This window comes from Bidens hawaiensis, unplaced genomic scaffold, assembly GCF_021521415.1.
Source record: "Bidens hawaiensis isolate Kalapana, Puna unplaced genomic scaffold, B.hawaiensis_p1.1 tig00004931_1, whole genome shotgun sequence".
In the NCBI taxonomy this organism is placed as follows: Eukaryota; Viridiplantae; Streptophyta; class Magnoliopsida; order Asterales; family Asteraceae; genus Bidens; species Bidens hawaiensis.
The window spans coordinates 1,049,542-1,121,630 of NW_027491311.1; the positions used below are offsets into that span (position 1 = coordinate 1,049,542).

The following is a 72,089-nucleotide window of genomic DNA, read 5'->3' on the forward strand; positions in this document are numbered from 1 at the left end:
TATAGATTTAATATAGTTAAAAGAAAAAAAAAATAAAAGTAATTAAATGAATAAATAATAAAAATAATAATAACAATAAAACACTGAAAACCGGGTCAGGGGGTTCGAGCCTGCACCCCTGACCGGTTAAGTGTTTTAACTGAAATTCACCAGCCAACTGGGCTGGTGACTCACCTGATTAAGAATTGAGAACAAAAATTTGTATACTAAGTTTGCAATTTATCCAAAAACCCTTATAAACCATAATTCAATGAATTCATAAATTGAATGTCGTTTGCCCTCTGTTAATTGAAATTGACAGAGGGCTTTCGTTCCTCCAGTAAATCCGAACCAAAACCATAAAATCCTTACCGTTAGTTCGAATTGGTGGTGAACGACGCGTTAGGGTTCGGCCAAGAACACGACATAAAAAAACGATATTACACTACTTGTATGCTGAAATTGATTTAGGGCTTTGGTTCAGAGTGTTAAAGGGATGGTCTATGATCGATTAATTGAATAAAGATCGTTTATATGCCGTGTTTTGAGGTTGATTCAGCCGCGGGCTGTTAATGCGAGAAACATTAGTCAATTAGGTGTCACATTCCTTGTTTAAGCGTTGATTGAACGTGTGATTGACCCGTTGACGTGTAGAGATGACTAATTCCACGATTCGCGGCTAAAAATCTGGATCAAGCGAGGAAGGGGAAGGGGTGTGTGTGTGCCGACGGGATTTGGGGAGAGGGAAGAGAGGATTTTGAAAATATTGCAATTTAGTCCTTGATATTTGATTGGTTAAACGAGCTTAGCTAAAACATAGTTTGGGGTTGTTTTTGGCAATAGTTTAATAGTTTAACAATTCAATTAACGAACAAAAGTAAGGTTAAGTGACGAACGTTTGATTAATATATAATAATAATAATAATAATAATAATAATAAAAAAATGTTTTACGGGTCGGGATTTCATGTTTGAAAATTCGACGAATGTTACAGTATTCACAACTTTTTGAAAATTTCGTCATGAAATTAGTATAGAAGAAAAATTAAAATAACAATAAACCAAAATACTAAATCATTTCTATAATAAAACGAGACAACACAGATGCTTGAGTGACCCGAAAAACGTTACAAATGGGTAATATGACAAGTCCACTAATATATAGTATGTACCAGCGACATATCCACCATGATCTTGTCATATTATATATCATTTGTACCAGTGTTCTATAGTCCCTCGGCTCTGAGTTGTTCGCACACCAACGTACCCACCATGACTTCCATGCGAGGATTTCAGTAATTAAGTGTGCACTCCTAATTACCTATTTCTACGCATGGTCTGCATGGCCCGTTCCGTTGTGTGGGCTAAAATCATACGCAACATGTATAACAAAATCTTGTGAACATCAGGGTAAAAACTTGAATAATAAAGAAACAAAATTAACGGCCATTGAAAACGAAATACATAACACTAACAAAGCCAAATATAAAGATGACTAATCTAACGGCAAGGATAACAATAACCAACGAAATAATTGAACAAATTTAAATAACGAAATCCTAGAATTTAAAGAATAGCAAGATAGAATGTTGAAAAATGAACTAAATTAACGGAATATTAAAGTCAAAAGAAAACCCTTAATAGTAATCATCATAATAGTTAAGTTAAAACATGAAACATTGAGGCTATGAAAAACTAAAATTTGTGTAACATATGATAACCATAAAAGATCATCAAAGTCGGTGAAATAATGACGCAAAGTCGTTAGTAAAGTTATTCTTGGGGAAGTTTAAACGTTACAAGGAGAGCTTAAGTTGGGGACACTTGCCTTGAGATATCGAATAATCTCAAATGAAATATAGAATAAAATAAATACATAGGGCTCTTATTAGATAGCTATGACTTAACCAAGTACACAACCTCAGTTCAAAGTAACCGGTCATAAGCGGCTGATGTGGTCTAAATTATACATATTATATATTAATATTTCCTACATTTTTAATTGCTTTTGAGTTAATTTAATTAAATATTACTCTCAGATAGTTCATATCTAGTTTTTTTAAAGAGTTTTAAGTTACAATGAGCTATAACTAGTAAAATACGTAAATTAATTCAGCACAAATAACTATAAAAAAGAAAACGTTAATGTCTATTACAACATGTGTTATTTGTTGATGCTTTGGTCGATTAATTATGTTAGTGTTTTGATTTGTAAGTTTATCGTATTACTCATATTGATATTGATTATTAATAAATATTAATTATGTTATAGGCCAAATAATAAATGCTACGTTGGATTAAAACTTACTTCAAAGAAAAATAGCGAAGTATATTATTGGGTCATTTAATTAAAAGGCTTTTGGTGGGCTATGCAACAGAAGACGTCAACATTATTATTTATCGTTGTCTTTGGAGAAAGAGATTGGCACGGACGACATGGGGAACCTTACTGCCATTATAGGGCTCGGCAAGAATAGGAGGGTTACGAAATATTGGTTATGGGAGATCACGCCAGGAGAGAAGAGAAGGATCAAGCAGGGTTTTATGTCTACTCATTGAAACATAGTATTATTCGGTTTGATTACTCGTTTTCATTATGAATTCAGTTGTTGAACTTATCTATTATGCTTTATTCTTGAGTATAGTTGTTGACTAAACCCCCTAGTTACCTAGGTTTTTGATGACTACTTTGTGATTTGAGGATTTTTATTGGTTTATGGTTTCTATTGTTGGATTAATACTAAAGTAAAGAATCTTTTTACAACTGATTTGATGTGTTTCTGTATTTAGTTTTGATTTATTATTAAACTTTGTTCTGCATGTGTCTTGTTGAATGTCTTTCAGTTATAAATGCATGTTTAAGTCGCTTACTGTGTGTTTGTGATTATTTTATGATTTTACTAGACGTAGTAATCCATAGAAACATTGGTTGGTGATTTGTTAGAGCTTTATATTCTACCTATCTAGAGACTGTGAGGTAATAGATAGTTGGGTTGTCCTTGGCATTAGGCGTTTAGGCTAGAATGCTCTGACAGGAGGTTTCCTAGATTTCCCTAGTTTCATTGTAATTCCATGTCTTATTGATTGTTCTTAGGTTACCCCTTGCACTTTAGGGTGTATTGAGATGTGAGACTAACATGTAATCTATCTTTTAGGGTACTTTAGTGTTGTTGGAGAGACTGAGAGGTAATCCAACCAACTGGTAAGTTTAAACGCCCCTTAAGGTTTCCTTTTAGGTCGCACCCAAAAAATGATCAGGGATCCACTAGGTTGCCTAAGGGTATCGTATTTTAAGATCCCGGTTCCATCATAGTTTCCATAGCCAAGAGAGATCCAATATTCACAAGTAGGATTCTAAGCCTAGGTATTGCTTCTCCCATTGTTGAGTTCGTCTAGTTCATCGAGTTGAAGTTTGTCATTGTCAATGTTAGTGTCAGTTTTAGTTTAGACAAAATAGCAAAAGACGTCCTTTATGTTTGATCGTTTTTTCAATGGTCGTCATTTAGCAAAATAAATGGTAGAAACATACTTCATGTTTCAAATCCTTTTCACGTTACGTCCTTTGACACTAACTCGGTTATTTTTTCTCGTTAAATCTGGACATGTGCAAAGCACATGAGGGTACTATTGTAAATTTACAATTTATTTAATAACTAAAAGTAAAATGATATATCAATAATATAAGAAAGTATCTCTCTCTCTCTCTCTCTCTCTCCACCACATAACCCACCAGACCTCCACCAATGTACCACCACACCTGCAAACCCGATGATGGTAGTTCCCAAACCGGCAACACAGATCCCACCACTTCGTCCTGCCACCGGTCAGCCTCTAGAAACCACCACCGTCTTCGCCTATCACCACCACCACCCCTATCACAACCACCGCATAGATTAAATTTGTTTGTGTGACAGGGCTTGGCAGATCTAGGGTTTTCCTTGTAGTAGCAACCATATACAAGGACGGCGATGGCAACCATGGCTTCCCCTGCATCAAAATCAGATCTAGGGTTTGTCTTGATGTTGTATGATGAATCAAGAGAAATGATTTATAAGATGAAAGTGAAATCGGGGGGGGATGGGGAAAGTAAAATCGAGCCATGGCACCATTGAAGGTGAAGGATTGGCATTGTTGTGGAGAATGAACAGTGGTTTGATTGAAGAAAGTTTGGGTTTGTGTTGTAAAATAGACAAGGGTTGAAATCTGGAGGTGATTCGAGACACTATATATGGGAATTAATTGAAATTTAGAGAGGTTGTGCAAGATAGCGCTGGCCAATGTGTTGTTACAAAGATGGTGGTGATAGGTGAGGCGACGGTGGTTGCTGGAGATGATGTTGGTTTACCGGAAACAGTGGTGGTTGTTGGTGGTGGGTGAAAGAGAGTTTGGGAGAGAAAAAGTGAGGGAGGGGGAGAGAGAAGGTTATATGCCTTTTTAATTTTAATTTTTATTTATTAAATATTGTGTAAAATTACAATACTACCCTCATGTGCTTTGCACATGTCCAGATTTAATAAGTTTTAAGTCAGAGTCTAGTTTTAGGTGTCGCTAGTGTCCATTGGGTTCGATATCCGGACTTCATTAGGCTTTACTACAGCTGATATCTTTAAACGAGGAAATTCAATGATAGAGCAAGCGCGAGCCGAAGAGAAAAAGAGCTCTTCCAAATCGAATAAAGAAGGGGTCCGGAGGTCCGACCAGACTACGGCTACGGCTCCCCCCTTCGTCGGGCGGTGCTTGTGTGGGGAGTGCGCCACCAGAAATCGGGCTTGAAGCTCTCACCTTACCAACGAGCCGACAGCTGATGGCTGTTGGTCACGACTACTACAAAAAAGCTCCAATGAAGATGAATATTTCACATGGAGGAGTGTGCATGCTAGTGGAATTGGGAAGCATGATAAGTCCGTACTCCACATTCTAGCTTCATCCTTGGTTTTCTTTGAAAGGAACTGACAGAAGAGAAAGGTAAGATAATTCTTTATGGCCTTAACTGAAGCGGGGGAGGCCCTGGTCTACATACTTGCCTGTCTAAGTGGTCTGGCATTAGGAGAGTCTAGGTTTATAAATTTAAAACTAGAGGGTTTAGGTTATGTTAAGTTTTTATAGACTGTTTTTAGCACATCAGCAGCCTGGATTACGATTCTTATTAGATAACCGTGCGTATAGCCATGCACATGGTCCAGGTTTTCATTAACGATTACGTTTGGGTCATCGGTCATAGACCGTTAGATTGAGTTGATCATGAGAAAACAAATATAATTATAAGCAATGTGTGTCGTGCTTCTTGAGGAGAGTAAATAAAGATAGATATATCAACACAAACATGATTTCATTAATAATATTGAAAATTCGGTAGTACAATCAGACATTATTTAAACGAAAAGATCAAAGACAAAATATTAAATGTAATATGAGTGTTGTCTGCGGCGCTTGTCTTCTCGGGGTAGATGGGTCTTGGTCATAAGGACTAGTGTGAGGTGGTGCCATGATTTCTGAGTTGAAATTCATTGGCGCATCCTTGCGTACCCTGGTTGGCTTGATTTACTTGAGTTTGATCAGCTTGGTTTGGTTGGGGTTGAATAGCTTGGGTGGGATGGGCTTGCATTGGTTTGGCTTCATCAACTTGGGCTTGTGGTTGAAATGTTTGGGCTTGATATATTTGGAGTTGGTTGGTTTGATTTGGGTAGGTTTGGATTTGATAAACAAGTTTTGGACATGCGTTGCGAAGATGGTTTGGGCTACCGTAATGATAGCGGCATCACATAGTTGGGAGTGTGGGTGCATAAGGTAGGGCATAAGGTTGATGAAATGCTTGAGTAATGGGTTGGGAGAAGGATGAGTTGTGTTGAGCTTGTATAGGTTCCCGAAAGAGTTGATGAAGTCACCGAAGCGGCCACAACTGAAGCATTTTCGGCATTGTGCGGTAGTAGCATTGAAATTAATATCATGTAAACAAACTCTCACGGAATGAAAATGATAATATGTAAAAGTGGTTTTAGGTTTCAACATGTGCATAACCAATATGAACTTCTCATTTACAATTAGTGCGTTGTTATTATTATTATTATTAGTATTTTAAAATCAATGTAATTATTTTAGCTCATTGTCTTTTGTAAATTTTAAAATTCAAATATGAGCCAAATATGAGTTATATTTAACAAAATCTAGCTCAAAAACTCTCAAATGTATAGGATATATTTATACTAACATGTATATAATTTGGTCTATATCATTATTAGTATTATTATTAAGTTGCATTTAGGTTTGATTTTCAAATAAATAAAATAAATATTAATTATTAATAAATAAATAAATATTATATATAATCTATATCTCTATATAATCTATAAAACATATAAGATGGGCAAAATGGTAATTGACATTTTTAGAGGGAGACGCCTGTATATTTATTGCTCCAATAACCATTCATCCCGCCGGCCTCCGAAAACCCTTAATTGTTCGGCATCTGTTCAATTCTCTTCGGTTACGATCTCACAAAATTGATTGAATTCCTTGTTCGACGTTCTATATCCCCCAACCCATTTCTATTAAACCGTTCAATTGAATGCCTTATCGGTTTCGGTTTCATCATCAATTGTTATTCAATTGACCTTCTCCATCCAACCTATATTGCTAAGTTCCCCGTGCTGCATCAATCTCCAGCAAGGTGTCTCTCTTGTTGGACTCGGTCTTCCCAAGACACATATTATGATTAACGTGGCTAGTACGTTATGATCCAAGTCGGGTCATACCCAATAACAAGCTAGACAAACACCAATTATATTTGTTTATATATGATATGATCATAAGTAAATAAATATTGACACTTATGTTATTTGGAAAGGGTTTCTAAATACAATGTACTTGTGAAATGAATAAATCATATGGATGATTTATATTTTGAAAGAGAACATTACATAATGTTATTTAAGATGGTTAAATAACAATATGTAACACTTATCAATTTGCATGTTGCTTGAAAAATGTTATGTTATAATTCTATGAAATGAAAATACATAACATAATAAGTTTTACATTTTAAAACTTGTTTCAAAAAAAAATATAAAAATTGAAATGGGCATGAGGGTGCCCCCCCCCCCCCTCTCTTTCTCTATTCAATTTTATATTATTATATTCAAGTGAGTGGAGACATGCAAATGTTGTGATTGTCACTTTGGGTGGTGCCTTTGAATGACCACAACATCTCTCTTTCATTTTTCATTACACGTTTTTTTTTGCAAGTAATAAAAACACTCTCACTCTCTTCCTTTCTCTTCCAATTTTGGACAAAGGAGAAGAAGAACAAGGAGGTGTTTTTCAAGTGCTAAAATCCTAGCTAAAGGTGTGTTGTTGGAGCTTGGGGTATACTAGCTTGAGGAACTACCTATTGAAGTTCTTGCCTACTTTTCACCATATCCTTCATACTTCTTTGGTTTAATTGAAAGGTAATTTAACATGCATGAACTTATGGTGACATGCATGTGTTTGATAGTATGTATTTCGTATTTGGATCCGGGTTTGGGTTTTGCATGTATAAAATTGGTTTTATTCGCTATGAACTAACAAGATTTAAATCTTTTATCTGCTGCGTTTTTCATAAAATTGGAGTTTTATGACTTTGATAATCTTGTTAAAACCCAACATCTCTCCCATTCATCTTGGATCATCGGTTATGCTATCCTCACACAGTGCCCTATTTACGCAGCCAATTAATCACAGAGGTATAATTTATCATTCAGTTGCTCTTGTTGAAACTCATTTACTTTTTTAAAATTACTCTGGTAATACTTTATGTGCAAACTAGGTCTTTGCTCAAATCCTTGAATGAAAACAGTTATGTATCACAGTTTAGAAAGATATTTTTTGGTTTATGTGCGCATGCATTTTAAGAATTAATGGTTAATGTTGATGATCCTAGAGATTACATTGTTAAATTGCACAAACTATTGAATTTGATGACTCTTAGATCAGGCAGCTACTTCTAATTTAATATTTATTTCAGATTTTGATCAAATCCGGTAAGATTATTTTAGTGAATAACTACTTTTGATGTGAATATTTTCAAGCGGATTTTCATTTGAATCTGTAATATGAAATTAGTAACGTTTATTTGTTGTTATGGTTTTCTATTTACCTATAGGACTTGAAGATGATGAAATTGTAAGTATGATTCTCCATTGCAGAGGAAACTTTGACGGAGTTCCTTTCAAAGGCTACGGGAACTATATATATATATACATATATATATATATAGTTGTATTTTGATTATTAAATTATTTTTGTTGGTTATGTTCCAGCCTGGTCCGGATTCGGTTGGGATCTTTGCCATTTCATAGGGTTGTAGTGGAGTGGCAGCTAGAGTGCGGTCTTGTAAGTTTAGAGCCCACAAAGGTAAGACTACTATATCATCGTGTTCTTTTTCAGAAGCTAATTTAAATTTTGAAGTCTGATTCTAATATTTTAATTTTAAAAGATTGTGGAGATCCTTAACGATCGTACATCTTGGTATCGAGACTGTCAGAATCTTGAAGTTTTCACAATTGTTTATACACAGGTGAATTGCAGTTACTTTAATGTCTATGCAGCTCATTAATTTTGGTTAAATTGGATTAATTAGTCTTAAATTTTCATTTAGGTTTATGCTCCAACCACACTGGCTCCAGCACGAGATTTCTGGACTTTGTTATACACTACAAGTTTAGAAAATGGTAGTCTTATGGTAAGTTCATTTAACCATTAAAATTCACTATTATCTTTATTAGAAATTTACCTATGATGCATATGTTGTTCTTGCCATTTTGCGGACTCTAAGCCAAAGATTAAGCAGGCAGATAATTTACGTAATGAATCTTATTATCATTTGATCATTGTCAACTTGTTTTATTACAACCAGTAATTTAATATGACACGAATGATAATAATTCTTTTCCTTGTAGGCCTTCCGTTATATTAGGCAAATAGCTCAAGAATCGAGCAGAGAAGTAGGCCAGTCAGCAAACCACGGTCCATCAGGTAACATGAGATGGTCTTCACAATCGCTTTTCAGTTCTCATTTGAGAACAGTCTAGGCGATAGTGTGGCAACCATGGGTCGATAGTATGTTCGTAGTGTCATCAACTCGGATCAGAGGGTTGCCAAGGCTATATCCCCTTCTGGAGTAAGCCCGTCACTGGCTCCTAAACTGTCTCCTAGCTCACCAGAAGCACTTACTCTCAATGGATCTGCCAAAGCTACACGTAAGTTTGTTTCATCTCAGAACAGCCTTAAAAATTTAAAAAGATTAATAAACGCGCTTTAATGAGCATAGATGAACAAATATAACTAAACAAACAAACTTAAACAAATAAAGTTGAACAAACATAAACAAACAAACTTAAGCAAGTAAACCATCACCAACAAAAAAAATATATATATATATATGTATGTATGTATGTATGTTTAACTATTAATGTTGTTTGTCTGATAGGTATAACTGAGAATAAGTTATATTAGATAATTCATATGTTAACTCCTTTATGCATGCGCAGTGTTTGTTAGGGTAAAAAATAATGTATGTATGTGCAGTCTAGAAAGAGAGCCGCTGCTTCTAGAATTAACCAACGAAAAGACGATAATGACCTTCAAGTTGAAGGTGAATATGAGGAAACACGATATCTGAGGCTGGAAAGAGACAAATAGACATACGAGCGTGTGGTATGTGAGTGTAGAATTTAGTTTGCCATATTTCTTTTTTTTTAATTCAAGCATAACATGAGACAGATACTAGGGACACGATTATGTAATAAGTAACTTTTTAAATTGCATTTATTAACTTTTATATCCATAGGCTAAAGCTTTTCCTGAAAAATATCAACGTGAGTACCATAACAACATGTAAGTATTTTTGCATTAAAATTATTCTTTAACAACCTATTTTAATAGAGACTTTCCAAAGTTTTAATTTAATCCATTACCAAGTTCTTTGGCCCAATTGCAGAGCAACGGACGAGCAATAGAAGGTTGGCGGAGAAGAACTTAGATGAAAGTGGATGGCTGAAAGAGATGCATATAAATCAGAATTTGGCATTTTCAGAAGGTATTGAATCTGCAAAATAAATAGTTTTTAAAGCATTTTAGAAACCTTGCACTTGAGTTAGCAAATAGGTAGCTTGCTGCCTTGCATTGTTACTTGAATGACCTGTAGATTAATGCTTGTTTCCTTTATGCTTTTTACTCTTGTATGTAATAGAATATGTTTGTTTTTTTTAGTTATATTTCTCAGCGGGTGTAAACCTCTTTATGTTCTGGAATATATGAAAGTGTACCCCTAGACCCTACTATGAGTGGTGTTTCGTACGACGTTGTTTTTTTTTTTTTGGGTAAGATACGGATAAACTCACTACGCTGCATACCAAACCGGAATGATTGCGTTGCACGAATAATAAATATTAAAGAAGCTATAGCATTAAGATTCAAGATTGTTCAGTGGCTTCACAAACATGTATAAAGTGGTCCAGATTACAAACAAATGAAAAAAAGATCACAATATATAATGGCTTCGGCATATAAAATATCAAATTAAATAATGTTCTTTCTCCTTATTATTCTCTTGAAGCTTTCTCAAGAATTTTGTGCTCATTGACTAACACCCATAATGCATTGTCTATTGTGTTAAATTTTGGTGTTCAAAATAAAGATCTCAAAATTGTAGTGAATTTAGCTAAGACGTTGAGTCATGACTAGATGTTTCTCCGCCTTTTGGTGAATTAGCAACTCGATTTTATGTTAAACTTTGTAGTTTTGTAGTTAGGGAAAATTTCACATGCAAATGGAGACAATAATGAGAAGCGTGAGAATAATTTGTGGTCACAAAAAAAACCCCTAAAAAATTCAAAAAAAATTACAAACAAATTATAACTCAATATAAATAAAAATAAAAAAATTAAAAAACCCAAAATCTTTCCCCTTCCTCTTCCGGAAAACACAATGCCGAGAAAAAATTACGATGACGAAAATGAACAAAACATAATGATAAAAAAAACACATATTGCATCGCAAAATGTAACACAATGTTGAGTAATATATATGAAGAAAAAAAAATACACGATGTCAAGAAAAAAAAGACACAATCTTTTTTCCTCAACATCGTGTATTTTTTTCCCTTAAGAACGAGAAAGACGGTAGAAACATGTCAAGCAAAAAATACACGATATCCTTGAACTCAGGGATCCCCATTATCCATTACGTTACAAACAAAAAATTGTTTGTTATGGTTGGCACAACAATAAGATTGTGGGCTTCTCCAAACCATTTTGACGCGCCTATCACATGAATTGGTTTACCAGTGAAAAGGGGGTACTCTTCACTGAGACCCTTGTCTCTCATGCTATTTAAATTTGTCAATGCCTTATGGTTTTCTTATTTCCCGTCACATTCCTACATGTCAGTTTGTAATGCCACAAATAGAAACTTTTTCTTTCTAAAATTTAAGTATATATCCATATGCCAGTATGCATGTGCACAATCGAATCACGTATGCCCACCACTTCACCCATTTTACAATTCGTTGACTAACAACTTTGTGGCTTTAATTTGAGCATCTCTCCATTTTCTGATTAAGTTTTAACTCTAACTACTGACCAATTAACGCACATTCAGTCCTTTATGTTGATTAAAAATCATAAAACACATAAGCCTAACTTATTAACAAATATTTCACAAAACACGATGCATCCAATATCTATGCATACGCTAATATTTTAGTGCGCACCACCCTATAAAAACATCCAACAAACCATAACATGACGCAACGCGATCACACTGGTAACCCATTACACACCACCCCAAACATTACAAAACCAATACTAGGGGATAATTTGCGCGAACTCGCGGCAACGCGGGGGCACTTTTGCTTGTGTGTGTGTGTGTGTGTGTGTTAACGGGAAGGTTAACGAAATTTATTTCGAACGTTATTAGGTCGTTAGTTCTGTTTAATAGGCGAGTGGTAAAAAATATATTATTGGCTTCTTTATGTATATTAAAGAAATAAAAGAGAAAACGAGAAGAGAAAATAACAAAACAAAACCAAAACCGCGTCATGTGGGTTCGAGCCCGAGCCCTGGCCTGTTCCAAAGTCTTAAACAATCACGCACCAGCCATTTGTAATGGCTGGTGCTTTAACTTGTGAATGATAATGATTTTTAAAGTACTTAAAACAACTTTTAGAACTTAACCCCCAAATTCAGTTATAAACCCTAGAATTCGAAATCAGTTTAATCAATCATTGTTGTTTATAATTGATTTAGGGTTATTGTTTGTCGATTAAAAATGATCTGGATGCACATAATAATTACCTTAAATGTTAAGAAATGGAGGGGGGCAGTGACTTAGGGTTACGGTTCCAAACTTGAATGCGAGCTTCATCTAACAACAGGTTATGAAGCAATTAGCTTAGGGTTTAGTGTCGTGATGTTGTAAGGAGTGTGTGGACTAGTTTAATTGATTCAACAAGTATTTATAGTATTTTGGAGGTTAAAAGAGCCGTGGTTCAAATAATTCGAATTAGCTATCAAATTGTTATCATTGACCATGTTTAAAGTGTCGATGGACACGTTTTAGGCTTGGCAATTGATTTGATAACATCAATTAGTGATTTGGCCGAAAATTAAGGTTCAAGAAAGAGGGGGGGTATGGCTGACGAGGAGAGGGGGAAGAGGGAAGGAAAAATTATTTTGTGTAAATTTTGCAATTTGGTCCTTGGTCTTTAGTTGTGGTTGCAAGAGTGGTTAAAAGGTTAGTTAGGGGGGCAATTGCGTAATAACCACATAGTTATTTATCAATTTATTATGTAATACTCAATTACTAATTAAATTATTAGTAAATTAATGAAAAAAATATACTAATAAATACAAGATTTTATTGGCGAAAAATCCGATTACAAACCCGGGTCAGGCAACGAATACAAATACTAGGGTTTGAAAAACCCGAAATGTTACAAAGCTTGTACCGAAAATCAGAAGAGACACGAAGGAAAAGGTAAATGACAAAACAAAGTCGGTCAACCACCGTTGTCACAGTCAAATTGCCGTCGCCTACGGTTTCAAAAAGAAACCCGGCAACAGCAAATTCACCCACATGACCACCACATTGTGATCGCTAGAAATAATCGGTGGTGACGAACCGATTACGTTATTGGTAAGCACATCTCCTGCCACCGTGTCGCCGCCTATGTTTCCCAAATTGAACCAGACAACGACAAATACACCTAACATACCACCTTACCGCCACACCACCGTCGAAGATACACAATTAAGGTCCCCTGGTTTGGATGGCGTAAGGAAGCTCTAAACCGACGATTGAATTTTTTGGACAGAGGAAGAATAGAAGATAATGTGGCACGTACCACCATCCAAGTACAGTCGTCAACAAACCAGATAAACAACGTGAAGTCAGCATGGTACAACATTAGAAGCCCAACCTACAAATCTTGTTGCACAATCACTCTCGAAATTGTAAGTATATAAATAACGTCATGTAATGGAAGATCACTCACTATACATCACTTTGTTACCAGACAAGAAAAAACACGTCATAATAAATATTTTTTAATCTCTATATTGGCTTTCGGATAAGATGCATTACACACTTCAAAACACAAGGAACACACGATATATGTATATATATATATATATATATATTCGCATATACAGTAGAACCTCTATAAGTTAATACTCGAAAAATCAATAACCTCGATAAAATTAATAATTTGCCCGGTCCCAACTTGGGACCGGTACAAAATTGGATGCCAATCGATAAAATAATAAAATAATATTTTTTTTAAAATCTAATGTAAACATATATTGGTCCTAACGAAACTATAAATTAACAATTGCTAAAATATTCCAAAATTCTAGGATTGTCTAGTAAAAAATGAATTTTTAGTCACTTGTTTTTTTGTGAACTTCAAATCTAAATTGAGTTCATCTTTAAATATTCCCAATGCTCTTAAGAGTTGAGACCCTGTATTTTCGTACGGCAACAAAAGTTTGTGAAGAGATGTTACGCTTGCAATGCTTCTTTTCGAGTGACTGGTTCCAGAGGTACTGAATGATCATCAACCGGATTTTGAACGGTATCCACCATAAATTCTTCAATGCTTTGAACATCGTACCAGTTATTATATTCATATGGATTGTCACACCCCAACCTAAGGCGGAAATGCCGGGGCGTGATCCGATTGCTCACAGCTCGAAGACACTATCATAAATATAAATGACAATATCTAATTAATTATTTTGTTCAAATAACACACACAATAATCAAATACAACGAAACAATTCAAATAATTAAATACAATCAATTAAATTCAAGTTTGTCTTCAATATAACCCTAAGGTCTTTCTAAGTGTACGTTCTTCAACTCAAGCAACCTGCATGTGCGTAGAAAATGGAGTTTGTCAACAACACGTGTTAAGTGAGATGATCACCAATTTGACACAACATTAAATAATATATATATATATAGTTGATAAACGATAAATGATAAATGCGCAAACCAATCTATGTGGTAATAATCAATCAAACCTTAACAAACCAAAACCAAGTTGTACTCGTGTGCCAATGAATCGTTGCCAAGTGAATCGGGCATTGATTACAATGACTATATTGTCGGTTTACCTTCACCAAGCGAATCGGGCTCCGGTTACTAAGACGGTCGTATGATCATACTAATGAGAACCCTCTACAAGGGAATATGTTGAACCTCTCCGAACGTTATCAAGTAAACAATTAAACATGTAGCAATTAGCAAATAGCATCCAACAGATATTCACACAATAATTATGTTTGTGATTTTGAGTATATATATAATAGAAAATATGAGTAAGTACGCATATGTCCTCAAAACATTAGAAAACAGTGTATAAAAATAGGAATGATCAAACTCACCTTAGATGGAAGGCAATTGATTAATAAATACGATGAACGAGTAATGTTTAAGCGAGTCGTCCAATACGTGTCAAACGATATAACAAATCAGAACCTGAAACTTTGTGATATGAAACTATAAATAAAAACGAACTTAATGCCGCTGGAATCAATCCAAACGGATGAGTAGAACTCTAGTTATGTTGAATTAAACGTTTAAGCGAGTCGAGTCTGACCAGAATCCGAACTTCGAGTCGGAAGTCGGGTTTTGGTAAGATCCCTTAAAATTACATTTCGAGAATAAAAATTTTCTGAACCGAACATTGAATCCGACCAGAAGCATGAGAAAACGATAAGTCAAACTTGTTGACTGTTTTACCCTTAATCGGGTTTTGAAGCAATTGACCAGTCAACACACTTCAATCACCAAAATTGATTGAAGTCTATTGAATAGAGAATGTGTATGAACGATTTTACAGTTTACAACTTACCCGGAAAATGAAAGGATTGACGAGAAACGGAAGTCAAAGATCCTAAAGCAAGCAAAGTCAACAAAATGTAAACGGTTCTTCAACGAAAACACCAAAAACCGAGAGGATTCGAGCTGGGCAGAAGGTAGGACGGCTGTAGGATATTTTTGTAGGGTTAGATTAAGGTTTACAGCAGGGAATTATGATGTGTTTATATAGGAATAGGAAAAACGAACTAATTATGGGCTTTTGGCCCGTTTAGGTAAGTAAATCATACTTTTATGAATAAATCACTGAATATAATCAAAAGATTTGATCTTGGATGATAAGAAACGAGATTATACTTATGTTTCAGATATAGGATTGTTTCTTGGCCCTTAATTCTCTCTAATATGCCTAAAATAAACGATTTTATACCTTAAACGAGTTAGAAAACGAACTAGAGCATAAACGATCTGTGCAGGTACCCCGTCGCGCCGCGCGGCCACCTAGGGTGGTTCCCGTCGCGCAGCGCCCCGGGCCACAAAGGGGAAAGTTTCATTTTTTACATATTTAGTCCCTGTAGTTTGATATTTGGTCAATTATTGAGCTTTTTATGTTTTAAATAAGGATTTAAACGTTATTTAAAGTACGAGGGCCTTAAGTGAACATTAGGAAATTTAAATATTGAATTCTTGACTAATTATAATGATCTAAAATATTTCATGTCGGGTTAAACTTAAACGAATGCGGTTTCGAAAAATCCGAAATGTTACATGGATAATCCAACAACTCATTCACATCCATTTTGTGCCGATAATGCATTTCCATAATCAAGTTCTCAAGCTCACGAATATCTTATTCAGAATTTATATTGTTTAAATCAATAATTTATTAACTTATCGATATAATAATATATCACTAAATTAATAAAATATTTGCATCCCGGCATTATTAAATTATAGATGTTTATGATACTACATGAAAGAAATATGGATTTTTACATAAAATAAGTTGTTTTATTGATGATATATATATATATATATATATATATATATGTAATATACATAAAAGAAACCCTTAAAATCCTACGTGTCGCGATGTGATCGCTCCTCCCTTTTATGGAAGCCACCAGTTTGCTTAATTTTTAAATGAAGGGCTCTCATTGATTTAACCCAAATTCATGGGTATGGGTCTTACCAAAACCAGATAGCTCTTAAACGGGTTATAACATCTCATTAAATTAAAAATTAATCTTACCAATTATTTGATATAAAAATCCTATAAAATAGGGATATACTAAAATTTAAAATCCAACTTAAAAAGAAAAATATATTATTTATAATTAATAAACAATTTTATAGTAAAAAACATAAGCTGGTCATGGGTCACCAAATCCAGATAACTTTTAAACGGGTTATAACATATCATTTATTTATGAAACCTTTTCATCATAAAATCCTAAGTATATTATTAACTTTCTTACAATAAAGAAAATTAAAATCCAAAAAATAAATATTATAAAATGAAAAATGTAAAACAACATTCTCTCAAGCCATCATATTGTTTTATTTGTAAATGAAGGTTTCTCACGCATTTAACCCGAAGTCACGGGTAAAGGTCTCACCAAACCCAGATAGCTCTTAAACGGGTTATAACATCTTATTATATTAAAATTTAATCTAATCAAATATTTGATATAAAAATCTTATAAAATAGAGATATACTAAAAATTAACATCCTATTTTATTTAAAAATATATATATATTATTTATAATTAAGAAACAATTTTATAATAAAGAAAATAAATAGGTAATTGGTATCAACAAAACCAGATAATTTTTAAACCGGATTATAACATATCATTTATTTGTGAAACCATTTAATCATCAAACCTCAAGTATATTAATTATTAACTTTTTTTACAATAAATAAAATTAAAATCCGAATATACATATATAAATATTAAAAACAAATAATGTAAAACAGTCCCCGTAATACGGAGGGATAAAATCTAATATATATATATATATATAGGGTTAGTTTAGAATAAAAACCCACTTGAGTTGTGAAAACTCTAGAAACTCATTCTCAATCACATGTTTTTAATTAAAGATTAAATCTTGTGGTACACAATTAAAGTTAATAAAAAATGTAAAAGTTTATTTACATTTTCTCTCTCATGAAAACATATATAAAAATTACTAAAAAAAATGTAAAATAAATAGCAAAACATTTTTTTTATGTTTTCGATGTTTTGTATTAAATATAACAACATATATTACATGTAACAAAAAAAAAACGATGTTACATAGGGTTTTCACGGGTTTTCTCAACTCAAGAGGGTTTTCAAACTATACTTCTCCTATATATACATATATATATATACGTATATATATATATATATATACATATATATAATACATAAGTCATGGGCAAATTAAGACACCTCTTTTTAAAGTAATTTACAACTTATAATGCATAATGCACACATTACATAGCATGTAAGATAAGGGCAAACTTATCAATTAGAAAATATGCCTATAAATAGTTACAACATTACCCCCCAACTTTACTCAACTTTTGTAAATTTAAAAAATAGTTACAACTTTGAACCTTCATCTTTACCAATATATTTCTTTTAAATTTAATTGTTAACCAACTTTCTACCAACGATTTTCCAGTGGCCGTAACTTTTTCATATGCTAATATTTTTTTTAAGAAAATTACACCATAAAAATGAGCATTTATTGTCTTTAATTTGGGTATGGTATTGCTATAGTTTATTCCAATTAAAATTAGGATGTTACGTATGGGTGTTTACAATTCGGTTTTAACAGCTTCTAAGTTAAGCAATAAGTCAAACCGTCAGTTTATAGTTTTTCATTAAAAACTGAAACTGAATTATTGAAAATTCAACCTGAATCGTTACTAATGGTTTGGTTTCACATATTGAGCTTCAATAATAAGTTTACCGACCGGCCCGGTTTTATATGGCCAATTTTCAGTATAAAGCATAAACCAAACCGTTTGCTATGGTTTGAACATTTTGAAACCAATTGACCAAAAGTGATAATTGGTTTAAACGTTTTTAAGGTTTCAAACGAACCTTAAACATCCGTAATTTTTACATGATTACAAGAATTTTCGTTCCCTGCCGCATCTCACGATCATCCGTCTATACTATATATAATGTAACATTTATAGGAAAATTAAAACACTAGGTTTTTAAGTAATTTACAATATTCAAAGTTTTATGTACACCCTGTAAAGCATGTAGCATAGGGGCAAAGTTGTCCACTACAAAATATGTTTTACTTAAAAATTGTTAGAAAATAGTTACAAAATTGGCCCTTAAACTTTACTAACCTTTTGTAAATTTAAGAAATTGTTACAACTTTTACCCTTCATCTTTACTCATGTATTTGGCAGGTTTATATATTTTCTTATTTTTCTTCTATATCTCTAAATATATTACGTTTAAGGAAAAAATAGAGCTTACCGATGCATCGTACTTATTTTTGTCGACGCTTCCATATAAAATTTATTCAATACTGAGGTACGGTTTATAATGTACAAGTCACTAAAGCATTAACGTGCAATTCAAATATGTAAATATAAATTAATAAAACATTTAAACACATAAATATGCATTAAAGTACAATCCATGTTCTGTTTTAGTTTATAAATTATGAAATTACAAATTCAGTCCTCCATTTATACAACTCACATACGAAAACAACGCAATAAAATCAACTCAAATTAATGTTGTACGAATTTGTAATGGCTTCGCAAAAAGTATGAAGGCCAAACCTAAACCGTGGGCATAACCGTTAGCAACGGGTTTTCATCAAAAACCGAAAACGACCGGCCAAAAGTTAATGAAAAAAATCAACTGTGTAATCAAGCCATTGACCAGCTTGAACGGTTTTGCGGTTTTAAATCAAACAATGAATACTCATAAATTTGTTACATGATTACGAAGGTATGTGTTTCCCACTGCATCGCGCGGGTACCCGCCTAGTATATATATATATATGTATGTGTGTGTGTCGAAAATGCCGTAGAAGCAGTAAGTATTTGGCGCACGTGACGTCTGAATTTGATTATAGGGTTTATGTATGTAATTCTTCACTAAAACAGATATTTAATCGTGAAAAGCAGCAGCAGCAGCAGCAGCAGCAGCTCCTCCTCCTCCTCCGAAAGAAATCCACCACAGCGCCTGTTGGACTGACCTTTGATACCAACTAACTGACTGAGGTTTTACGCTATTAATAATTACTGCTGCTGCTAATAATCTAATTGAAACTAGGTTTCATGCTCAATGTTTCTTTCGATTTAACTTATCTACCGCATCAATGCCTTTACTTTACTTTTAGGGCTACGAAATTCTGCTGCTTTGTGTTTCTCTTATAAATAAATATTTCTTTCTTTCACTGCTTTGATGTTATTGCATATTGTTGCTCGTTACCTATTATTGCATTACAAGTTATATTTATTTAACATCCTAAACTTGAAGATATTGTGATTTGTGAATGATGACTGAGTCACTGCTGTTTTTAAGTGACTGCTACCAAGGTAAATAATGATATTATTTGAGTTAGGGAGCCCTGTTAGCTGATTATATAATATATACTTGTAGTATCCTTGCTTCTTTGTTTTTGTTGATTTTAGGATTATTATTGCATTCTTCTATACGGACAAGTTAGTTTTTGCTAATTACCTTCACAAGGACAATTTCTATTGCTTCACTTTGCAAATTCTTTCTTACTATATATCTCCACTTATGTTTTCTTAGCCTCTACTGTAACTTTTTCATTTCTGACTTTCTATCTTTTTTAAGTCGGTCTATCTCAGGTATCTAAAAGGTTTCTTTTAGTTTACATTCTGAAAGACTTGTGTCAACATGGCAAATTCATCCATATCTGCTATTCTGGAGAAGGTAAACTTTTTCTTTTTCTTGTTTCCTATCAATAGACTGTGAAAATAACTTAGCATTTTTTACATTGTCTGTCTTTGAAGATGTTTTTGACGGGTGCGTGTTTAAATGCGCAGATGACAGGGAAGGATAAAGATTGTAGATACATGGCAACTTTTGACTTATTAAATGAGTTAAACAAAGAGGGCTTTAAACTTGACAGTGACCTTGAGGCGAGATTGTCCAATATTGTTCTACAACAACTTGATGATGCAGCTGGTGACGTGTCTGGACTGGCTGTTAAATGGTTTGACTTGTTTCCTGCTACCGTCTTTAGTTATTATGTAATACTAGTTAGTTTAAACAAAGTACTCTTTTGTATTTGCTTGTCTGTCTGCTGTAGTGTACTTGCTTCTTGACCAACTATTCGTAGGTCCTATCTTGTGAATGTTATGCCTTCTTGTGTATAGACATGCATGTATAAATGCATTCACCCACAACTTACACATGTACACACATATCCATACATACATTCACATACAAGCACACACAAAGACACATATCCATACATACATGCATAATAGGGCTTTTCTGCTGGTGTTAACGACTTTTTAACTTGATTCTAGTCTTGCTCCACTAGTGAAGAAAGTCAATGAGGCACGGGTACTGGAGATGACTGATAAGCTATGTGATAAATTGCTTAATGGGAAGGATCAGCATCGTGACACTGCAAGCATAGCTTTGAAGACAATTTTTTCTGAAGTTCCTACCTCATCTGTTGCACAAGCAGTTCTTGTTTCTGTTTCTCCAAAGTTGATAAGAGGAATAAAAAGCCCTGTGAGTTAATTTCATTTTCAACTTATTCTTAAATCCTCACATAAAGTGGTTGGGTAATATAGCTAGTAAGACACATATGTGGGTTATCATAGTGTAATGTTACATTTTTTTTTGCCTGCATACATTTGGAACAGAGCATAGGTGCATAATGCATGACTGGATTGTCAATTTGTTGTTGAGTATACTACATTGTATGCGCCATATTTCTGGGATTTAGTTCTCCTTAAGTTGCAAATCTTTGTAATTGAGATATGTGACTCAGTAAGTAGATGAAAATAAATCTGTTGTCTGCAAATGACACATTAGGTTGAAAACTTGAAAATGGAGAATGTAGAACCTTAATTGTCTTAATAGGATAATTTTCTGTCATGACTTTTATATCACTTGTGGTTTGGTTCTGTGATAGAACCCCAAAATTTGATAGATTAAAATAAAACACGAACAAGGATAGTTGACCCGATTCGAGATGGGCTAGTCTCCGGTTAGCCGATTCGAGATGGCAATTCTCCAAATACAAGGTTTACAGACCCTAATATTTTTTAATATATAAAACATGGATGCTCCATTAACTAAAACACGAACATATAAATAGACCTAATTCTATTAATAATAATGCGGTTACTTAGACTCTTCAGCATCCTCACCCTTTTATCTCCCCAAAGGTTTTCAACACCCTTAGATCCGGCCCTAAAATCCACCCATAGAAAAGTTGGGTTCGTATCAATTCATCCTGCCCGGACAAACGACTTGTCCTCAAGTCGGAAATATGATATTCGATGTACCAAGCGATTAACCATTCAATTGTAGTTTGAACGGCTTCCTTGACTCCTCAACGGTCTTGAACTAACTGAAGGACCCAACAATGGTCTTGGATGGAACATGGCTGCAGGTTGATATTCCCATATCTAATAGTCGGAAGAGGCATAGAAGTGGTGTGATTACTATCATAACGAACCATTGCTTGTAAATTAATTCTCCTCTTGGTTGATGGCATTAGGTTGCACTGAACACCCACCTTTTGCATCTGCATCTCTTCAAGTCTAGGTTGCTCTTCACAAACAGCAAATTTTCTAACATACCCAGAATCAGCATCCAAGTGTTTCTGAACTTCCTTAGTGACCCCGACAGGTGTATCAAGGCTACTGAATGTTACTTTATGTTCAAACTCCTTTGAGCTGTTTCGTTTATCCCAATCTTCGACCTTCAATTTAACACCCAAAAACTGATCTTCAATGTTCGATTGAACATCTGAAACATGCTCAGATTGATCTTCTGTTGTCAATTGAAGATCTAAAACATGCTCAGTTTGAGCTTCATCACGCTAGGGCTGTTGTCAAGGGTTTCTTCGTTGACCAAATCTTGATTGTTGAATGGGAGGGGTGTTCCAAACATCACGGATTTGATTTCTGCAACATCACCCCTCAATTGCGAGACTATGGTGTCGAGCTTGGCGGCAATGGCTGCCAATTGAGCGGCAATTTGATCAGATGTAATACTGCTACCATTGTTACCTTCCTTCTGGTTATTCCGAGTCTGCACCATCGTGTTTCCCGGCAATGGAACCAAATGATAGAACCCCAAAATTTGATAGATTAAAATAAAACACGAACAAGGATAGTTGACCCGATTCGAGATGGGCTAGTCTCCGGTTAGCCGATTCGAGATGGCAATTCTCCAAATACAAGGTTTACAAACCCCCTAATATTTTTTAATATATAAAACATGGATGCTCCATTAACTAAAACACGAACATATAAATAGACCTAATTCTATTAATAATAATGCGGTTACTTAGACTCTTCAGCATCCTCACCCTTTTATCTCCCCAAAGGTTTTCAACACCCTTAGATCCGGCCCTAAAATCCACCCATAGAAAAGTTGGGTTCGTATCATTCTGTCAATCTGGTAATCTGGTATTGGTTTTTGTCTTCTGCTATAATATTAAAATCAGTTTCATAAAAAAATGTTTCTTTTAAGGAATAAGGCTTTCATGTATGTGCTAAGGTATATAAAGTCATATGACAAATGCATTGTGTTGGCAAATTGAGAAACTATTATAAGCACTGCTACTTTCGAGTACATCAATCTTAATCTTCTGCTATCTTTGTATGGTTCCCATGATTCCATAGTCTTGTTCTTTATTTGAACTTTTTAATTGGTATTTACTTTAGTTCAGGCTTTTTATGTTCCCTTTTTCATGTTCACCTTTGTCCACAGCTTTCTTGTTAAGCAATAATTGCTCAAGAGATAGGCAAGTTGTAATAATATATTACACTAGTGTGTATAAATGCTTGGGATAATCTCTCTTTTTTGTTATCATTGGAATGGGGCACAAAAATATATGTTGCATGGATGCTGCATTCTTTAAACTCATTTGTTTGAGAAACATATTCTTTTGTTTTCCCAGACTATGAAGACCAACATAAAATGTGAATGCCTGGATATCTTATGTGACATTCTGCATAAGTTTGGAAATCTGATGACATCAGATCATGATATGCTGTTAGGTGCACTGTTGCCTCAGTTAAATTCTAATCAAGCCAGTGTTAGAAAGAAAACTGTATCATGTATTGGTAACTATAATGATGTTTACATCCTAGTGTAGCCGTATAAGTATTTGTCTATAGGAGTGTCATAGACTCAATAGAGTATAAATGTTTAACTAAATATCTTTGCATTGCAGCTTCTCTGGCCTCAAGTTTGTCAGATGACCTGTTAGCAAAAGGCACAACTGAAGTTGTTCGCGCTTTACAGAATAAGGGAACAAAACCTGAAATGACCCGTACGAACATTCAGATGATTGGGGCTTTAAGGTTTGTGTTTCGTGTCTTACATTGTTGTTGCATAATAACCTATGCAATATTTGGGATCTTCAATTCCATCAATGCTTTTGCTTTCTGAAAGTTTGAAATTCCATGTGTCAGCAGTAGCCTGACCAAGAGTCTGCTAACTGGCCCTTAATTCATGAGTTATTTTTGTATTACTTTTGAATGATGTTATCACTAATCTAATAGTTACTTTAGGTCAGTGATAGTAGTTAGCCACATGGAGGTCTGTAATTTCTATAATTTGTTTGTGCGACTACACGGTGAAGTTAAAGTCGAGTGGTGCTGCCTTTCTGTGTTTTGGGTTTATTTGGGGCCTTTAGGGCCTAGAGGAGATACTCAAATACCTTATGTTAATTAAGAAATCAGATAAGTAGTTAATAATCACAGCTATATGATGGGAATGAGCTATTATGGAAAAGTAATATATATGTATTCTCAAGGGGGCAATGGGAAATAATACAAGGGGCTTAAGTGTAATATGGGAGGTAGTATAAGTAATAGATGATAATGCTTGTTAGGGTTAGGACTGAGTTTGTTTAGATCGTTAAGGCTCCTGCATGATGCATGGAGAGAGGGCACAGCGCTGGATTATCTTGTAACTTTTCCTTTTACGTTTTCATAATACAATCGTTCTGCCCTTGTTTTCCTTATTTTATTCTCTAAACTCAATTAATCACAATCATGAACTATCAAACCCTATCATTATATGTTGACTTCCACCAGTTGCTTGATATGTTTTAGCATTATCTTTTTTATGGCCAACACTGATTTTTTTTGTAGCAGTCGGATGACTTTTCTGGGCAGAGGTCATTGAATTTGTACTCTTTCCATATTTTTTTTTGTCTTTCCTTAGTGTCTTCTGTTCTTAGCTTCAATGACCCTCTTTGTAGAGACAAACTGATTATGTTGAAGGGAAGAGTAGGATGATAGCCTCTTTAGAAAGGATAATTACTTATTCAAATGTTATGACGGTATTTTTAGAACCAATAAAGACTGAAGGTAGAGATAGTTTATTTTTCTTTAGACAACAGTATCTCTCTGCAATTTTCTATCAAAACATCTCGGAAGCTGCAATAATTTACATTTGTATAGTTCATTAATCGTTACACTATTCGAGCCGGGGGTCTCACCGGAAGCAGCCTCTCTATCCTTATGGGGTAGAGGTAAGGCTGTCTACATCTTACCCTCCTCAGACCCTACTATAGCTTTGCTATTGGTGGGATATACTGAGTACGATGATGATGATGATGATGATGATGATGATGATGATTAATCGTTACACTATTGACTAGTTATGCAATTTTTGTATGCTAGTCGTGCTGTTGGTTATCGATTTGGTCCTCATCTTGGAGATACAGTTCTAATACTAATTCAATATTGCATGAATGCATCAGAGAATGATGAGGAACTTCGTGAGTATAGCTTGCAGGTATTTAATCTAGTTATGCTCTTCTGTTATTTTTCCCCCTTTTATTCTTTCGTGTTTGTGATCTTGAATTTGATTGGGGCCTTGTGGGTCTTGTGGTTCAGGCACTGGAAAGTTTTCTACTTAGATGCCCCAGGGACATTGTTTCTTACTGCAATGAAATATTACATCTGACTTTGGAGTATGTTAGTTATGATCCCAATTTCACTGATAACATGGAAGAGGACACTGATGATGAAGTCCATGATGAAGAGGAAGATGAGTATGTGTTTTGTTATTCTTTCGGGAGCAGCTTTCATTAACAACTTTTAGTATAATGTGTTGGGCTTACTTTATCTGCAGCGATAGTGCCAATGAGTATACAGACGACGAAGATGTTAGCTGGAAAGTTCGCAGAGCTGCTGCTAAATGTCTGTCCGCATTAATTGTTTCTCGTCCGGAGATGCTCTCAAATCTGTACGATGAGGTAATACTGCTTCCACCTTTTACAAAAAGAGTATTTAGTACTTGGTGAAAACCATCTTGCTTTGTGATTAGATGGAATAGATGGATGTTGTAGAAACCAAAGACTAATCTTTTGTCAGCATCCAATTCGAGTTAATCACTTTTATGGTTTAACAAAAGCTATGTGCAGCATGGTTTAACGATCTCAGAAATAAACTCCACAATACTTTTTTATCTTCCATCACCTTCTTTTCCTCACTGATGCTTTCAGCTATGATCTCTTCATTTGCCTATGTTTACCCTCCTGTACTCGACAATTTAATGATGGATATGATCTCACCTCATCTTTTGTAATTGGCTTTTGAATCTTGTCACCTTTTCACTATCACATTATTGATTACTAATTTTAAATTTGCTGCTTTAGGATCTATATATTATCTCCTCAACTTTTCTCAAGTGATAACTCGCAATATACCTCTTTGGTTTTATGGGAAAAACGACTGCTCTTTTTCTGTCTCGCTGTTAAAAGCTTTTAAATTTTCTTTTTATATGCTTAACATCAAATATATACATGCTTGACTTAGCAAGTAAAACATCACAAAAACCGTTAATGATCTCAATACCGAATTTGTTTGGGCCAATTGCCTGATGTGCAACCCTGACTCGTCTGTTATTTAACCATGGGATAATGGAGGGATATGCACCACACATAGGCATGTGATTTTATTTTTACAAGCAAATGAAAAAAAAAATGTTTAGTTAACAAGCAAGTGAGAAAAAAATTGTTTAGGGGCATTGGCTTGAATCTATAAATTGACTTATATTTTGAGTGGTGCATGTCATGCAGGCTTGCCCGAAGTTGGTTGACCGGTTTAAAGAGAGGGAAGAAAATGTCAAGGTACTTCTTAAACTTACTTGCCTTGTTTATCATGTAGTTATCATATTGCTGATTACGTATTCTGCAGATGGATGTTTTTAACACTTTCATCGAATTGCTACGTCAAACTGGAAATGTCACAAAGGGGCAGATTGCTGTGGACAAATTGAGGTAAGCATGATGCTTATTTATAGAATTTGATTTTTTGATTAAACCTGAAGGTTATTGTGATGATTGTTGCTAATTGGAGGTAGCAATGCCAAGATTTAAGAACTGATTTTATCATGTGATCTAAGTTCTTTCTGTGTCTTGTAGTCCCAGATGGTCATTGAAGCAAGAAGTACCAAAGGTTGTTAAATCTATTAACAGGCAACTGCGTGAAAAGTCTATTAAAACAAAGGTACTTCATTGAACGTGCAATATTTTCAAAATACCCTCTGGCCTCTACACATCCATAAGCAATTGCATCTAATTGTTTATTTTGTAAGCAGCTGATGTTTGTTTTCATTATGCTGTCATAATGTTTTATCTTCAGATTGGTGCCTTCTCTGTTCTAAAAGAGCTTGTTGTTGTCTTGCCTGACTGCCTTGCTGACCACATTGGGTCGCTAATTCCTGGAATCGAGAAAGCACTTTTTGTAAGAAAATCTTGCAATTCTAATTCCGTTTGTTTTGCATGTCAATATGAATTATGAATTTATGATGGCATTTTTTTTCTTTCCTAACATATCCTCTACAGGAAAAATCCTCAACTTCAAACCTTAAAATCGAGGCTCTTATATTTACGAGATTAGTTTTAGCTTCACATTCTCCAGCTGTTTTCCATCCATACATTAAGGTAATCCTGTAGAAATTTTATTTTAGTTTTGTGGATGTGTTTTCAATAAAGCTTTAGCTATGAATCTGATTTGTTTTTCTGTCGTACGATTAGTTTTACCATATGCTTTCTCTATTGAGTATTGACATTTTGGAGGTTAGTTCTGTTGGATTAGGGTCTTGACACATTTTTCCTTCCTCCAATGAATGGTTTGCCAAGCTTGAATATATTTAAACAATTTTTTTATGTTTTGCACCATATAGGACATTTTGGAATAGTGGGAGTCAAGTCATAGTTTTCACCGTCATTGTTTTCTGTGTTTAATTACGCGTCACTATTGACTTGGTGTGTGGTTTTGAAGGGATCCCATTGACCTTCAAAAGGATTTATTTTGCCTTGTGAGTTAAAATGACAATGTTACATATTTATTAAAGAAATTGACTTTCACTTTTGAGTCTAAATAGTTTGTGCGTCTGTAAGCTTGTAGCAGTTTATGTTGTATGCAGCGTACATGTGATGATTTTAATTTTATACCTTTAGGCTATTTCTGCTCCTGTTTTATCTGCTGTTGGTGAACGCTATTACAAAGTTACTGCAGAGGCATTAAGAGTATGCGGGGAACTTGTTCAAGTTGTATGCCCGGACATTAAGGTTTTATTCTTTTGTTATGCCGTTTCTTGTATTTCTTCATCTTCTCTTTCCTGAGATTACATTTGGAATTGTTCAGGTTTTAGATTTTGATTTCAAACCTTATGTTCGTCCAATGTATGATGCCATCATGTCACGTCTGACAAACCAAGATCAAGACCAGGAAGTCAAGGAATGTGCTATTTCTTGTATGGGGCTCGTTGTTTCAACTTTTGGTGACCACCTCACGGAGGAATTACCTGCATGTCTTCCTGTTCTTGTGGATCGAATGGGAAATGAGATAACAAGACTTACTGCTGTAAAGGTTTGTATGTGTGCCATTAATAAGGTTTCGTTTTTTAAAAAACCTAAGTTTTGCATCTTTTTATTAGCTGTCTGCTGCTCTATTTTTCTGTAAAAAGGTAAGAGTTATGTCACTAGCGTAAAGACGAAATTGTTCTTGATAATTAGCTCTACAATTTCTAATTGGCACATGATGGTCAAGCTGAAGCTTCAAGTGTCAAAACTAGCATATATTTTTTTATTATTAATCTTAGCATGCTTTATACGTTTGACTATTTTGCTCTTCACCAGATAATGTTTTCTTTTACCGCTATGAGTGGTAAAATAGTCCGAAGCATTAAATTTGGCGGTGCATCGCTAAAAGATGTGATGCACAAATTACCACCTTGATTACATAACAGGGAGTCACTATATTTCTATAAAATCAACTCAAAAGACATTTTTGTTCACTTGACATTTTTAAGCATTTGATATCTACTTTAAAGTCGGTTAGAATGTGCCATTACATAGATAAAGACGTCACTAGAGTGCTCACGTTGGAAGAATTTTATGTTTAAGTGATACTAAACAAAAGCTTTTGGTTTTATTTACTCGATTTTCTTTTAAAACAACTAAAATTAGTATAACGAAGAGATCAATAAAAGTTCAGTAGGTGGATGAAGATGAGTGTTTTTCAAATACGATGCTCTCTAATATCATGGGTCCCTTTTAAGTGTTTTAACAGTAGTATATCTCTTCATAATGGCCTGACAGGTTTGATGTGCATAAAATGCTTAGTAGGCAATCACGCATACTTATTAATTTTTCATCTTTTTGAATTAATTTTTAGGCTTTTGCGGTCATAGCTGCATCTCCACTGCACTTAGACCTTTCATGTGTACTAGAGCATGTTATTGTGGAGTTAACTGCATTCCTACGCAAGGTATAATCAGCATAAATGTTAACTATTATACTTTAAGAAGGTTGTTCTAGCTAATATAATAACTTAGGGGAAAAACTGAATCATGATTGATCTGCTTTTGCAAAATAGGCTAATCGAGCATTAAGGCAGGCGACATTGGGAACTTTAAATACACTGATTGTTGCCTATGGTGATAAAATCGGTTCTGCTGCTTATGAAGTTATCATTGTAGAACTTTCAACTTTGATCAGGTTTTCCACCTAAGACTTTTTTGAATCTTGTAATGTCATTTTTTTTTATCTCAGATTAATGTATCTACTAATTCTGTTAATGTGTGTTTGCTTACCAGTGATTCAGACCTGCATATGACGGCTCTTGCCCTTGAACTCTGCTGTACCTTAATGTCAGACAGGAGGTCTGGTCCAACTGTTGGTTTAACTGTCAGAAATAAAGTTCTTCCTCAGGCCTTGACACTTGTAAAAAGTTCATTGCTTCAAGGACAGGCCCTCTCGGTAATAAGTAACTCTTGCTATGTAACTTTTCTTTTGATGAGAGAAGGTTTTGCTTCATTTGAAATCTGCTAAATCCTGCAGGCTTTGCAAAACTTTTTTGCTACTTTGGTTTACTCTGCAAACACGAGTTTTGATGCTCTTCTGGAATCTCTTCTTTCAACTGCTAAACAATCTCCTCAAGGTGGTGGTATTGCAAAACAAGCTTTGTTTTCCATAGCACAGTGTGTTGCTGTACTCTGCCTTGCTGCAGGTGACCACAAATGCTCTTCTACAGTTAGCATGCTCACAGATATTTTGAAAGATGATGGCAGTTCTAATTCGGTACGTTTTTCACTTTTCTTATCCTCGTGTGGCAATCTGATTTTATTGAACTAGTTGTATGACAATTTCTCATTTCTAAGTTCATCTTCTTTTTAGGCCAAACAACACCTTGCTTTGCTATGTTTGGGTGAAATTGGGAGAAGAAGAGATTTGAGCTCCCATGATCACATAGAAAACATAGTTATTGAATCCTTTCAGTCTTCCTATGAAGAAATCAAATCTGCAGCCTCTTATGCACTAGGCAATATTGCTGTTGGAAATCTGTCCAAATACTTGCCATTTATTCTCAACCAGATTGATAATCAGCAGAAAAAACAATATTTGCTTCTCCATTCTTTGAAAGAAGTAAGCGCTAATATAAACTCAATAAATATTGCAATCCGGATATCACTTGACCTAACATTATTTATCTATTTTACAGGTGATAGTGAGACAGTCCGTAGATAAAGCAGAGTTTCAGGATTCTAGTGTTGAGAAGATACTTAACTTGCTATTTAACCATTGTGAAAGTGAGGAAGAGGGTGTCCGCAATGTGGTAGCAGAGTGTTTGGGAAAAATTGCTCTGATTAAGCCTTCAAAACTTGTTCCTGCCCTCAAGGTATATTATCAACTTTCTATTATGTTTTGTGGGTTCAACTGCCAAATTTGGTCACTATAAGCAAGGATCTAGTTAAAACAGTCTGTGTTGGATTAGGTTAACAAAATGATTTCAAGCAGCATTATTGCAACAATCATCTAGATCTTTGAACAAAATGAATTAAGAAGTTATGTGCATTAAAATAGGTATTGGGAAATCCTCAACCCGCTTGACAATTTGTTTTTTAGCTAGAGTAACTCGTTTGAGATAAAACACAACACACATCAACCCATTCGTAGGCTGGACAAAGTTGCCACTTGTCTGTGTGTACTTGTTAACGTTTGTGTTCAAATGCGTATATTTCTGTAGGAGCGAACAAGCAGTCCCGCTGCATTCACAAGAGCAACGGTTGTTGTTGCTGTGAAGTATTCTATTGTTGAACGACCTGAGAAGATCGATTCAGTCCTGTACCCAGAGATTTCTTCATTCCTTATGCTTATTAAGGATCAGGATCGTGTGAGTTTAACAAAGATTATGCTTTCAAGTATTGGCGTTTTGGGATATATATATTATATATTTTATCACCAGTTCCGATAGTTGATATTTGAGTTTGTTAAATTTGGGCAGCATGTTAGGCGTGCAGTTGTTTTGGCTTTAAGTATAGCTGGCCACAACAAGCCAAACCTCATCAAAGGTCTTCTTCCAGAACTATTACCCCTTCTTTATGATCAGACAGTTATTAAGGTAATTGTTACTTTAGCTTTCACGCCCTGCTTGCGGTGTGCGCATATAAAGTATATATGTGTGAACCCTCGGGTGGGCAAAAGTAAAATTGCACTAATTTTGACGTTATTTTACCAATCTCGTGAAAATAACGTTAAAGGTGGCGGAAGGTTAATCAGGCATCATGTGGTGGCGTTGATAGCCGAAAGACAAGGGCACATGCACCAATCAGCCGGTGTCCCTGATGATTGAGTGCTATGTGCCTTATGTCCAAGGCTTGATGCAAAACTACTATCGAGCCGGGGGTCTCACCGGAAGCAGCCTCTCTATCCCTATGGGATAGAGGTAAGGCTGTCTACATCTTACCCTCCTCAGACCTTACCATAGCATTGCTATTGGTGGGATATACTGAGTACGATGATGATGATGATGATGTTACTTTAGCTTTCGATATGTAATATGTAATAGAACCCCTTCTAATTATTAAACTAAAGTCAGCTTCATTTATGCTATAGACAAGTAAATAAGAGCATTATTAATGCTTTGTATGCTGACTTTAATACTTGTTTGTGCAGAAAGAACTTATTAGAACAGTTGACCTTGGTCCTTTTAAGCATACAGTTGATGATGGCCTTGAGTTAAGGAAAGCAGCATTTGAATGTGTAGATACATTGCTAGATAATTGCCTTGATCAGTTGAACCCTTCATCTTTCGTTGTACCTTACCTTAAATCTGGTCTTGATGGTAAGCTCATTGCGATCCTTAACTGTTCTGTTACATGGGCTACTTTTACTGATCGAGTATCGCTTACATATGTATATCTTTATCGCACAGATCATTATGATGTTAAGATGCCATGTCATCTTATCTTCTCAAAACTTGCAGATAAGTGTCCTTCGTCTGTCTTAGCAGGTGAGTGCTATTTTGTGTTCATATTGTGTTTACTGTTTGGGCACTCGCTTCATAGCTAGCTAAATTTTCGAGTTGGTTTGAACCGTTACAGTTTTAGATTCATTGGTGGAGCCTCTTCAAAAAACTGTTAGCTTCAAGCCGAAACAAGATGCTGTAAAGCAAGAGGTTGACCGCAATGAAGACATGATTCGGAGTGCACTTAGAGCTATTGCTTCTTTAAATCGTGTCAGGTATATATCTCTCTTCTTTTTGTTGGCTTTGTTTTGGAGTATTGGACACCTTTAACCTAAATAGTCCACCGGGTCAATGCAAAGCATTCACTTAAAAGGAACGGACTTGGGGTACAAACGAACCAAGCTGGCAACTCCAGATTGGTCATTAAAAGCTCTAATCTAGCCAAGCTTAAACGAGATCGAGCTTTAAAATAATCTGGTTTAATAAATGAGCCCAGATTTCACTTATTGAGCTTGAGCTGAGCTGGCTCATGAGCCTTAACAGGCCTATCATTTGTATGATATTTATTTAATATATTAAATAGCATATATAATGTTATATATAAAAATCTATACGTAAGTAATAAAAAATGTATGTAATTTAATTAATTAATAAATAATAAACAATCCGGGCTTGAGCTCTCATTATTAAAACGAGCTGAGGCTCAGCTCGTTTACACCCCTAGAATGGACCCTTATATAATAAAGATGCAACCTCTTAAACCCTGTTGTTCCTATTCACATAGCTAGAAGCACAATAATAATGTATCAAAAATGATTACACAAATAACCTCTTAAACATTTATGTAATTGTAACGAGTAGAAGGGTATAATAGGCATGGTACTAAACAATTGTTGTCTATGCAGTGGAGGTGATTGCAGTCATAAGTTCAAGAATTTGATGGCTGAAATAGCTAAATCACAGTATCTATGGGACAAATATTGCTCCATTCGTAACGAGTGAACATTGGGTTTCAGTTGTGGGAAACGAGAGAACATCCTGGCCTTGAATATCTGTTCTATGAAGTTGCAGAATATAGGGTAGACGTTATATTTTAGGGTCGCTTTTCATGCCTCCTTTCCAGGTTTTGTGGTTTTAAATGTTTGAAATAGAACGGTTTTGGTCGCTATTAGTTGCGAGCATAGCAGAATGATTCAAAGAAAGAAACAAGAGACCTGTTTTGTGCTACGCGATGTTGCTCGTTCTCCATTCATCAGTAAGAAATGTCGCGAGACCACCTCATGAGCTTAACTTCCTTTTTGTTCTAATATGTGGCTTTTTTTAATTAACTTAAAAACTATGTTTACTCGTCACAAACAAGAGGACTTTATAATGATTACATAAATTTTATTAAAAATATAAAAATTTTGGAATTAGTGAAATTTTAAACTATATGATGCCATTGATAGGAAAATCACCGGTAACGGATATAAAATTGAAATGATAATTAAAACGGATAGGCTATAGAGATACAGAGATCAAACCGTAACACACGCTTAGGATACAGAAATCATGACGTAAACTTGAGATTAGATTTTCAAAGATCACAACCATTCAAGTTGCCAAACTTGAACTAGCGTTGGAGAATTAATTTCTTAATTCATAAACTCTGCCTTATTCTTTCTGAAGGGTTGTTTGCATAGAGAAATTTAAAAACAACTAAGGAAATTAAAACCTAGAGTACTAAATAAAAATGCAGAGTGTACAATTAAAAATAGCGTAAGAAATAAAATTAAAGTGCTAGAACTTTTAAATGAGATGTGGAGAACGTAGGCCACCTTCTTGACGGGTAGGATCCATTGGTACGGGAGGTGTCTATTAGTCATAACTTCGTTGATGAGTCAATAGCTTAAAGGCTTAAAAGAATTTTACTTTATGGAAAACAAAAATTTTAATATCTCGTATTTCATAACTCATAATTTATAATGCGGGCAAATGTTTCCAAGTATAAAACTTTTGAAACTTTACATGAACTCATTTGTATGAACTTAGTAGCAGGCAAGGATTTTGAATCCTGTCTGGATTATTCCTCACTCTCCTCGATCAATATATATATATATATATAATAAGTATACCTTGAATCCGTTCTCATATACAGAGGAAAACCATGTTCAATAGTTAGAGTAAAAACAACTAAATAGATCATCAATTTCATCCATGTTAATTATATGATTTCCATCTCATGTGTAGCACCACATAATCTCAAAGCTTCAACATAATCAACATGCCTAAACCCATAAAATCACAACACGCCATTAAATTGAATAATGATTTTCTAGTAAATGAATTTCATATAAATGATGGCTGTTGGTTAACTTCAATTAAATTGATAATGGTTTTCTATTCATATTTTTTTTAACAAATGCTGTGCTACTCCTGTTAATTTACACCAATAAAGCTAAATTATTTTTCTTCTATTCATATTTCATTCACCTCTTCCTCTCCAGTATAACAAATCAAATCTTGCTATCTAACAAAGTTTTTGTTTTAGTTATAGGTATACAAAAGCAACATTTTTCCATTGAATCTATAACCATCATCATCATCATCGCCATCGCCATCGTACTCAGTAAATCCCACCAATAGCAAAGCTATGGTAGGGTCTGAGAAGGGTAAGATGCAGACAGCCTTACCTCTATCCTCTAGGAATAGAGAGGCCGCTTCCAGTGAGACCCTCGACTCAATAGTAGATTTGCATAAAATCTTGAACATAAGGCATATAACACTCAACCATTGGGACACCAGCTGGTTGGTGCATGTACCTTTGTCTTTCAGCCATCAATGCCGCCACATGATGCCTAATTAACATTCCGCCGTTTTTAACGTTATTTTCATGAAATTAGTAAAATAACGTCAAAATTAGTGCAATTTCACTTTTACCCATCCGAGAGCCCACAAATTTATACATTATCACGCGCACCGCAACGTAAATCAGAAGCATCAACAATTATAATTAATGGTATGAAATTGTAAGTATATAATAATAAAAAATATTAAATAAATACATACCGAAACATGATTGTAGACCGTTTGTGGGTGATTGAAGAATCCGAAACATTTCACCGAAGGATACGGATTAGGTTATCTCGGACCTAGTAAAGGATTGAAAAGAAATACTTACGTATTTGTAAAGGGTAAAGTTGGCATTCTCACAATTATTCGCAAAGAACATATATGAAACTCAAAATTTTGTTTGAATATATATAATATTTGTAAACATTATATATGAAATTAATACTTTATTATTTATCATGAAGCACATGAATAATTATACGTATATATTAAAAGGGTTGCGTTGGGGACAGCCCAAACACCCCCTAATACGCTGTGTATAGAGCTGTACACGACATATTAGGGGATTTGACACCCTAGGTTCGCATAAAGTAGTCATAGGTTGTCAAATCGTACTCTAATACGCCCCGTATAAAACTATACGAAACGTATTGATCCGTTTGGATTATTGGAGGAGCCTGGCTCCCCCTCCTACTTTCTCCTTTCTTTTATTATATATACATATGCCCCGCCCATCTTGTGAAACACACATACACACAAAACAACAAAATTTTTGATCGGATAACATATACACACAATGTCGTGGTTCAGCAATTTATTTTCAGAGTCGAACGAGGAGAAGCCGGGTTACGCCGTTAACGATCAGCCTAGCACGTCGTGGTTACAGAACTTGAACCAGGTTTCGTTTTATATTTATTTAGTATGAAGTCGCTAGTTGCTTTTTTACTAAGACAAATTACAATACTTTTTGTTAGGAGTATGTCGGCTATGATATTCAGCCTGAACAACCTTACGGTCAGCCTAGCTCGTCGGGTTTACCAAATTTGGACCAAGTTTTGTTATATATATTTATTTAGTATGAAGTTGTTAGTTATCTTTTTAACTAAGACATGCTACATTACGTTTTGTTAGGAGCAATCAGTTATTATATTCAGCCTGAACAGTTTTACGGTAACCCTAGCTCGCCAGGCCTACCAAATTTGAACCAGGTTTCCCGTACTATTACCGTTATTGTTAATTTTTTTTAGGGAAAATCTCATAGAATAGTAACCAACTTTCAAAAGTGTACCAATTAGGTCACTGATGCATATTTTCCCCAAATCGAGTCACTAAATCTTCAAATCAAGTCTCACCGATTTTTGTGTGCATTAAGAAAGAAATGGATGATAGGATGTGGGTGTTGGAATTTGCAATATATGTAGTTAAATTTAAAAATTTTTAAAAAACGTTAATTATATTAAAATTTAAAAATAAAAAATAAAATTTAAAAACATAATAAGACAAAATTTGATGAGTTTTTTCTAAAAAAAGAAAAAACCCACCAGGACGCCGCGTATGACGCATTGAGGGGTTTTCTAGAAAAACCCGGGGTTTTCTAGAAAAACCCCTCGGTGTCTCCAGAAAACCCGTATTAAAAACCAACCTTAGTTACGGTTCATGTTAAAGTGACTTGCAAACAAAGTCGTAATCCTTGAACAACACGTTAGAAGAAGTGGTGAAGGTCGGAATAAAAGACCATCGTTTGGTTATTATTGTAAATCGCGACTTCATATTAAAGTTATTCCATTATGTGTTCTAATGAGTAAATTTACATACAATGTATTGTCATGCTCAATCAACACCTTTGTTAATAGTTTAAAAAAAATAATTTTTTTCTTTTGCTAAATGTTTTTTTTTTCTAGTTGCTAAGTGGAAAAATTGAACACCTATGTTAATTCGATACGTTTGATAAGTTATCATGTCTAATAGATTATTTTTAAGTTTGGTTTGCTTGATGCTTCGTGGGTGTAAGTCTATGTTTTTTATTCGTAAAAAACAGTTGTCGTGATTTTATTTTATATTCACGTTTTGAAATTCGAGTATGCGGTGAAATTCCCCACGCCTAGAATTTGCCACAACATGTGAAAGTAAAGTTACTAGTAAATAGAAAAAAGAAAGTTAATAGTTATACTATTAACCATAAATTTAAGGAAAATTGGATTTTAATAATCCCAACTTTTTGTTATTGGCCAATAATAATCCTAACTTTGTCTATTCCCACCGGTGGTTCTAAATTTAAAAAAGTTGGCCCTCAATGGTCCCCTGTTAAAAAAACCTAACGGCGTTAAGTTTTTTTCCGAATTTCAAACTGATTTTTTAGGGCTTTTTATTGGAAGAATGATACGAGTCGATTGATGTAAAACATAGCTCGAAACGATACTCCAAACAGCTTAATTTTTGTTAATTTTAAATTCAAACATCCGATTTGAAGCACTAATCAAGTCATTTGAAGCATCATTTCGAGCTAAGTTTTACGTTAATCGACTCGTATCCTCTCCTTCGGATCAAAAGCCCGAATAAATCAGTTTGAAATTCGGAAAAAACTTAACGCTGTTAGGTTTTTTTTAACGGGGGACCATTGAGAGCCAACTTTTTTAAATTTGGGACCACTGGTGGGAATAGACAAAGTTGGGATTATTATTGACCAATAACAGAAAGTTAGGATTATTAAAATCCAATTTTCCTAAATTTAATATTCTCTAAACAACATAATATTAGACCGGGTATAGTGACTTGGTCCACCTAGCCGTTACCAACGGCTATTTTATAAAAACTAAAACAAATCAATTATTTTTCCTATATAATCACCCAAGTATTTTATCAATTTCCTTACACTTTAAACACTCTTTACAAATTATACAAAATTCTACAACAATCATCACAATTTTATATGCTTTCTATTCAAAACGCAAAAACTAGATTCTCCCTCTTCCTCCGACATAATCAACCGATATTTGCAGAATAACAAGCACACAGCCGATGACTAGGCGGTTACGATTGCAATTACACTCGTGACAAAGTATATGCAATCTATTTATTCTCCTCCTCCCCCGGTTTTGAGAAGAGAATATAGTGCGTTTTTATACGTCGCCGAGATACAAGAACTTAAAGATTTTTATACATCACTTTCAGATGTCTAAACGCTTATTTTTCCGCATTGCCAAAGATTTGGAGCGCGAGTATGATTACTTTAAGCAAAAACGAGATGCACGAGGGCTGTTAGGATTCACCGGTATCCAGAAGTGTACGTCAGCTGATGTGCTAAAATTAATTTAATAATTATTAACTAATTTAACTTAAATAAAACACTAAGTAATACTCTAAATCTCTAAAACTCGACTAAACTACTAACCGGCAAGTGAACCGATCGACTCTAGTATAGCTAAGTAAGTCTGGATATCGAACCCACGAGACTCTTTTAATTAAGTTAACTAGTTAATTAAACTCAACTAACAGACACGACTATTTATTTATATTATTTTTGGGGTTTTTTTTATTAAAATACTAAAATTAAACTATTTATTTAAAACTAATTAAGAAAAGACAAGTAAATTACACAAAAGATAATTAAGTTGATTTAAATCAGATGATGATGAAAAACTACCTAGCCTAGAATCCCTTAGGTAGCAGTTATCAATTAATCGGTAAATATTTGTTATGGAACTGGAATCATAAAATAAACGCTTAAAAAAAACCCCAGCAGGACCTCTGACCCTTCTTAAGAAGACACCTATGGGTTTCTAATAAGTTTTAAAGCATGCCAGTCTCAAATATTAGACTTCCTTACGGTCACCTAATTAATTATGAATGAGTACCTTTATGTGAAATCCTACATTGCAGCGCGAAAATCAAAGGCAATTTAATTTATTCATGACTCGATAGATAAAGTTGACCAATCAAACCTAGACGGACTCCTTACGAAAAACTAAATCTAACAATCTTAATCAACAAAGATCTATCAATAATCTATCACCTTACAGCTATTTAGATTAGCGTCACAGTTAGGTTTATTTGATTAATTATTGTTATCATTATTATTCCTATGATACTATTGCAATTCAATCATAAACTAGTAAAAAACACACACCAAGACAACTGTGGAATAATAAAAAATTCATCAAACAATCCTAAGTACACAAATGCATCAATTAGATATAATCAAACTCTTTACTGATTCATAAAACCATAATGCAAAATAAATCCAAATCAAACTCAAACGTTTAACGAAGGTTCATCATAAGCCTAGGCAGTTTTTAACGTTTAGCCTAACATCATAAAGTCAAACAAAGGAAACATAAAAGAAATCATGGCGAAAAGTAATGGAAACGAAAGACAATATGTAATAAAACCCATAGTCTTCGTCCTTGATCGAATAGCACGTCACCGGCTGATTCCTTGCCTTCAAACCAGCCAAAAGATGTAATCCTAATTTCCAAGAAACTCCAAATTCGGTTGTGGTTCGTCAGGTATGTTCAGGTTTAAGGTTAAGGGTGTTTATATAGTGTTCTGGGCTGACAATTCTTGAAGATTATGGAATAGTGGCTCCTCGCACGGCCAGGTCTAGCCGCCCTGGTCGCTTGGCGCGGTGTACAGGGGGGGGGAATGGCTGGTTCGACCGGCTATTTCTCCTGGTTCTTTTCCGGTTCATTCCTGATCTTCCGATTCTTCATTTTAGCTCATTTTAACTCGTTTTTCACCCTTTTCAACCATGATCAATCCTCCGGAACCTAAATCACACAAATATGTTAGTAGTATACATAAACGAACAAAAACTAATAAAATATTATACAAAATATACAAGGGAGAATACACACACACACACACACATATATCATCAGCGTTACGCGTGCTCGCCTATGAAAACACGACCGACATTAACGATAAGTGCTTAAAATTAGGGAAAAACGACCCGAGAAACCTTGGAGTATTTTTATCATGGTATTTATTAAATTTAAAAAAAATTATTTAACTTACGTTTATTTTATTTTTTTTATTTAATTATTTTCATATAGGTGTAATACAACTATATGGTGCACGTTATCTTAAAAGACCCATTTGGCACGACATACAACAAATTTACTCGATGCATGAAAGAGAACATGGTTTACCCTGCATGATCGAGAGTATAGATTGTATGCACTAGGAAATGATCTAATTGTCCAATTGCATGGCGAAGTCAATACACACGTGGTGACCAAAAAGTACCACCGATGAGTCTTCAAGTGATTACTTCATACGACCTTTGGGTTTGGCAGCCCCGGGACCAACAACAACGTAAACGTTTTGGAGGCGTTGCATCGTTTTGGGCTAGCGATAACTATTAGCCACACAGATACTATTTGAGAGCCAATGGATGAAAGAGTATTTTAAAGTATGTTGTGGCGAAAGAACATGGTTTGTACCCACTATCCACCCGTGTGAAGGAAGGGGGTTGATATTTCGTGTAGGGTCTCTATATATATGTATATGTATGTAGGGTTAGGTTCAAATAAGAAGTTTGATTTTCCTAAGAATGCTAGAAAGGAGGGTATTTTAGTCTAATACTTTAATATCAAAACCCACTTACTTTAATCTCAAAACCCACTTAAATTAATTTCAAAAACCCACTTACATAAAACCCAATTACATCTTCACTCATCTCTTACAACCACCACCACTCCACCGCCCACGGCCACCACAACCGTCACCCACCGCCACCACCTCGCCTGAAAAGTCCCAAAAAACACAATGGAAAAATACACTATGAGTAAAACACAATGATAAAAACACAATTGTATGACACGATGTAAATAACATAATGGAAAAAACACAATGAAAAATACTATTGTATAACAATTTTGTAAAACACAATTCGTAAAACACAATTCGTAAAAAACCCACAATTTTTTTTTTAATTTTTATATTACAATATGGTACTCATATAAAAGATAAGAAGACACTCGTTATTATGGTGAATTTGTTTTTCAATAAATACAAAAAAAGACAGATGAAAAGAAAAAATCAACCAAACCCATATGTTATTATCTTTTACCACCCTTTCTTTCCTCTAAACTAATCTCAAAATCAACCAAAAACCCATATGTATGTATGTATCGAATGGATGAAAGTAAATAAAATCTCAATCGCAATTAGGGTTCCTTGTTTCTCCGATCTATATTCTGAAGAATAAATTAACATCGAATACAAATAGAAATGGAGGGAGGTGGCGAGGAACTGAGTGTTGAAGAGCTGTCTTCCAATCTACACACTTACAACCAACAGCTTTTAGAGGTACCCCCTCCAATTTCATCTGTCTTTGAGAAATTAGGGTTTCATTATACTTGCTAACATTTATTCTACCTTAGGGTTTCCTATTCTTCAGTCTCTTATCATTTACTACTGAGTCTTAGGTCTTGGAATTAGGGTTTGCTCAATTTTAATTATTATCATTAACTGAATCTTAGCTTTTGGAACTTAGTTAGCCTTTCTTTATACTTTATACAACCTCTTTCTTGCGACATAGTATTATAATTTTGTTAAAAGTTTATACTTTATGCTAGTTTGATTGAATGTTGGCTACTCTGAACTCAATTGACTTCTAAAACAACTTTTCAGGTGAGGAAGCTGTTGAACAAGGATCCTAGCAATTTTGAGTATGCCGAGGTCGAGAAAGAGCTTCTTGAGGTAATTCACTCTTTTTCATTACACCCTTTCTCTCATTTAAACTTTATTTTTTTTGCCTCGTGCCTGTTTGTTGACCTACCTTAAGTACTCTGACCCCCCATTTTCTCCATAAACACAGACGCACATGGATATGTGTATGTGTGTGTATTATATATGTTTGTATTGCTCAAACGAGTGACAACACTGCTAATCACTGACAAGATCCTTGATTTTTCTCGCCTTAGAAGGTGAGAATTAGATTCCTGTTAAAATTATAATTTTATCAACACCTGGTTAAAGTTTACATGACAAAACCTACAAATATTTGGATTTGTAAACTCTAAAACCTTAGTTGTTAATAGCATTCATAGCGAGCACCATTGCGAATAGCATAGCAAAGCGATGATCCAGAACTATCTGATGTATAGCCCTCAATAGCGACAATCAGGATTTTTTTTCTTTTGGGATTTTAATCGACCAAACAGCACCAATATCCATCAATTGCATCGTAAAAATTTTAATTCGTGAATGAAAACCCTAAGTTTTTTCAGAAAATTTTCTAATAAGTTATTGCTAAACATCAAATAGCGCCCGCTATGCCATTGCTATTCCTACATAGCGTATAGGTAGTTTGTCTCGCTTTTGACCGCTACTAGCTATTAACAACTCTGTCTAACACTTCATCAAAGATGTCGATCACTTGTGTCTTGATTTCTGTGCAGGTCTGCTATATGTCCTGATGGCCGATCTACATCTGTCTCTCCTGATTCAGATGTTCACTTGACATGATTATGAGTTTGAAACTAGTCAACAACACCATTTTTATCTTTGTGATGCACAAAATGTTCAATGCATTTAATGTTTTGACTTTGATCTTGTTTTAGGTGATTGCTTTGACTGAAGAACTTCTAGAAACTGCACAGGATGAAGCTGGGAATTCTGGAGTTGGTATTGGTACAAGTGCTGCTCACATGCCACCTAATTTTCAGCATTCTGGAGGTACCTCACAGAATAATATGGTAAGTTTCTTCCTACATATTAGATATAACGAGCAATGTTGCATGTTATGCATCTAATCTCATTTTCTTTTATTTTTTCAATCAGCAATCAATAAATGGCGGTCACAAGCTTCCTGTTGGTGCTAAAGTTCAAGCCGTTTATAGTGAAGATGGCGAGTGGTATGTTTTTAATTTTTTCTTATTTGTAGCGTTACGTTTTTTTCTTATATGTATCTATGTTTGATATAATTAAATATGCAGGTATGATGCAACAATAGAGGCTCTTACACCAAATGGATATTTGGTCGCATACAACGGATGGGGAAATAAGGAAGAGGTACGGTTCTTAATAAATCAACTATTGGCTCTTTGTATATAGCTTTACTGATATTCTGTAAAATGGGACAATGATGTGCAGGTTGATCCTGATAATATTAGGGCTTTAGATGATGCGACAGTTGACCCGCTGCTGGAAGCTGAGAAGGAAGCAGAAGCCACAAAACAAGCTCTGAAACGCAAGATTGCGTTAGCTGCTTCTACTGATGTGGACTTCCAGTCTAAAAGCTTGCCAGCTAAGCTTCGTATTGAACCAGAGGACTCGGAGGATGTGGTAAGCATATGTAGCTTGTATTTAATAATAAATTACAACTCAAAATTTATTTGGTTTTTAATTAATTAATTGCAGAAAGCTGCTAAGCGTAAGAAGATACACCAATTCAAGTCGAAGATGCGAAAGGAGCAAATAGAGGTTGCACAGAATAAGAAGCAAAATGCGTGGCAACAATTTCAAACCACCAAAGGTCGCGCCAAGAAGGTGTGTATATCATCTTTCTATTCATTTCTGGAGGCTTGTGAGCTTATTATTATATTCAGTAATTTATATTAATCTTATTCTTGGCTTGTTTCAGATTGGGTTCTTTTCAGGTCGGAAGCGGGAAAGCATATTCAAGTCTCCAGAGGACCCGTTTGGGAAGGTGGGTGTGACGAGGAGTGGGAAAGGTCTTACTGATTTTCAAAAAAGGGAAAAGCATCTTCATCTTAAGGGAGCTAATGCTGAACACACTGATGATTAACATGCTAAGTAACATCTGATGCACTATTTTCTTTAGTCTTGTGTTGGTTTACTTACTTGCAGAACAAGGAACATACAACTCTTTGGATTGTGAGTTTGACTTGGAAGTCGCTCGATGCATTTGTACTTTATTAATATCTTATGTTGTGCCTACATATCAAAGTCCTGCCAGTGTCTGGTGAAACTGGTGCTGTGTTGCCTGGTGAATTGGTTTTTTGTCCAAATAATCTGTGTTGTCTTTTAATCTTCTAAAATGTGCATCAACGTTCCAAGTCTAAAATGGCATCCTGATGAATGCAAATTGTAGGGATTAACCAATACACAAAGCTTCCCCTTGATCACCTGTGACATTATCATTAACATACACAGAAAGCCATTCTAGTACACATGAATTTACCTTGGCCCTGTGTGAGCCACTTCTTTTCTACAGCAGATAGTCAGTCACCCTTGGCCCTACACTACACAACAAACAGCGCTTTGCAGAATTCACAATGGAATTGGAATCTGAATTTATTTCATAATGCACTTCTTTGTAAAAATTTGTCGAAATTGGAATCTTGATTTCGTTCTTTTTAACAGCGTTAGGAACTACCTCCCGGACCTGAGTGAGCCTTCCAGAAACGTGATGTCAACCACCCATATAGATTTTGACACTCCTGTTTTGACGCTCCCTAGAACACTATCAAGGAGGAAAACCCCCTTAAGTCAGATTTCGAACATGAGACCTTAAGGATCCCAAGCCTTAACCATCATCACCCTCATGCAATTGAACCAAAAGGTCAGTGGATCTTAATTTCGTTCTTAATATGTCTAGTTGGAAAATAAGTTGGAACTAATTCTCCCAAACTCAATCATGTAAAAGAATTCAATAATCCTTCCAGAATGTGAAGGAATTCAACTGAAATAATTAGAATCTCTAACCATGGCCACTAACCGTGTATTGCCAACTTATGTCTCCCGACTCCCGTCATATGATCACAGCCTTTTGGTTGTCAACTCCGCAGTCCCATTTCATCAAATATTCAAGGTTTTACGTTCTTGAGCCCATAGTTCTAATATTTTAGTTATTTAAGATCATGTTAATGAGATTTGGAAGGATGATAGATGTTACAGAAACAACTAGCACTATAATGATTTATGTTACAGAAATGGGCCACTATAATTAATGATGATACAAACAATACTTCTTAAATATTTTGTATTCTTACTATATGAAATTATGAATAGTGAATAGTTAGTGCTTAGTGGAGTCAAATACCAAGGGTGGGTTGGTTATGTGAAGCCTACAGAGAAACATGAGCAGTTTTATGTAAATTGTTGGTTTACACCAGCAACCTTTTATCTTTAGATATCTGTAATAAAGTATCAGGTGATATAATAAGAACCATTTCTAAGCTAAGGGCTTTGGGTTCACAAACTGTTCCTTTTCTTAGGAGGCTCTTTTTTTTCCAATCGCCAACAGTTTTGAGTGAGGTTATAACAACGAAACTCAGAAAAGGGACAAAAATTTATTTAGTTTAAACCACCAACAGTTTAATCGAGCCCCCGACTAAAGTAATACAGACTTCCAACAGTTATTAAGTTGTTAATGACTATTGCAATAATCTTGATGATAACTTCTCAAACCATACAGCAATCAAAGTATCTTACACAACCCAAAGAGAAGCCAGTTGCAAATGCATGAATCCTTCTAATAAAGATGAATTTATTCAAGGGGAAAACATACAAAATGAAAATAATACAGGAAACAATCTGCATATCCTTCCTTCTTCTTCACAGCACCTGATACCAAAAACGAAATCTCAGCAATCAAATACTTATGTTCTTAAATCCTTAAGAAACAAGAATACAAACTTCTGACCAAAACGCATAAAACCAAAGACTGTTATTATTAAAGATTTAAGTAAAATTCTATGAACAAGACTAGACAACCTATGTTTGTTATACAGAACTAGAGATGTTAATTTCCATGATAGAACTTCTCTGCCAATCCACTAATATAATCACTTTTTAACATCTTATGATTACTTTTGTAACGGTAAAGAGAAGCTTGATCTACATATTAATAAAAAGCCTTTGAGCAAAACCTTGTGACTTAAGGTTTCAACTTTCATGTTTATCAAAATTATCTTGGATAGGACGACAAAACATGCCCATATAAGCATTCACACATTACACGTTGGTTGATGTGTTAGTCTAAGTCAAAGTATCATGCTTACCAAAACTATCTTGGTTTTGGTTAAAATTTATTAAAATAAACAGCCAGTGTGAATCTTCAAGTAACATAAAATTGTTCGGGATCATTATAAGTCATTGGTATTAATACGTGTTACATGCTAAAATACTATTAACTTAGTGGACAAGTTGTAGCATGGAAATGAAGCTTTGAGATTACTGATGAAGCTTCTATTACCTTAGCAAGAAAGATGTTCAGTTTTCAGTGTAAAATAATTGAAGTTTAATATTTTGTTGTGGCATACCAACCAAGATAGATAGATAGATTGGATTTAAATGTTCCAGCAGCTAAGCTAATGTATGAGTTGAAAGCCATTCCTTCCTAAATCTAAATGTTAGCAAACCATACTACGTATATGAATTCAACAATTCAATATTCAGATTAGTCAACATAAAACATAATAAATCAATTAATCGATAGAGACAATAAAACCCTAGACTAGAATAGAGATAGAAATTGAGGAAGCTGAACCTGTGGCGAAATCAATCAGTGGCGTAGATCTTGTTGTAGGCGAACTCTCCGGCGACGTAGACGCCGAACGCAACGAGGGCGATTCCGAGGCCAGGAGTGGCGTGGCGGAACTGATTGGTCAGCATCGGATGGCTCCTCCACGCGTCACGTCGCCTGAAGAACTCACCCGTCGCTCCCAGTGCCTTCTTCTCCTTTCCCATTTCTCTCTCTCTCTCTCTCTCGCCGATTGATTCACTCACCTCACCTAATAATAATAATAATAATAATAATAATCTCAGGCCCACAGTCACAAACTCATATATAGACGGCCGGCCCATCCTGCTAATATGTAACGTAGATTGGTTGTAGTTTTATTTCTACTCTGTTGTTGAAAAAGATTGTGACAATACCATTGGGCCGGGGATTCACTATAAACTTGTCATGATGGAGCGAACAAGCGCAATTTCTTGAAATCCACATACCATATGTACAAACACACACAAGCACTCATTATGCAAACATATACATACACATATATAGAATAGAGTAACGGTCACGGATACATATATGTGGCTATTGGCCCACTTCAATGAAAATACCCCAAATTAACTATGCTACATTCCCGAGTGTGATTAAATTTTTTCTTAGTGTCTTTAAACAATCACACAATTTTTAAACTGCAAAAAAATACTAAACGATCACGTAACAAAAACAAAAACAAAACCAAACAACAAAAATTACACAGTTAAAAATGCAACTATTAGACACAAATCACGTGGCTGGTGTTCACGTACATTCTTTTTTCTAAAAAGCTGCACGCAACTTACGAACAAACAATAATCATTTGATGTTCATACATACTTTTGAAAAAAAAAATCATATAATCACGCAACGCAACCTATATACAAAAATAACATGTGATGCTAATAGGACCATTTTAAAAAAGAATACATAATCACAAGCAATGTTAAAAGCTACCAAGCAAGAGTTAGACTTGCTGAAATATAAAACGACATGTTTATATATTTTTATTAATTATTTTTAGGCAAAAAGTATTTGTTAAAGAAAAGGTAAGAAAAAACGGCCAGTGTTTCAAATCCTGCCAAGCGCATGCTGTGTCGTATTTATCTTAGATGCATCTAAGAATTGTTAAAAAAAAAGGGTATATGATAACAGTCATTTTGGTATTTTGTTTAGAGCCTGTAAGAAAACAGAATGCAAGAAGAAATCCGTGAATGATTTCAATAAAGAAAGAGATCCATAAATTTGACCAAGTATTAGTAAATTAATAATAACTTGATGAAGACAAAAAACCATTAGTTGGGAGAATGTTAATAACGAAATGCATAATTTCTACATCAGCATCATTATTTAACCAAAAAATGGAGTAAATAAAAAGAATAAAAAGGTAATATTAAGAAGGTCACCAACAGAAGTGCCAGCAATTTGTGCAAGTTACAAGGGAAGTGAAGGGAAGAAAGAATGATCCTTCTTCACCTTTATTGCTCCAACAAAAAGCAGAAATCCCAAATGTTTAGAACTTTACATGTACCTCCCAATCCCATAACAGCTACAAGAACAATAAATTAGAAAATAATTTGACTTGAATTTTTGCTTTTATACATCATCGCCTTCTAGACCTGTACTCTGTCCTTCCTGATTTTCCACACTCCCCGAACAATAAAAATCTCGCACCTCTGCGGGGCCCAACCGGGGTCCCCGGTTTCATCTGTTCCAAACAAAGTTAACAAAAGTAATTCATCACACATATAGAATCCACACACACACACATTCTATTCCGTTTGAAGATTTCTTTTAGAAGTGGCAACAATGACATAGTTGTTCATAAACGGGTCAATTCGGGTTATGGTTATTTACTTATTTCTAACAGGTAAAAGGGGTCAAAGGTAAATACCAAGTGTATTTTAAATGCATAAAAACCTAGAACTATTTTGTTAAACAAAAAACAATACAATTTATGTAATCATATTTGACATGATAATTATTAAATTTAAAAAATTTAGGACAAAACGTGTTTCCGACACGTAAAAATAGCTTGTTTGACCCGATACCCAACCCAATCCACCCATGTTCCATCTCTAATTTGCCAAGAGAGTTTTAAGAGTTTACCTTCCCCCTGCGATTCTGTCTTTGTTCCAACAGAGACAACCACCACGTGCTGGTCCAGACTCGTACCCGCTGCATAAATCAAACCAAAATGAAAGTCAATTTCTATCTTAAAACAAACAAGTCAAATTGGTTGAAAGTCACTGAAAGCCAACATTTAATGCACAAAACCGCGTAACTCATTTTATTCAAATTTATTAAATTAGTTGTGAAACAGTATAACTTTTGCAATCATATTTGGCACACTTAATATGCATAAAATGTTTTAAAACTATCAAAAGAAAGTGTTTTGGTTCGACCAAATCAGACCCAATTTTGACACATTAACCAGCTCGCCTCTAACTTTAAAGTATGTTCTCGAAAATATAAACAGACTTAAAGTAAATGGTATCTTGGGTTTACTTGTTAACGCTTGGTGAGATAGCAATTGGTTCCTTTGAAGTGGGCTTCCCGCCATTGATCTTCAAAAGATTCAATTCACGGGTCAACTCATCTTCCCATTGCTGTTGTGTTGACTCCATTTGACCACTACTTCCGCCATCTTGAGGCAACACTTGATTCCTCTCAGGCTTCAACCGTTGCAATGACCCAGGTGTGCCTTTTTCTGCAGTTTGTAACCATGCGATTTCTAACCGTTGTTCATGTATGATTGATTCTATTCTTTGAACTGGGTTTCTACCTTTTGATGGTTCTAGATTGGAACATTTGTCCATTGAAGTTGTCTTCCTCTAAGTCAAACCTGTTGTCGGCTCCCCGTTATTTAGTTTTGGTTTGTCATCCGTCAGTAATAATATTCTAACCTCTGTGTTGCGACGGAGAACGATCTCAAATGAGTTTGTGATACTGCTAACAAACCTTTCGGCTCTGCTTTTGATATCTTTATCCCTGAAGACTATATAAGCAACAAGGATGCCTGCAAAATGAATACATATATCAAATGTTAACTAGCCTCATATGTACATCATCAAATTTAATAGTTTTTTGCCTTATTTGTGTCGCTTAATGCTTATGAATTGGTTTTTTGGGTTATGTTTATCTCAAAGGGCCAACTCGGTTAAATAACAAAATTTGGCTAAAAAGAAAACTGAGTCAGAAGTAGCCCAAATCCACCAATTTAAATTTTGGATTACTTAATAAAAGGTCTTTTTTTTGTAATCATATTATATCCGTTAAATATGTCAAAATAATGGACAAAAGAAATTTGCCCATTCCAATTTCAGTATGTGTTTGATGCAGCCTCCTATATTGTTTTATTCAAAAAATAAGAATGTAGTTTTGTAATCATGTAAAAAGATTTGGTATTCATGTAGGTCACACATCATGTATTCATGTATATAAAAAGATTTGGAAAAAGTGATTCGATCAACTCAACACACAGCATAGAACTAGGGCTGTAAATTAGCCGAGCCAGGTTGGGCTTGGGCTCATTTATCTTAATGAGCTGGAATGTTGAGCTCGAGCTTGGCACATAAAAAGCCCCAGCCAGCTCGTGGGTCATCCACCCAGCTCATTTATTTAAAATTATTGACAAACTACAAGATTTACACAAATGCACACACTCTAAAATTGGGCTTTAGTTTAACGAGCCAGCTAAACAAGCTAACGAGGGAGCCAACGAGCCAAGCTTACCTTGGCTCGTTTACAAACTGATCCAGGTCGGGTCGGGCCGGGTCGGCTCGTTTACCACCATGCCGATTTCAAGCAAACTTCGAGCAACAAGCTTTTCGAACAGCCCTACGTACAGGTTATCCCTTTTGACCAATTTTACCCAACCCCACTCCATTCTTTTTCGACCTCTAAAATAAACTGAAGTGCATAAAAACTTAAAATTACCTTTATCTTCTGCAACAGACACAAGATTCCCATGAGTATGTAGCAGCTGCCTGAGTGTTTTAGAATGACACTTATCAATACAACGGGCCCAAATATCATCCAATATGTTTGAATTTATGGCATCATCATGACGTGAGACAGACAGATTATCTCCATTGATAAGTTGCCTCATGGGTAGGACTGCATCTTCCAGGCTGTTAATTGAACTTGTGTGATTAGGTTTCAAAGGAGTTGACTTTTGAGGCTCATAGTGCTGAGTATCCACTTTCTGTTTTTGGAAATAGATATCTTTAAAAGTAGCTGACATGCCATCATCAGTTGTTCTTGAGCTTTGTCTTCTACCGCTTCCTAAAGGAGTAGGATCTGATGAAGGGACACAACCAAGCTGTAAAAGGGTTGCGGTGACCATGTTGACCGTTCACTAGAAACTCTTAATTGTTTCTCTGATTCTGAAAGAAGTTTCAAAGCCTGCTTTAATCTTTCCACTTCAGCTTCTGTCACTGGATAATAGTTCACAACCGTTATTAGTACTAAATTTATGTTGTTAATATATAAAATTTGTCCTTATAGTGAATTAAAAATTTAAGAACTTACAGCTTCTACCATCAAAGAACGAGTCACCATATCCGGCTTCAACCACTTGGTATGTTCCAGCAATAATATCCATTATAAGTGTAGCCATTTGAGACATCAAAACCATAGGATCAACTCCCAATTCCATTAATTCTCTGGCCTTTTTAACTGTTTCTGCTGTTTTTGATGACATTGCTAATTCCAGAAGTTTCAATAACTTCTCATCTGATACAACTCCCACCTACAGTACCAAAGAACAAAATAAGAAGTGAACTGGAAACTTAAAAGCATCAAATGCATCAACTTACTATATTAACAATGAACTGAACAAGCACAAACAGAGCATATTCTTGTTCATGTTCATGTTCATGTTCGTTTAACTTCAAAAGAACAAACAATCGAACACGAACAATCAAATGAGCAAGGTTTTCTTGTTCGTGTTCATGTCCGTTTATGTTTGTACATTAACAGCGTCAAAGAACAGTTCACGAATGTAAACGAACAAACATAACTGACCGTAGATGAACAAGCATAGCTTAGCTAAAGCAACTACAAGTAAATTTGAACAACAATGTGTCATTGTGTTCATGTGTTGGGCCTAAAAAGTTATTAAAACTAGACTAAATTGTAATAGACCTACTTAAAACAAACGTAAACTAACGAACTTGATGAACGAACGTAAACGAACATAAATAAACCAACGACGCTTTTTTTCATGTTTCCCTGCTTAACTAAATGAGCAAATTTTTTGTTCATGTTTGCCCGCTTATTAAATAAAAAAACTTACAAACTTCCCGCCAAACGGTTCACTAACATTCGGTTAGTTTACAGACCTAAATATATGAATAAATTTGTGCTATATTTTATATCTAAGGTAAAATAAATGATAAAACCTCCTGATTTATTAAAAAAAGTATATTATTAGTGAAATTATCAATTTTGTAATCATATTTGACACACTAATTGTCTAAAAATTTGACACACTAATTATAAAAGATTTGACAAAAACATGTTTCCAACCCACCCATTTTGTCATCAATAATTCCCTATTTACAATAAAAAAAGGAGATAAACTATACTATATATGACAAGTTCAGGAAACTCACAAGTTCATTCACCAGATCAGTAGTGATTCGTTTGCCTAACAAACTTAACTGATCCAACATAGTTTCAGCATCCCGAAGTGAACCCTCAACATTCAAAGCAATCAAATCCAAAGCATCTTCCTCAACATCTAAATTCTCCTCTTCTGATATTCTCTTCAATTTATTAACTATCTCACTCTCTTTAATCTTATTAAAAAGATACTTTTGGCACCGCGACAAAACAGCACGCGGTACATTATCAAAATCAGTGGTTATAAAGATGAACACAACACCTAAAGGTGGTTCTTCAAGAAACTTCTGGAACGCCAACCATAACTTAGATGGTAATAAATGACATTCATCAATAACATAAACATCATGCCTAATAAAGGTCGATGAAGAACCACCCATCTGCAGTTTCTTCATCAAAAACCTAACTTTATCAATCCCAGTCTTATTGGACCCGTCCATTTCGGTTATGGCCCGACTCTTGCCTGAAATAAACCCGTCACACTCTGTGCAAACCCCACAAGGTTTCATGTCCCCAGCGGTGAGGCAATTTAACGCAGCAGCAAAAACCCTAGCTGTTGATGTTTTCCCAGTGCCACGTGGACCTTGAAAAAGATAAATTGGAGCAATTCTACCTCTAATTATAGAGTTTACAAGGGATAAGACCACAACATTTTGGTCAACTATATCTTCAAAGAACATTGGCTTATATTTATAGCTAAAGCAGTTCATATTATCAACAAGAGATGAAGGTGAATCCCCTTCTGTTTCCTGATTTACAGCTACTAGCTCCAACCCATGTTGACTATTGTAGCTTGTTGACCATCTTCTTCCGTCTAACCGACTCAAAGCTTCCAACTCAAGCTCATCATCCGTCCCGATAGAAGAACGGTCTCTGCTTTCGTCTCCATTTGTAAGCAATGGAACATGAGAAGTCTTACGCACGTGTGTGTGCCTCTTCTTGTTGTAACCACCCGTAGTCAAACTATGGTGCCGTCTATGATAACTGGCCTGACTCCCACATAACAAGCTGCTTCCTTTTCGCCTTAACGTATCCGAAAACGACGGAGAATAACAACTGCCACACCCGCCACGTTTCGGGGTGCTTTTCTTGGAAGACGACCAGTAACACGGAATCCCACACCCCTGGCGACCTGGTACACCTAACTGATCATCATCATCATCTTCATCATCATCACCATCGATTCCATTGTTCAAAGATCCAGTCATCCCATCCCATGATCCAACCCAATACTTATTATTAATCGAGCTTGTGGACAACGCAGGGGTGCTATAACAGTAAGACGAATCGTCTCTCCTACTATTATCTCGTTTCAATTTATCCAATCCAAACCTAGACAGCAACGGTGATGTTCCCCGAACCCCCTTTCAAAACCAAATCATCCGAATTACCATCATCATGATCATAGAGTTTCAAAGCAGCAGCCGAATGCCTCACATTCCTTTTAGCCCTAATTGGCGGCGCAGGGCGATTAAGCATCTTCGAAGTCGAGGACAGCGCATACCTATCATCATCATCAGCAGCAGCGATTCGCGCATCACTTAAACTATCATCCACACTCTCCTCTCCGTCACCGATTCCTTCATCGGCATTACTTCTCCTCTGGCTCCCGGATCTGTGTGTTGTTCTCCAATTGTACAGAAACACCTTCTTCTCCTTCCTCCTATTATTGTTACTACCAGTAGCACTGGCATTGCAATTACTGCTGTCAGTCTCAGCCTCAGCAGCAGCAAAGTTGTTGTTGATGTAAATGTGATTATAATGGCTGTTATTAGTGGTGACTGGGGATCTGGATGACGTGAGCAGGCATGAGGAAGTGGTGCCGGGATCTCGTAAGGCACGGGTAGCTTTGGTTAACTCCTTCTTCAGATGCAGGTTGCTGGGATCAATGAGGCTGCTCCGAGACATTGCAGATCCGAGATATGTTAGTTAGGGTTTGGGTGAAATGAGAAGCATCGAATGATTTCAACTTTCAAGTCAAGTGAAGTGGTTCAAAAGGCTGTACTTCTTTTCTTCTCATTTCCTGACAACTATTAGTTACTCAAAGTTATGAGTTAATAATACCACCAGTTGTCTTTCATTTGATAATAAATGAATACTTTTTTTCCTACTCTTTTCAATTAATGTTCATTTATTATTTGTTTTCTTTATAATTAATAAATTTCTCAATGTTTATTTACGTCTGAGAGTTCTGTTCTTATGATGATAATCGGCAGTATGGTTTTTTGAGGAACGCTCAAGTCAAACTTTGAAGTCAACGTAGCTCCAGTTAATTCAACATACCTTGGCCAAATTGTGGCATCAGGGTTCTTTAAATTTAGAGAGTGTGATAGCCTAAAAACAAAAAACTCGTCGTTCTCTCTCTCTCTCTATATATATATCTATATATATACACACACATTATCTAATCTATTTAATGATGAGTACGGGACTTGGACCCACCTTTTAAAAGAAAACAATGCACCACTTTGAAAGTTAGATACAAGTATACATACACAAAAGACCATTTGGTTTTTAATTACAAACTAGTGTCTAGGACCTGTGTTTTGTGACGGAATCGTTAAACCGAACGTAAAAATATATAGCATGTTCTGACAAACCGTCAAACCAAATAAAAAATAGACGTTAAATTGTTGAACTATGCATATGCGGGATGGTAACTCACTATTTAAGCAAGGTTGAATTAATATACCTTAAAATCATAATAGTTGAATGAATTTGCAAAGTATAAGGTTTATTGAAGCTAGAAGTAAACCATATAGGCTATATTACATTATTACTAAAAAAGAAAAGTATATTAGATGCGATACAAGTTAGTACATTAAACAATTGAATTTGTATAATGGCTATTTTGTACTATTACCGATACTCTAAAAAAAGAAAACTAAAATATAGCACTTGCAATAAATAAATGGGTCAATAGGTCATAGTGACTGCATGGTGTGCAGTACAATATATGACAAGTTGCATAATATACTACAAATTATTTTATAAAATGATCATTATATGACAAATTTATTGTTGCACTCGGTCTGCTCAAGACACATATTATTATTGATGTGGTTAGTACGTTATAATTCAAGTCGGGTCATACCCAATAACAAGCTAGACAAATACCAATAATATTTGTTTATATATGATATGATCATATCAAATAAATATTAACACTTGCGTTATTTGGAACGAGGTTTCTAAATACATTGTACTTGTGAAATGAATAGATCATATGGATGGATGATTTATACTTTGAAAGAGACCATTCCATAGTGTTATTTAAGATGGTTAAAAAACAATGTGTGAAAATGGTTACCTAGCTTGTTGCCTATATTGTGTTACATTTATAAGTAATAAGTTTTATAACACAGATATATAAATGGAAAGTTTGAAAAAAAAAAAATAATAATAACAAGGAAGGGAGCCCCCCCCCCTCTCTCTCTTTCTCTCTTATTATTTTCAAATGTTAGTGGGTATGCAAGTCTTCTAAGTGGTCAATTGGGGTGGCACCTTGAAGACATCCAACTCTCTTCCTTTCTCTCATTAGTTTTACAAGTAACAAAAAAAAAAAAAAAAAAAACTCCTCCTCCTCTCCTTTCTTCTTGAATTCGGCCAAAACAAAAGGAAACAAGGAGGTGGTTTACAAGTGAAAATCCTAGCTAGATAAGGTGTATTGTCGGGAGCTTGGGGTATACAAGCTTGAGGAACTCCTCCTTTGAAGTTCTAGCCTACCATTCATCATCTCTTTCACTTTTCCTTGGTTTTGAAAGGGAGTCTTAACATGCATGGACTTATAGTGACATGCATATGTTTGTTAGTATGTATTTCGTATATGGATCCGAGATTGGGTTTTGCATGTATAAAATTGGTTTTATACACCTTAAATTAACAAGATTTAAATCCTTATTCCGCTGCGTTTTTCATAAAAATGGGATTTTATGACTTTGATAATCTTGTAAAAACCCAACAATGGCATCAAGAGCCGCTTATACGGATGTATGCTTCATTAGACCCAAAAAATTTTGGGTTTATGGTGGGTTTTACCATTTGGCCAAAAATTTTAGGGATTTTGGTTACCCCATGGTTTTTCAAGATTATACTTTACATGCATGTGGAAAACTTGAAAAACTAGGCCATTTGGATGATTGCTTATTTTGTTTGGACAAAACCCGAAAACTTTCGGTTTGATTTGTTTAGGCCGAAAGTTTCAAGGGGAAAGGGGAACCATTTTTGGTGTTGTGTTATTGCATATTTGGATGTGTAATGGATGTTCATAACCTAGCCATGACCTTGTGTTTGGTTGAATGTTTGTGTTGATGTGTTTGTTCATTCAAGTGGTTGTTTGTTCATTCGATATGGTTATAATATTTTATTTGGGTTTGTAATTTATTTATTTATTTCATTTGGTTTGTAATATTAAGTAGATTAGATGCATTTCTTTTACTAGAAAAAAATTGTATTAGGATATAATTTTGTAAAAGGAGATGCAAGGAAGGAAGCCCAAATAAAATGAAGGAGACCACAACACGGAGTGAACACTTGGAGCATTTGGATGCGGGATCAAGTGGGAGTTCACCGACATAAGCATATGTCCTTTTAGGTCCCTTAGGAGAGACTTTTTTGGCACACTTGTTTCGGTCAACAAGTGTAGTCAAAATTAGGAGGCTAAGGTTATGAACTTGTGGTTGTATGTTTTATGCTTGTTTGGTTGTTTTACTTTTGTTTGTGCTATTTCAATATGGATTGTTAAACTCTTAAAATCAACAAATAGCATAAAATTGGTTCCTTAGAAATCGTTAGGTAATAAAATTGGTTTTATTAAAGGCTAATGATTTCACAATAAAATGAGTTTTATTAATAGGAACTATGAAAATGGGTTTTTCAACTAAGTACCATACATTTGAATGCATGCAAATGAAAGGTATATAAATTGTTTTCCAACCTAGAATTTAGAAAACGAAAATCCCTTTTATAAAATAAGTTGAACACCATCCTTTTATACAACACTCAAATCACTTGGGAACTCGGTATGGGATAAAAGTCACCTAACCATGTTGGAGGAAACTTGTGAGTTTGAGGTGGGTTTACCATATTTGTGGGATAAAGGTCACCTAACCACTTGTATGTGTAAACTCACATGTGTGTATAAGTAGGACGACTTAATTTGGAAACCATGTGAATAAGGTCACCGAAGCATGGTGTACAATGGTGTTGATGGGATTAAACATTGTAACGCCTGTAAATTTCGTCAATCGGCTCGATCATTTATAAATGTTTGTTTAAAAGCCGGGGTTTCATCTTCCTAACTTAGAGCCTTGTAATACGTTTTAAAAGCCCATACATCCATCTTTTTACTCAAGACAGACATCAACTCTCATAAGTGGGTATGCAAGTCTTCTAAGTGGTCAATTGGGGTGGCACCTTGAAGACATCCAACTCTCTTCCTTTCTCTCATTAGTTTTACAAGTAACAAAAAAAAAAAAAAAAAAAACTCCTCCTCCTCTCCTTTCTTCTTGAATTCGGCCAAAACAAAAGGAAACAAGGAGGTGGTTTACAAGTGAAAATCCTAGCTAGATAAGGTGTATTGTCGGGAGCTTGGGGTATACAAGCTTGAGGAACTCCTCCTTTGAAGTTCTAGCCTACCATTCATCATCTCTTTCACTTTTCCTTGGTTTTGAAAGGGAGTCTTAACATGCATGGACTTATAGTGACATGCATATGTTTGTTAGTATGTATTTCGTATATGGATCCGAGATTGGGTTTTGCATGTATAAAATTGGTTTTATACACCTCAAATTAACAAGATTTAAATCCTTATTCCGCTGCGTTTTTCATAAAAATGGGATTTTATGACTTTGATAATCTTGTAAAAACCCAACAATGGCATCAAGAGCCGCTTATACGGATGTATGCTTCATTAGACCCAAAAATTTTTGGGTTTATGGTGGGTTTTACCATTTGGCCAAAAATTTTAGGGATTTTGGTTACCCCATGGTTTTTCAAGATTATACTTTACATGCATGTGGAAAACTTGAAAAACTAGGCCATTTGGATGATTGCTTATTTTGTTTGGACAAAACCCGAAAACTTTCGGTTTGATTTGTTTAGGCCGAAAGTTTCAAGGGGAAAGGGGAACCATTTTTGGTCTTGTGTTATTGCATATTTGGATGTGTAATGGATGTTCATAACCTAGCCATGACCTTGTGTTTGGTTGAATGTTTGTGTTGATGTGTTTGTTCATTCAAGTGGTTGTTTGTTCATTCGATATGGTTGTAATATTTTATTTGGGTTTGTAATTTATTTATTTATTTCATTTGGTTTGTAATATTAAGTAGATTAGATGCATTTCTTTTACTAGAAAAAAATTGTATTAGGATATAATTTTGTAAAAGGAGATGCAAGGAAGGAAGCCCAAATAAAATGAAGGAGACCACAACACGGAGTGAACACTTGGAGCATTTGGATGCGGGATCAAGTGGGAGTTCACCGACATAAGCATATGTCCTTTTAGGTCCCTTAGGAGAGACTTTTTTGGCACACTTGTTTCGGTCAACAAGTTTAGTCAAAATTAGGAGGCTAAGGTTATGAACTTGTGGTTGTATGTTTTATGCTTGTTTGGTTGTTTTACTTTTGTTTGTGCTATTTCAATATGGATTGTTAAACTCTTAAAATCAACAACTAGCATAAAATTGGTTCCTTAGAAATCGTTAGGTAATAAAATTGGTTTTATTAAAGGCTAATGATTTCACAATAAAATGAGTTTTATTAATAGGAACTATGAAAATGGGTTTTTCAACTAAGTACCATACATTTGAATGCATGCAAATGAAAGGTATATAAATTGTTTTCCAACCTAGAATTTAGAAAACGAAAATCCCTTTTATAAAATAAGTTGAACACCATCCTTTTATACAACACTCAAATCACTTGGGAACTCGGTATGGGATAAAGGTCACCTAACCATGTTGGAGGAAACTTGTGAGTTTGAGGTGGGTTTACCATATTTGTGGGATAAAGGTCACCTAACCACTTGTATGTGTAAACTCACATGTGTGTATAAGTAGGACGACTTAAATTGGAAACCATGTGAATAAGGTCACCGAAGCATGGTGTACAATGGTGTTGATGGGATTAAACATTGTAACGCCTGTAAATTTCGTCAATCGGCTCGATCATTTATAAATGTTTGTTTAAAAGCCGGGGTTTCATCTTCCTAACTTAGAGCCTTGTAATACGTTTTAAAAGCCCATACATCCATCTTTTTACTCAAGACAGACATCAACTCTCATAATTTGAAGGACTATATTTGTATGTAACAACCGCTAATCTTCTTTTGGCAGCATGCACGGTTGTGGAGTTTGTGAAATAATCGGGATTTGATCTTACAACTTGAGGGGCTTCTTGTGGTAATCTTAAAAGTCCTATTAATAAGTTTTAGGAATAAGTTATATCCAATTGCAAGTTGGAGGGCCAAAGTGTAACAGTTTTATATTTTACTCTTCCTTCCCTCTTACCTCAGTCCGATCGGTCTCTGGTGCAGCCTCTATCTCATTTTTTTTGTGCCACTTCAAGCATGTTCTAGCCCTCTCCCGACTAATTAAAGGTTAGTATTATGTCAATGAAGGTCTTTTTCACCATTAAACCCCTTATTGAACCCTAGAGATGTCATAAACGTGTTATGGTTTGAGTTTTGATTAAAATAGTTGCTGATAGATTCGTACTCGTTTATTGTTTGGTCTGTAACTTGATGAAAATTGATTATTTTTGATCTATTCTTGATTCCATGATGTTCTAATTTGAGTCTAGTTTCCAGAAAGGTATAATTTGTAATTTTTGGACGAGATTTGAATGGTTTTTATAATTTTATAAAATTGTGTGTCAAAGCTGATGCGGGGTGGCGGATTCTGGTCTGTCTTCCCGACAGCATAACTCTTTTTTGAAAAGTCCAAATTGGTTGGTTCCACTTCTGGAACTTCATATTTTGAGTTAGAATTAAAGCCCAATTGGAATCGCTTAACTTGTTTTGGTAATGATTTTTAAACAAATAAAACAATTTTGTTGCGCATTGAAATAGCTGCACGTACCTTTCTGTCTTAGAGGAATTTTATGATTTTTGTGTGCACTAGAAAATTATAATAAAAATATTTTTATAAACCTAAGACATTTATTCAACTCTGGTAAAAATTTCATAATTTATTTGCATGCTAAAATCTGCATGTAAATAAAACCATGGTAGAACGCCTCATAGGATAAACGAGTCGGTTCAGTTCCATTAGTAATCTTTGCGTGTAATCCGACAGGCGTTTGAGTCGTGGGAATACTTAGGGATTCACTAGCTCGTTGTGATTGTGTGCCTCGTATCAGGTGAGTTCATGATGCCCATTTTTAACTCTTTTTACGTTTTGGGCTGGCATACACACTCAATTTCAATTTTACCCGATTTTATTCGTTAAAACAATTTGAAGGACATTGTATAGCCTTGTTATTGTTTGTGCATTTATTAAACCAGGTGTGGATTATATTCTATGCCTTAGGATATTTTAGACTCGTTTGGTCATAAATTCCTTAAGGTTATATATATTGTTTATGGTCTAGACTCGAGGATGTTATTAGGCTGGTGTTAATTGTATACGAGTAGACCTACTTACTCTAGTTCATATTTCGGACTGAATATTATATATTACCTTATCACCTACGATTGTTGATATTATTTAGTTCCTTATGACTAATAATTATGTGAGTAGGCTTATTGATTTGTGTGTGCATGGTGATTACGGCCGGGTCAAATATATTACTCGGGTTTTCAAATCCCGTGGTGGAGAGGCCCGTGTGGCGTGATCATCATTAAGGCGGGTTAAATATATTACTCGAGTTTTAAAATCCCGTGGTGGAGAGGCCCGCCATATGTTAAACCGTGATCGGGTCAAATATATTACTCGGTTATACCCGTGGTGGAGAGGCCCGTATCACGTGTTTGGATGTGTAAGCCGTGACCGAGTCAAATATATTACTCGGGGTATGACTCGTGGTGGAGAGGCTCGTGTCACGTGCTTATGTCTTACCGCGTCCGGGTCAAATATATTACTTGAGTCTTGACTTGTGGTGGAGAGGCCCGTGTACGTGTGTTCGACCATGAATGTATTATTTGGTGATATTTACTTAATTATTTGCTTATTATTCCCCCTACTGTTTTAGATCTATACCCCTTGAAATAAATTATGAATATTGTTTATGAAAACTTGAACTCACTCAGCTCTAGCTGACTTTGTGTGTATGTTAGATTGATTTTCAGGTTGAGAAGTAGGGAACTACCGCTTGGACATGCTCGAGACTACTCGGACGGTTAAAGGCATACCTAGTCGGAGATTTATAACACAAACTGCTTTCTTTTCATTTATTACTTTAAACATTTAAATTTTGGTTTTGGGCACTCTTCCCGGTTTTTTGGGGATTTTGATATTTACTATTCCGCTGTTTATTACTCTGAACTGATTTTAATAAGATGGACTTGTTTGGTTTTAAATTTTTGAAAATTTTTGAATATGATGACCAACTGTAGGATTCCCAGCATTTGGGGTCATTACAAACATGCCAACTAAACATAAGATGTTTGACCGATCCCATAAAACTAGAAGTTGCAAAGAGTTGCAATTGTCAAACGTTGACTACCTTGTTAATTTAAATAGTAGGATAAATGTCACATAACTACTATTTGAATGTAACGTTGGGTTCTAGATTTTAATCATTAATTGTCTAGGAAACATAAAGGGTATTAATGATTAAAATTAATTATTGATATCGAAAATACTAAAATTGAGCTTTGTTAAATTTGTAGATGCCGCAATCAACAATCCACCTAACGTTATTATCCCACCCGTTAATAACCAATCACTAAGATCTATTCTCGATAAGGATCGTCTAAACTATAACAACTTTATGGATTGGTATCGAAACTTGAGAATCGTTCTCAAGCAAGAAAAGAAATACTACGTATTAGAGGATCCTATTCCCGATGAACCTAGCATTGACGATGCTGATAACTATAACGATTGGGTAAAACACAACGAAGATTAGGTGCAAGTTTCTTGCCTCATGTTGGGAACTATGATTCCCGAGATTCAAAAGGATTTTGAACTTCATGGGCATACGAGATGATCACCCAACTTAAGGAAATGTTCCTTACACAAGCTAGGGTGGAACGCTTCGAAACGGTTCGATCGCTTCATGCATGTCGTATGGAAGAAACCCAATCGGTTTCCTCTTATGTGCTTAAGATGAAAAGCCACATTGATCGTCTCGAGCGCCTTAATTGTCCTGTCTCAAAAGAGTTAGCCACTGATTTGATCCTAAATGGCTTAACTAAGAAGTTTGAGACTTTTGTTATGAATTATAACATGAATGTGTGGGACAAGAGCATTGGTGAGCTTCACGCAATGCTCAAGACGGACGAGACGGGAATGGGTAAGAAGGTTTTACCCGTTCTCACGATCAATGAAGGAGGAAATAGGAAGAGGCATCACCTGGAACCCAAGGCAAAGGTTGCCAAAGGAAAGGGAAAAGTCAAGGGTAAGTTCAAGGGAAAGGCGAAAGTGGAACCACCCAAACCGAAAGAAAAGAAGCCAAAGGTTTGTGCGGAGGATCCGTGCTTTGGATGTGGGGAGATAGGGCATTGGATGAGTAATTGTCCAACCTATCTAAAAGAGTTGAAAGCTAAGAGGGATGCGGGGCAAACCTCGGGTACAAATTTCATGATTCATGTTGATCTTAATATTATTTCCTCTAACACATGGTATTGGATACCAGATGTGGGACTCATATTTTTCAATTTGTTGCAGGGGTTCAAAGGAAATGATGGATTCAAGAAGGGAGATATTAGTATCTTCATGGGCAATGGAGCAAAGGTTGTTGTCGAAGCCCGAGGGGACTACATGTTGAAGCTTCCAAATGGTTTGGAAGTTGTTTTAAATAATGTTTTGTATGCTCCTAGTTTGACTAGGAATATTATCTTCGTTTCCTTGTTAAGACAATATGATTATGATTTTAAATTTATGGATGCTTGTATTTGTGTTTTCATGAATGATGTCTTTTATTTTAAAGCGATGCTGTCTAATGACATTTATGAATTAGTTCATGATAACACATCTTATGATAACATGTTGTACCAATCAAGCACCAAGAAACTCAAAATGGATTTGAGTAAGACTTATCTTTGGCATTGTCGCCTTGGTCACATAAACAAAGACCGCATAGATACACTTCAAAAGAATGGTCTTTTGGAATCAAGTGAAGATGATTCATTTGATAAATGCGAGTCTTGTATGTTAGGAAAGATGACTGAGGACCCCTTTAGTGGAACAAACGAAAAGGCAAAAGACTTATTAGGTATCATACATTCAGATGTATGTGGTCCTTTTAAGACAATGACAAGGAATGGTGAAAGATACTTCATTACTTTTATCGACGATTATAGTCGTTATGGGTATGTGTACTTGTTAAGACACAAAGATGAAGCTTTTGAAATGTTTAAAGTCTTCCAAAATGAAGTACAAAATCAACTCAATAAAACCATCAAAGTACTTCGCTCGGGTAGAGAAGGTGAATACCTAAGTGATGCTTTCCGAGATCATCTTAGAAGTTGTGGGATTATCTCAAAACTTACTCCGCCTGGAACACCACAACACAATGGTGTGTCCGAGAGGAGAAATCAAACTCTATTGGATATGATTCGGTCTATGATGGCTAGAAGCACATTTCCTCTATCATTTTGGGGTTTCGCTTTGCTCTCCGCGGCCTGTATTCTAAATATGGCCCCAACCAAGAAAGTAGACAAGACACCTTTTGAAATATGGAATGGAAGGGCTCCATATTTATCATATTTTAAGGTATGAGGTTGTGAGGCTTGTGTCAAGAACAACACCTAAAACAAACTTGAAAGTTGATCCAGTAAGTGTATCTTTGTAGGATATCCCAAAGATTCTATGGGATATTATTTCTACAACCCAACCGAACAAAAAGTGTTCATTGCTCGAAAGGCCGAGTTTTTGGAAACTAAGTTCCTTATGGAAGGTACTAGTAGAACGGTGGAACTCGAGGAGGATCGAGAACCACAAGCCGATACATGTTTGGTTGATAGTAGCAATCAAGAGGTTGTTAAGAATGATCAAATGGTTGATCAAGATACACAAAACGTTCGCAAATCCGGTAGAAGTAGTCATCCACCCGAAAGATATGGATTTTTCATGGATGGATGCTATGTGGTAGATTCGGATGAACCCACCACATACCGTGATGCAATGTCACAATCCGATTGTGACAAATGGGTTGAAGCCATGAACGTTGAGATGCAATCCATGCATGACAACCAAGTATGAGATTTGGTTATACCACCTCTAAATTCCAAACCGGTTGGAAGTAAGTGGGTTTTCAAGAAGAAAACCGATATGCATGGAAACTTGGATATTTATAAAGAAAGACTTGTAGTAAAAGGTTTCACTCAAACTCAAGGGGTTGACTATGATGAAACCTTCTCTCCCGTAGCAATGCTAAAGTCTATTAGGATATTGTTTGCCATAGCTGCACATTATGACTATGAGATATGGCAAATGGATGTCAAAACCGCTTTTCTAAATGGGCATCTTGAGGAAGATGTCTATATGGTTCAATTCGAAGGTTTTGTCGATCCACAACATCCTAATAAAGTATGCAAGTTAAAGAAATCAATCTATGGATTGAAACAAGCATCTAGAAGTTGGAATCACCGTTTTGATAAAGAAGTTAAGAAATTTGGATTCATCAAGAATGGTGATGAAGCTTGCGTGTATAAGAAAGCTAGTGGGAGCATCATCGATTTCTTAGTATTGTATGTTGATGACATACTACTATTTGGGAATGACATTCCAACTATGGAAGGTGTAAAAGCATGGCTTGGAAGTTGTTTTTCCATAAAAGATCTTGGTGAAGCCGCCTATATTTTGGGAATAAAGGTCTATAGGGATAGATCAAGGCGGTTGATAGGTTTAAACCAAAGTGCATACATTGACAAAATCTTGAAAAGGTTCAGGATAGAAAACTCTAAGAGAGGGTTTGGTACCTATTCAAAGATGAACGATATTGAGTGCATCTCAATGTCCAAGCTCAAAAGAAGAGCAAGATAAAATGAATGGAATCCCATACGCATCGGCTATTGGATCCATCATGTATGCAATGATATGCACTAGACCGGATGTGTCATGCGCTTTAAGCATGACAAGTAGATTCCAACATAATCCGGGAAGTAGCCATTGGATGGCGGTTAAGAGTATATTGAAATACCTTAGAAGGACTAAGGACATGTTTCTAATATACGGTTCAGGTGAGGAGGAACTCGTTGTAAAGGGTTACACGGATGTGAGTTTCCAAACCGATCGAGATGATTCTCGATCACAAACGGGATATGTTTTCGTTATGAATGGTGGGGCAGTCTCTTGGAAGAGCTCAAAACAAGATGTGGTAGCATTGTCCACCACAGAATCGGAATACATCGCCGCCTCATTGGCAGCTCAAGAGGCTTCGTGGATAAGGAAATTCATTGCCGATCTAGGGGTGGTTCGTACGATTCAAGACCCTCTAGAGATTTTTTGTGAAAACGAGGGTGCGATTGCTCAAATCAAGGAACCTCGTGCACATCAAAAGACGAGGCACACTGAGCGGAGGTTCAACTACATAAGGGATGAAGTTGAGAAAGGAAATATATGTATTCGCAAAGTTCACACCGATCAAAACATTGCGGATCCACTCACGAAGCTTCTTGAAAGGCCAAAGCATTATGGTCACACTTGTGCCTTAGGACTTCGATATTCTAGTGATTAGATATGATCTATTTCGTATTTGGATATCGAAACAATTGTTGTTTTACTCATCATATGATTATGGTTTATGATTATGACATTTTGAGTTATGTTCCATTTTAGCATGTTTAAATCCAAGAATAAGTTAATTATTTTAAATGTCCGTAGTCGCTCATATTTGTGGGAACAAGTATGAAGGTAAGACTATTATGAACTTGGATTGGTAGATATTCATAAGGTATGAATATGGAGCAAAGGTTGCTGCCAAGGTTCATAGATATTTATGGGATATAAATATTGGACTGACCCGCTCTCAAATGTTACTACATGGAATCTTTGTGATTGATCATAAGTAAATTTGAGGAAAGGCGAATATCATAGTATCCTTTGACCTGAGATACATATTGGGTCTTGATATTCATCAAGTATTATGCTTTGACTTAGTTCTTCGCTATTCTGAAACATAACGGTAAATAAGTCTAAGATCAGGTATGGTACTAGGTGATTGTGAAAGACGTATGTAGTCAAAAGGGGATTTGTCCCTCTTATTCGTTGAGAGTAAGATGTCTAAGGCCTGCTAAGTTAAATCAACATAGAATGATCACTTTGTGTCTCTGGATTTGACTTGACATCTGAGACAAAAGGATATATGATAGTTTCACCTAAATCATTTCAAGTAAGGGACTTGAAGGGGATGATGTTATTGAATGGCACTTCGTCATGCGTATTAGGGGTACTAAACCGTAGTTAGGCGGTATTTGCTACTTGCATCAATCTTCTATGTATCTTGTGCAAGTGGGAGATTGTTGGACTCGGTCTGCCCAAGACACATATTATTATTGATGTGGCTAGTACGTTATGATCCACGTCGGATCATACCCAATAACAAGCTAGACAAACACCAATAATATTTGTTTATATATGATATGATCATATCAAATAAATATTAACACTTGCGTTATTTGGAACGAGGTTTCTAAATACATTGTACTTGTGAAATGAATAGATCATATGGATGATTTATATTTTAAGAGAGAGCATTCCATAGTGTTATTTAAGATGGTTAAATAACAATGTGTGAAAATTGTCACCTAGCATGTTGCCTATATTGTGTTACATTTATAAGTAATAAGTTTTATAACACAAATATATAAATGGAAAGTTTGAAAAAAAAAATAATAATAACAAGGAAGGAAGCCCCCCCTCTCTCTTTCTCTCTTGTTATTTTATTATTATTTTCAAATGTTAGTGGGTGCATGCAAGTCTTCTAAGTGGTCAATTAGAGTGGCACCTTGAAGACATCCAACTCTCTTCCTTTCTCTCATTAGTTTTACAAGTAACAAAAAAAAAAAAAAAAAAAACTCTTCCTCCTCTCATTTCTTCTTGAATTCGGCCAAAACAAAAGAAAACAAGGAGGTGGTTTACAAGTGAAAATCCTAGCTAGATAAGGTGTATTGTCGGGAGCTTGGGGTATACAAGCTTGAGGAACTCATCTTTTGGAGTTCTAGCCTACCATTCATCATCTCTTTCACTTTTCCTTGGTTTTGAAAGGTAGTCTTAACATGCATGGACTTATAGTGACATGCATGTGTTTATTAGTATGTATTTCGTATATGAATCCGGGATTGGGTTTTGCATGTATAAAATTGGTTTTATACACCTCAAATTATAAAGATTTAAATCCTTATTCTGCTGCGCTTTTCATAAAAATGGGATTTTATGACTTTGATAATTTTGTAAAAACCCAACATTTCAATATTTCATGTTTTTAAACGTTAAATGTCTTACATGATGACAAAAGCTCTACTTAGAATACAAACATATCATGTTAAGAAAGAAAATTTTGAAATAAATTCGATTAACAAAGAAATACAATTATTAAGGATAATGTATTATTTTCGTAATTTAAATAACACCTTGAAAATGTTTATAAAATTAGTTTAAGAAATCATACATATGCAAAGTCGAGTTTATCACTAATCATGTCTTGACTTGAATGTGCGTGCTTAGATGTCATAGTCAAGAAAGTTTGGATGAGTGATAACTTTTGAAATTTAAGTACATCTTCCTAAACAATATTAAGAATCGTGCGTTACACATCTAGCTAAGTTGGTAAACCATTGGAGATTCTTACAATTTTGTTAATAAATTAATTTATCTTTACTCAAATTTCACTCGTAGTCCCTTATCTTCAAAATTGATCTTTTTTGTTCTTTACATTTCAAAAATCCAACAGCGTTTGTCCTTTTCGCCTAACCCAATTTTTCTCGTTTAGTCAGGTCACGTGCATTGCCACGTGTGAACAAATTAGTCATTTTACCTATTAACTTAAAAAAATATTTTAATAAATAAACAAAACAATAAAAAAATATAATATATAATTATACTCTCTCTCTCCTCTCCCCCTTTTCTTCTTCCTCCTTAGCCAAGCTTTCCGGCCACCACCAAGCTCTCCGGCGACAACCGCCGTCTTCTCCGACAAAACTGCTTCATCACCTCTCCTTCACCATCATCGTGTCTCCCGCCGGCCACCATCAGTTCGTCATCATCGCAAATCACCTACTTTTGTACGACAATTGGAACTTGAAAGTCACTGATTTCGGATTATCAGCTGTCACGGAACAGATCCGGCACGACGGACTTCTGCACACGCTGTGTGGGATGCCTGCTTACGTGGCCAGCCATCTGCGCCACCGCCGACAACCACCATCTACCGGCCACCAAAGATCTGCACCAACCAAATCCGATATCCATCATCATTTTCCTGCACCCACGAAGAGAGAGAGAGAGAGAGGGAGGGGATCAGTCAACCATCGATTTTCCGGCCATCCTTCACGGCGGGCCAACTCCACTACTCCAGTGACGGCGACTATTGAACTCTGATGACAACTCAACATCGGCAACAGTAGCGGTGGTTCCAGGGTAGGTATCGGCGGTAGTGTAGATTTGGTGTTCGTTCCCAGTCAGATTTAGCTTCGTGAAGACTAAAGGCAACCATCGGTGATAATGGTGGATTTGACTATTTGAGTGGATTTGAGCCACAGACCCATTTGCTAGAGTTAGAGAGGAGACTGGCCCATTTTCTAATTTGAGATAAAAAGGAGAGTGTTTATCTTATCTTCTTTAGAAGAACTATGAATTTATGTGAGGAGGTGTGATCACCATTGAAATGGGTGAATGAGTGCTCTGAGGAGTTTGAGCTTGGTAAAAATATTGTATTTCCGGTGAGAGTGGAGATGGCGGTGGTTTTTTTTATAGGAGAGGACGGCGGCGGCGGTGGTACATATTATTATTTTTTATTGTTTTTGTTTATTTTTTAAAACACTTTTCTAATTTAATAGGTAAAATGACCAATTTGCATTTATGTGTAACGCATATGACCTGACTTAACGAAGATTTTTAACAGAGTTAGGTGAAAAGGACAAACGCTGTTGAATTTTGAAACGTAAAGGACAAAAAAAGATCAATTTTAAAGATAAAAGACCACGAGTGAAATTTGAATGAAAGATAAAGGACAATTTATGTAATTATGTCATAATTTTATCGTTTATGTTGTTCAATCCAAGTGGGGTTATTAACCTAATGAAAATATGGGTTAACATTATCCACGTTATGTGTTTGTGTGTGTGTGGGCGTTACACTTACACATATCTGGTTATATTATATCTTCCAAATATATTGTATTATTGGATACAATTATGATTTATTATTATTATTATTATTATTATTATAAAACTGGCATCCAATGCACGCGCACATGCATGAATATATTATATTTTTGAAAACCTCTTACTACAAACAACTCTCTTTAAATGCCATAAAATAAAGTGGTGTTCCATTTTCAAGCTGCAAATATCTTTCAAAAATGATTTGTACACTTAAAACAAACTCACTCTCACGCTCATTTCTAAATATCCATTATTATTTTAAACATATTAAAGAAACACAAGAGTTCTTTAACCCAATTTTACTATATCAAAACTGTACTTCTATAAGAAAATCTTTAAAATAATAAATTTTTACCATTTAAATACCACATAGAAATTTTAGTTGAAAAACTTTTCATAGTTAAAACTAGAAGCTTTCTCATGATTTTCTATATATAAAATTATCAATAATTTACATTTGGATATATTCCAGCAAGTTGAAAGTAAAACCATAGTAGACCAATTTTCAAATAAATTTAACAATAAAACAAAAACTAACCATTAAAAATATCACCAATTGCAAAGCTATTGATAGGATCCAAGAATAGAGATGGGCATAAAACTCAATTCCAGACCCAATATGGAACCAGACCCGTCTTACCCGACCCACATGTACAAACCAGGTTTCGGTTTATCAAAGAAATTATACTTGGACCCCAAACCCACCCGGACCTGATGAATTGGTTCCGTCTCTACATAGTCAAAACCTGGCCCAACCCAATAAAACCCAGCAAACCCGGTCAAAAACCCAACCATACCCAGAATCAGTTCCAACCTGCTCCGGTTCTTGACCTTTGTTATCCATATCCGGAACCAGTCCCTGAAAAAAAAAACCTGAATTGGCCACCCCTATCGGTGGGATCTATCGGAGGGATGTAGCCAAACCATACATCAAAGCAAAATGCCACTGCACAAGGTATTAAATCATCAACCAAGCATCATAAACAAATCTAAATATCACCACAAACACACAATCTAAAGTTGAACACTTGAACCGCGACAAAATCCAGCAACCTATCACCATACATAATAAACTAAATCCGCTCCCAATGTCGTTACTAACCAGAAAACCATAAAAGCGACACCGTAAGCCTTTCTGATACTCCTGCAGTAACTAAGCCTGAAGTCTAGCCCGTTTGGTGGTGCAAGTTGGGCACTTGTAATGCTTAATATGCTCGGCTTTCGCAGGTGTAATTTTAACACATTTACCATGAAACCATCTTTCACAGATATCACAGCAAATCCAAAACTCATCATTTTTATAGTTGTCACCGCAAGCTCCGCATAGGGTTCCTCCTTGTTCATCATCATCTTCTTCCTCCTCTCCACTCTCGTCTTCATATTTTGGTGGCGGGGTTGATTTTACCCCTTTTGGGAAAGATTCAGGCGTAGCCCTCGACTGCTAAAGTAATCAACAGAATTTGTTAATAGGTCAGGCTAAATTATAAATATGTATAAAAATAACCATAAATAATAATAAATGAACGAGCTCTCGGCTCGTTCACTCTCCTATCAATGGAATGAAAACGCATACCTTGAAAGGTCTTATAATTTTCCCACTTGACTTGCTTTTACTGCCATTGTGTTGAATTTCAACCTGATCCTTAGGGTATTTAGCCGCTCCGGACACAACTTCATATACAGTAGGAAGATCATTTATCATCTGGAAGAGCCTCTTCCTAAAAAAATTCAAGGACAATAGTAAAAGAGTGCAACATAGAAGGTTTCCACAAACACGGACTTTTACTCATACCCGACAAATATGAATTAATGTCAAAGATATGCATTCAAAACACTTAAAACATCATATATGTCCATTTCATTAACTACTCATTATGATCTTGTCTCCAGACTCCAATCAAGAATAGCAAACAAAGGATGATACTACACGTGTGACTGAGATACTGTGAAATAATATGTATTTGCCCATTTCCCTATATATAGATATTAGAAAAAAGATCTAGAACATGCAAATCCTTCCAAAGTAGTAATATGATAAAAATAGAAAAGTTGGAATTAAGATGCAACTAAACAAATGAATGCACTGAAAGTCTGAAACCTCTGGCACATCAAACATATGCATAAAATTAAGCTTCCAAACTCAAAACAAAACAGAAAAAAATATATAAAAATGATTAGAAAGATAACGTGTATTGTAAAGCAGAGTGGAACTTCTAATCTCGTCTCTTAGAGAAAAATAAGCTATCAAGTTGAAGAGGAATACCAAGATACAAAATTATTGGACCAGATAACCAAAAACACAATCAAACGGGATCTTATGATAAACACGAAGAGAGAACACATAATTTGATGCCAACCCAGCAATCAACTCTTTTT

The 72,089-nt window shown here is 35.3% G+C and overlaps 4 protein-coding genes and 1 pseudogene across 6 annotated transcripts in view; 2 read left to right on the plus strand and 3 right to left on the minus strand.

The window, feature by feature from the left end:
• Positions 1-20,182: 20,182 nt before the first annotated feature.
• LOC143628386 (cullin-associated NEDD8-dissociated protein 1-like) lies at positions 20,183-33,529 on the plus strand. The gene is made up of 27 exons (XM_077097999.1): positions 20,183-20,272; positions 20,386-20,555; positions 20,875-21,085; positions 23,493-23,658; positions 23,769-23,898; positions 25,228-25,342; positions 25,444-25,601; positions 25,682-25,805; positions 26,631-26,681; positions 26,749-26,831; positions 26,976-27,060; positions 27,196-27,297; positions 27,399-27,497; positions 28,017-28,127; positions 28,204-28,428; positions 29,236-29,328; positions 29,437-29,558; positions 29,657-29,819; positions 29,901-30,140; positions 30,237-30,485; positions 30,562-30,738; positions 31,087-31,233; positions 31,345-31,461; positions 32,016-32,184; positions 32,275-32,352; positions 32,444-32,582; positions 33,213-33,529. Exons 1-27 carry the CDS (start codon positions 20,237-20,239, stop codon positions 33,307-33,309), a joined length of 3,657 nt encoding a protein of 1,218 aa, XP_076954114.1. The 5' UTR covers positions 20,183-20,236; the 3' UTR covers positions 33,310-33,529.
• A 7,838-nt stretch (positions 33,530-41,367) lies between these two features.
• LOC143628387 (uncharacterized) lies at positions 41,368-43,965 on the plus strand. The gene is made up of 8 exons (XM_077098000.1): positions 41,368-41,448; positions 41,773-41,841; positions 42,705-42,839; positions 42,925-42,998; positions 43,080-43,155; positions 43,237-43,428; positions 43,504-43,632; positions 43,727-43,965. Exons 1-8 carry the CDS (start codon positions 41,371-41,373, stop codon positions 43,889-43,891), a joined length of 918 nt encoding a protein of 305 aa, XP_076954115.1. The 5' UTR covers positions 41,368-41,370; the 3' UTR covers positions 43,892-43,965.
• A 2,643-nt stretch (positions 43,966-46,608) lies between these two features.
• Positions 46,609-46,914, minus strand: LOC143628371 (NADH dehydrogenase [ubiquinone] 1 beta subcomplex subunit 3-B-like). The gene has a single exon (XM_077097985.1). The coding sequence runs from the start codon at positions 46,912-46,914 to the stop codon at positions 46,609-46,611; it is 306 nt and encodes a 101-aa protein (XP_076954100.1).
• A 1,286-nt stretch (positions 46,915-48,200) lies between these two features.
• LOC143628372 (protein STICHEL-like) lies at positions 48,201-54,133 on the minus strand (annotated as a pseudogene). Its single transcript, XR_013152735.1, has 6 exons — positions 52,216-54,133; positions 51,131-51,350; positions 50,537-51,036; positions 49,106-49,616; positions 48,707-48,775; positions 48,201-48,305 (listed from the first exon to the last, which is right to left on the minus strand). The product of XR_013152735.1 is annotated as a protein STICHEL-like (transcript).
• Positions 54,134-70,829: 16,696 nt separating this feature from the next.
• LOC143628388 (PHD finger protein ALFIN-LIKE 7-like) overlaps positions 70,830-72,089 on the minus strand; it is a 6,146-nt gene continuing 4,886 nt past the window's right edge. Inside the window, exons 4-5 of one of the 2 annotated variants that reach the window (XM_077098002.1) lie at positions 71,287-71,431; positions 70,830-71,151 (exon numbers count right to left, since the gene is read on the minus strand). In XM_077098002.1, coding sequence (XP_076954117.1) covers positions 70,867-71,151; positions 71,287-71,431 — 430 coding nt within the window. In that variant the 3' untranslated portion in view covers positions 70,830-70,866. Of the gene's footprint in view, positions 71,155-71,286; positions 71,432-72,089 lie in introns of both variants that reach the window. The other variant, XM_077098001.1, reaches the window with a different exon arrangement.

Coding starts and splice junctions, on each gene's coding strand:
- LOC143628386 (XM_077097999.1), top strand. CDS start 20,237: ATGGCAAATTCATCCATATCTGCTATTCTGGAGAAG. Junction 20,273..20,385: donor TATCTGCTATTCTGGAGAAG/GTAAACTTTTTC, acceptor TTAAATGCGCAG/ATGACAGGGAAGGATAAAGA. Junction 25,602..25,681: donor CATGATGAAGAGGAAGATGA/GTATGTGTTTTG, acceptor CTTTATCTGCAG/CGATAGTGCCAATGAGTATA.
- LOC143628387 (XM_077098000.1), top strand. CDS start 41,371: ATGGAGGGAGGTGGCGAGGAACTGAGTGTTGAAGAGCTGTCTTCCAAT. Junction 41,842..42,704: donor TCGAGAAAGAGCTTCTTGAG/GTAATTCACTCT, acceptor ATCTTGTTTTAG/GTGATTGCTTTGACTGAAGA. Junction 43,429..43,503: donor CAGAGGACTCGGAGGATGTG/GTAAGCATATGT, acceptor AATTAATTGCAG/AAAGCTGCTAAGCGTAAGAA.
- LOC143628371 (XM_077097985.1), bottom strand. CDS start 46,914: ATGGGCCGGCCGTCTATATATGAGTTTGTGACTGTGGGCCTGAGATTA.